The 70,797-nt window shown below is 44.5% G+C and overlaps 3 protein-coding genes across 14 annotated transcripts in view; 2 read left to right on the plus strand and 1 right to left on the minus strand.

The window, feature by feature from the left end:
- LOC120800118 (transcriptional regulator Myc-B-like) overlaps positions 1–1,080 on the plus strand; it is an 18,400-nt gene extending 17,320 nt beyond the window's left edge. For all 6 annotated transcript variants that reach the window (XM_040145965.1, XM_040145963.1, XM_040145966.1 and 3 more), the window contains one exon: positions 1–1,080. This exon is cut by the window's left edge and continues 135 nt beyond it. In XM_040145965.1, the coding sequence (XP_040001899.1) occupies positions 1–398 (398 nt within the window). In that variant the 3' untranslated portion in view covers positions 399–1,080.
- Positions 1,081–22,308: 21,228 nt separating this feature from the next.
- On the minus strand, positions 22,309–38,619 carry LOC120800269 (CYFIP-related Rac1 interactor B-like). 4 transcript variants are annotated; one of them, XM_040146246.1, is made up of 11 exons: positions 38,376–38,618; positions 32,602–32,675; positions 31,862–31,983; positions 29,746–29,851; positions 28,785–28,921; positions 28,601–28,678; positions 27,295–27,411; positions 25,905–25,984; positions 25,670–25,796; positions 25,150–25,220; positions 22,309–24,890 (listed from the first exon to the last, which is right to left on the minus strand). In XM_040146246.1, the coding sequence occupies exons 2-11, from the start codon at positions 32,672–32,674 to the stop codon at positions 24,821–24,823; spliced, it is 981 nt and encodes a 326-aa protein (XP_040002180.1). In that variant the 5' UTR covers position 32,675; positions 38,376–38,618; the 3' UTR covers positions 22,309–24,820. The 4 variants fall into 4 exon arrangements, with proteins under 4 accessions (XP_040002180.1, XP_040002176.1, XP_040002177.1 ...); XM_040146242.1 differs by lacking the exon at positions 22,309–24,890 and having other exon boundaries at positions 24,898–25,220; positions 38,376–38,619; XM_040146243.1 differs by lacking the exons at positions 22,309–24,890; positions 38,376–38,618 and adding an exon at positions 38,071–38,298 and having other exon boundaries at positions 24,898–25,220.
- A 2,518-nt stretch (positions 38,620–41,137) lies between these two features.
- On the plus strand, positions 41,138–58,216 carry LOC120800270 (prohibitin-2-like). Of its 4 annotated transcripts, none has more exons than XM_040146247.1 (10): positions 41,138–41,269; positions 42,268–42,397; positions 43,769–43,853; positions 44,592–44,671; positions 46,111–46,295; positions 47,356–47,485; positions 48,414–48,517; positions 51,250–51,327; positions 55,687–55,763; positions 56,380–58,216. In XM_040146247.1, exons 1-10 carry the CDS (start codon positions 41,249–41,251, stop codon positions 56,396–56,398), a joined length of 909 nt encoding a protein of 302 aa, XP_040002181.1. In that variant the 5' UTR covers positions 41,138–41,248; the 3' UTR covers positions 56,399–58,216. The 4 variants fall into 4 exon arrangements, with proteins under 4 accessions (XP_040002181.1, XP_040002183.1, XP_040002182.1 ...); XM_040146249.1 differs by having other exon boundaries at positions 41,263–41,337; XM_040146248.1 differs by lacking the exon at positions 41,138–41,269 and adding an exon at positions 41,303–41,415.
- The last annotated feature ends 12,581 nt before the right edge of the window (positions 58,217–70,797 follow it).

Genomic DNA, 70,797 nt, shown 5'->3' on the forward strand with positions numbered 1-70,797 from the left:
ACTACGCCGCCCCGCAGCCCGCGGCGCCCTGCAAACAGCCGGCCGTGAAACGGGCGAAGTCGGAGATCGCCTGCTTGGCGCTGAGGCAGAGCGGCGGCCGCAGGTGCTGGAGTCCACGGTCGGACGGAGAGGACACCGACGACAAACGCAGGACTCACAACGTGCTGGAGAGGCAGCGACGGAACGAGCTGAAGATGAGCTTCTTGGCTCTGAGGGACGAGATCCCGGCGGTGGCCAACAATGACAAAGCGGCCAAGGTGGTGATCCTGAAGAAGGCCACAGAGTTCATCGTGGAGATCCGAGAGGACGAGAGGAGGCTGCTGACGATGAAGGACGAGCTGAGGAAGAGGAGCAGAGAGCTGAAACACAGACTGGAGCAGCTCAGGACTTTACATTAACTGTCAATTGGTTTTCGTGTTAGTTTCTTTTTATTTTATTCATATTTGTTAGTCACATTTACACGTCTGAGACTGAACTCAGAATATTGGGGCTGCAGCTAACGTCTTTTCGGAATGATTGTTAATTAGTGGTTTATTAAGTATCAAAAAAGGAAGAAAAAAAAAGACTAAAGTAACCTGAACGCAGCAGTCAGCGGTGTGCTTGGCTGAGGCACTACATGGACCATAATCCACTGACTGGTGCACTGGCAGCTGGTCTGTAATCAGTCAAACTGTGTCTGTTTGTTTGTATTTTATTTTTATAGACAACTTCTGCACATTTTAATTTATGATAGTTGTGTTTTTTAAGTTTTGTATAAAAAATTCCAATATCTGATCAGGAAGAACACATTTAAATGCAGCATCTGACTCAAAGTGCCATAACTTTAACTACCAGCTGATGATGATCAATGATTGAATATATTTTCAGTTTATTTAATCAATAGTTGCTTCCTAAAGAGTGGAAATTTTTTATTGTATTTTTGAATTGATTTCCTTCATTTTTCAAATAGTTTATATTTTTATATTTTTCTTCTTCAGTTGATTCTTTAGAAAATCAGCTGCACAAAAGGAAGCACATCAGAAGCACTGCAGACTCTTCAAAATAAAAGCCCTTCATACATTGGAGGTCCTGTCGAAGTTACGAGGTGTAAGATTTGTTTTTCCTCACACGAAACTTGCATGTTTCTCTTTAAGAGTAACCACATTAATGGAGGCTGGTTTTTATTTTCTTAATTCCTGTCAGAATGTGAAAAATACCTTCAAACAACCTTCCAAATCCCCAGAAGTCTTCCCTAACGTCGGTGATGTTACACCATACAGCTTCATTGCTAAACTAGTGTCTATGTTAGAAGCCAGAGGACAAAGGTCAGAGAGATTTATAGTTTCAGTTCGATTTAGCAGCTTCTTATTCCAGGGAGGAGTCGAGTTGCAGCCCCTGGAGTTTATTGTGAAATCTGAGGGCGACAGACGTGACCGAGGCTCCTTGGAGATGAATTTTGGCCTCATCTAGAGAAGAGCAGCCGGCTGCATTCAGTGGAAGTGGCTGGAAAAAAGAACAAACTAGTCTAGTGGGACAGTTTCAACTTCCCAGAATGAGACTGGACGTCAGCCAAATATTTTGGAAGTTAAAGAGCCGGTTCTCACTCAGATTTGGAGAAACAAAACATGGAGTTTTCTCCCTGTTTGGTCTTCGGCTTCTCTCTAACCTGGTGCTGGACTCGCAGATTAGTCAACACTGTGGTTTTGTCGTTCAAGAATGTGCAACCTGGCCAACGAACCCAGAGCAGCAGACTGAGGCTCTCCTCATGCTGTGTTTGTCAAACTCAGCTCAGAGAAACCAGAGATACCAGTGGTTCCAGATCTTGAGGTCAGGAGAGATGAGTACCACGCTAGGAAATAGGAAAATCTGAGATCAACTACATAAAATTCCGTTTTTAAGTTGTAGTTTGACTTCTTCAGGCCTGTTCTTCAGACAGCTTTGTCTTTGACAACTCAGACGTACACCATTTCACCGGGGGGCACAAAAAGGATAAAGGAGAAAAAAGAGTTCCTTAACGCGCCCTTTATTAATGCTTAATTTAGTCCTACAGAGACCTTAATCTAAATCGAGCTGTTTGTTCTGAGATCCGTTCATTTGTAAATGACTTTAAAAAGACTAAACGCATTAAAACCCCTTAATTTTAAGAGCCCTTAATTAAGTAGACTACAAGGCAACTTTCCCTTTTATTTACACATTACATGCACTAATTTGTTAGGCAATTAAAAGCAAACATTCAGAAGTTCTTCCCAAATTGTTAATTTTTGTTGATGGATAAATCAATCGATTATAATTAAGTCGTCTTGTTATTTGACAGTTTTTTTTTACCAAGAAGTCCTTAAACTTTGCAGATAATACATAAAAAATCCCTTATTTGGTACAATCCATTACTCTGTCCATCCAAAATATGTGACCTTGTGATCTTTCCTCTGTGTGTGGAGCATCCAGGCTGGACTGTATCGTCTTCTTCTCTCTTGCCATTAAAATAAATAGAGTCATACCAATGGTCCAGACTGCTGAGTCATGCAGATCGTGCAGGACAGTCAGCGATGAGTGGGGGGGGGGGTTTCCTGTTTCAGCTGCGACCACGTTTTTTGCCGGACCAACATTCCCAAAATTACATGTGAATGTTAGAAGCTATTTCATTTTCCACTTAGCCACAAAATCCGAAGGTCTCTCTAAACAAGGGAAAATCTGTGTCCTGCGGCTGCTGAGCAGTTTGATTCCGGTTCACAGACTGTTAGTGTCCAGGTGTCCAGTAGACTCCCGAGTTTCCCCGTAGACACAAAAATGAACCCTCAGATGTCCACGCAAGGACAATAATAGAGTCCCAGGTGGTCACAAAGAGGTGATAATGTCCCTAAGGTGTGTAGTGGACGTCCAGGTGTCCCTCCTAGAGACAATAATGCACTCCCAGGTGTCCACCCAGAGGTGTGATAATAAACTCTTAGGTGTCCAGTGGACCCCCAGGTCCCCACATAGAGTCCTCATGAACTCCCAGGTGTGCGCTTAAAGACAAAAAGTGGATTCCAAGAGAAGGGACAGTAACGGACACTGGAGGGAATACTTCTTCATATTTAACTCCTTCATTATGTTCTTATATCAGAAGACTTGGACGTGTATTATTGCTGTCCAGTTGACTCAAGCAGTCCCACAATGCAAGATAGGAAGCGGTGAAGGAGAACAGCACTTTCCTCCCGCGGAGGACGGTGACCGAACGCCGTAAAACCTCCACACGGGAGTCAAACACATTCCTGTGACCGATGAGGTGACGCCCACCTGCCGCTCACAAATCAGGAGGCCGACCGCCGCGCTTTCACCGTGAGCTTTCTCTGAAAGGCTGACTGACGTATTCAGCATGCGCTCCGTCATTAAACGCTGACGGCGGCGTTGGAATATTCCCACCGAGCGACTTCATCCAGACTGTTTTGACACCAAATAAGATGTAAGTTATTGCTGAGTGTCTCAGCGGGGACACGGCTGGAGGCCGTGAATGCGGTCTGACGGACAGAAAGCTCAAATGACAGGGAGAGTAAACCTGTCAGCTCAGTGTTTGTTCATGCTCTCTGGCAGGAAACGAGCAGTTTGAGGTGACCTGACCCCTCAGGCTCAAAAATAATTCACAAACCATCGGGGCTGATACATCAGTCACATCAGCCATATGTTCAGTAGAGAGATTCAACGTACTGCGAGGTTTAGGGGGGAGGTTATGGAAAGTTCATTCGTGTAATTGAGTTGACGTACTAAAAGTATATTTACGATCTATACAGAATTATCTGAAGCCTGAAAGTAATGGACTCAAAATAAAAAGGTTCCAGTTCATTGACAGTCACAACCCTGGTTTCAAGCAATCACTGAACCACCGGACACAAAACTACCCAGTGTTTGGACCTGGAATTTTGAGGTGAAAATGTTGCGGGGCTTTCAGCACCTGGACACGCCTCTTTCCTCACAAACGACAAAAGGGGCGAGCGGCGACTTTTCGGCCGCGTGTCCTAACCTGCTACGAAATGAACGACAGCTGTTGCACGAGGATCCTAAAATGCTTCGCACACATAAAACCTGGAGACTCGGAGCTTTCGAACACCGTAGGTCCAGGTTGTTTGAAGACTGAGTCCGGTACAGACCAAAACACATGTAAAGCAGCGCTACCAAGGACAAAGCGTCCCACAGGTGGGACGGTGAATTTTACAAAGGTAAATTTATCACCTAAGTAAAACTGTCCCAATAATCTGCTCAGTGCACGTTTGTCTTTTTGCTCAGATTGAGCTCAGTACCGTCTCCTCGCTTCTGACTGTTCGGTTCAGCGGCATGTCAGATAGAAACCAGGAAGTGTTGCGAAGTTAACGGATGCTGCTTAAGAAACATCTGTGTTCAGGACACAGGCAGCACACAATGCAAATAGGGCAAGAGGTGGGGGTTGCCAATAGGAGCCCAAAGGCAGAGTTTTGTCCCTGGGCCCCCGTCATGCTCTCTATTTATACAGCACTGAGTGGGGGCTTTCCTGCCGAGTCAGAGCCTGTGCAGCGTATGTGTTTGTGGAGGTGATGCAAAAAGGTTCAGCAGCTGGTCTGACTCAACAGGTGGCATCGCGCAGGGGGGTGCGGGGTCTCCAAAAAGACGCCCACCTCCCCGAGGAGGTTCGCGGGAAATAGTTGACGAGCTTTTGAAATGACCTTTAGGAGGAGCCAGGGGTCAAAGTGGAGGTTGCAAGTGGGTGTCTTAACTGTGGGCGACTGGGCAGTTGTTGAGGGTTTATAATGTCCCTTAATCTCAGGCCTTCGCACGACTTATTGTCCAATTTTCCATCGGCCTAAACACTTAGACGGAGATGTAATACTGCTTCGATGAGGGGTTTTTATCAGCACAAAGAGGAGACGTTCATCAAAGTATCTGGCAAGATGCTAAATATTGAAACTGAACGTTTCAGTAAAATGTTCACTGACAACGTATTTCATTTGTATTCCTGCAATATCAGCCTTTAGCCACTAAAACATCATTTAAACTTTTTAATGGTTCTGTTTAGCCACTCACGGCGCTTGGGCTAAAACTAGGGAAGCACGGTGGTTTTAGTGTGATCCAGACAGAGTCCACGTAATCCAGGCAGCAATTATGTTTCCGATCACAACATAAACGGAAGAACAGGTTAGTATTTTAGATTTCGACGGGGGTCGGCCGCAGCCTGCGGTTAAACTGTTAAACCACTGTGGTGCAGGAAATACAATCACATGAGGTCAGTGAACATTCCTGCATAAACGCAGGCTGAATAATTATCAGTACTGTTCCTCAGTTGTTTCATCACATAGTTCGAGTTATTCAAATAAGGGCAAGGAGCCACCGATTTCCTGGGACAGTTAGCTGGAGGTCAGGGAACATCCAGGGTGAGATTTGCATGGTGACTCCACAGAGTTAAGGGGAATTCCCAGGGGTAGTAACTGATTTAAGACTCATGATTTGCATAACTGTGATTTGATCAGGATATTCAGGGAACAGAGTGCAGAGTGTCTGGAGAGCTCCGCTGGAAAAGACTAAAATTAGACAGATTATTATTTCCATGGGTTCTCACGTGTCCCTGTGTGTTACAAAGTACAGAGAAAATATGGAAATTGTCCAAAAACAAGTTCATGTTTTCATTAAAACACTTGTAGGGTATCGTGGAAAGTCAGCGCTGGAACCTTTCTGTCCAGAATTTTAAACAAAAGATCCAAAATGTGTGACCGTCCCGCACAAGCTTTCCTCTTTTTGACTATTCACGGTCTTGAAGTGTGGAGTATGTAAACAGGTGTTTGTTAATGACAATAAACGTTGAGGATCATAAAAGAAAATACTCTTTAGCTGTGATTAAACCGAGAGTCACAATATGGTTCAGCTGGGTCATTTCCGCAGCTGACGAGCGCCACCTGAAACCGGTTGATCAAGCGGACCTGCAGTGGACTGAGGACACAAAGACTCGCTGGCTGTGACAGAAGGAGGTCACATTTCTTGACTGCGTTTGGAGAGGAAGGAAGTGGCGGGACGCATACAGCTGAAGAGCACGTGGAGTTCATGAGGTGAGTTTCGCCTCTTCACATGTCATCGAATGTCATTTCTGTGGAACGTATCGGCTCTGGCGCTACGCTCGTCACGTTTAAAGGGTAAAATCAAACTCGGGACGGATGGGATCAGTGATGAAAGCACCACTGGCAGCACCTTTGCTACAAGCCCAGCTCCGTTAAAAGTGGAAACTGCTTCACGTGTTTTACCTCGTTTGTTGTTCAGGTGTAGAGAAATGTGAAAGGACACACTGTGGTTTTAGCAGCCATCAGCTATGCTATAGCCTTGAACCGAGTACTGTGTGGATATCTTTGTGCTAAGCTAGGCTAAACACAACCCCGGACCTGTCTCTGTACTTGACAGCAAACTGATCCGTCCTCTCATCTGACCCCGGGGTCAACCCTGTCTCCTAGAAATAACCTTTGCATACACACAAACTGCAGCAGCACACACGTTTTGTGGGAAACGTAATTATGACCAGATCACGTTTTCCATGAAAACATGAGGATGTTTTCAATTTCAGAGTTGACAGGTCAGATATGTTGATACTGAACGTATCAGTAAAATGTTCATGTTTTCCACCAAAACATCTGATCCTGCAGCACAACATCCACCTGTAGCGACTCCAGCATCATTAAACTGGTTTATGGTCATGTTCAGAGTCTCACAGCACCTGGTTCAGGTTAGGGAAAGATCCTGGTCTGGTTCACAGTGACTTCAGACACTACCTGTTTATTTACACTGAACCAGAACCACAGACGGGATTCTGGATGTGAACCTGGTCTCCGGTGTGAAAGACGTGAGCTTTGTACGTCCTCCCTCCACCAAAACCACGTCCTGGTGAATTTTGCCGCTGTTTATGCAAAAGACATGTTGTCTCTTAACATCATCCACCCAGAGATTATGGTTCCTACAAAACAGACTTGCTGTTGCAGTTTAGTTGTGTAGAAATGACTGGGTTGCTGGGACAGACGGCGAAACATGGTCTTTGTGAATGTCCCCGACTCTTGCTTCATTAAAGGGTCTTCAGCGTAGAGTCTAGTATGAAGTGTGTGGGAGGCTCTGCTGAGGGTTTTTTCCTCAGAATTTATATCGAACCGCCCCGAAGCTGTTTAACTGTTCAAAACATTAGCATGCACATCGGTCTGGATGTAATTTTCACAGAACACGTGCAGGTCAGAGACGGTTTCGCAGCCTGCAGGCCAGAATCAAGCAGCGGCTCTGTCTTAACATCTCTGCATGGGAACGTTTACGCAGAGACCGAAGGAAACAATGAGGAACCCTCTGCTGCTGCGTTTAAACCTTTTTTTAGAGGCCGGATTTGATGGAATATGAAGCCGTGTGACCTCAAGCTGAGGGATATTAGATTTGTGTATGGAGATTATACAGATTTCTATTCACATGCGTTCATCTGGCAGTGCCAGCGGCACGGCTCTGCAGGGGGCAATGGTCCACCACTTCGGTCCGGACCGAAATGTCTCAACAACTAGCAGATGGATTGGCACCACATCTCCAGAGGATGAATCCCACTCACGTTGGTGATCCTCTTACTTTTCCTCTACTGCCACCACTTAAAATTCTGAATTTTGATACACTCACTCATGTCCACCTCAGGACAAACTGTAGCAACTCTGGCCGTCGGCTGACTTTTCCTCTAGCGCCACCATCAGGTCAACATTTCAATTTGTCCGATACTTTGGATTTCGAGAGATTCTGCAGACTGAACTGAGTTAGATCCTTCGCTCCACCATTTCGTTTGTTCTGTCAAATATGGTGACGAATACTGACCAAATCACAATGAACATTAGGCGTCCAGCTAACAACTGTCTTCACTGTTTGCAGATTAGTTCCTTGATTATTCGATTACTATGTCTAGCAACCCTTAGAAAATGGTGGGAAATGCTCATTATAATTCACCAGAGCCTGAGGTGGCATCTTCTAATTCCTTTTTTTTTTTTTTTTTTTTTAAAACCAACAATCAGTGCAAAACCCACATATATACAATCTAGTATCATTTCTGGCAAAGGCAAGCAGAAGAACACCAGATATTTGAGGAGCTAGAACCAGTGAACAGTTTTTTATATTTAAACATTTAATAGAATAATCAGGATTAGTAGCTCCTCCATCGGGCTAAAACTTTCTCTTGTACAAGGGAAATATTTAAGTCTGCTAACGTTGGAAGTACAACATGCTCATGGTCCCTCACCCCCATGATCCAGCCCCACTGGTGTTGCCACTTATTTTGCCTGGTCAGACCTCTTTTTCAGGACCCCCTCGTCTTTCCAGTCAGTTTTCTTACACCTGCAGAGACGAGACAAGTTACAGCTGTACGATTTGATTTGTATATTGACTTTGCTGACCTCATATCTTCCCCAAACTTCAGATCGAGTGGACCTTCTCAGCCCTGTCTCGAGCCGGTGGTTGAGGAACAATTCAAACTCACCTGCTAAACAGAAAAATGGTATTTCTCAGCTTTTTTGGCAGCGTCTTTGTCTATGATAATAACACAAAACTTTCTCAGTGAGTTTACAGCTCAGTGTACTCCCCCCACCCATCCTGCTGAACTCCCATTGGGGATATGGTGGTATCCCCCCAAACACCACCCAGCCTCCACCCTGCCCCCCATGCAGCAGGGTTTTCCCAAGCGTCAAGTTCCTACCCACACTGAGCGGAAAGTTTTTCTGTCTTTAGACCACTGACAGAAAAACCTGCCGACCACAGCGCAGCACAGTGTTGACTTTCCACAGACGCAACAGCTGTTTAGTGACAGAAGAGCTTCTCTGTTGTCGGGGTTGAGGGTGGCGAGCTGAGAGAGCGTCAGGCTACAGTGCGCGCTGAGTCAAAAGAGGACCTTGATTCATTGATGATTTATGGAGAAAGTACAAGTCTTGAGACCGCGTTTAAAAGTATCAAGTAATTACGCTGATGTTGACAGGGACCAAAGGACAAAAGCATGTTAGAAGAAATAAGAAATGAGACTACGAGAAAAGGCGCTCATGAACCTTTCAAATTAGCTCCTAAATTCTCAAATAAAAGCCTGTTTGAACAAATAAAACCGGGAGGAAGAGGGACAGATTAGCAGTATCAGCACTAGAGCGTCTGTCATGCTAAACTCAGCTAATGGTGAAAGTACATCAATCTGGTGAAATGTCATCAAATCTCATGTGCAGTCTCAAACCAACACTGAATGTCTGTCAATATTAGATGCGGAGAGAAAAAAAATCAATCGAAAATAATAAAATGCAAAACCAGACAAAAAGACCAAAGGCAAAGTGGATCCAAAACAAGAGACCAGTCGTTACAGGAAGCGTCGCAGCTGGAGGGCTTCTGACAGCAGGAGAAGTTGTGAGGGGGAATTTCCCCGCGAGGCAACAATCAGAGAGGAAAAGAAATCTTCGGCCAAGGCAAGAAACACGCTGTTAAATTTGGAAAATATAAATGTGTTAGAACATGCAAAAATCAGCATGTGTGAGTAAAACTGAGTCACTGGTGTCTCCCCTGCACTTCCCTCTGCTCTCCACACTTCATCACACCGTTCAGCTTGTGAGAGCTTCGAGAAAACAGCTCATGCAAAACCACAGCTCAAGTAAATCAGTACTTTGATACTTATTTGCTGCTCATTTGGTATGGATTTCTGATAAAAATCCAGCGCCTTGCATACAGAGCATTTTCCGTCAGCAGGGAAACAAACTGCTTTGGAAGATCTCTTCTTCTTCTTCTTCTTCTTCTACTTCCCAATCTCAGAATGAAGTTTGCCTAGCTGGGGCAGCGTGATAGAAATTAAGAAGCTGTGGGTGGGTTTCCGTCCACCTGTTTTTCTGCACATTTTCACACCAAAATTAAAATAAAAAATAAAAAAATCTTCAAATATGGCATTCGAACACCTGTCTGAGGTGGGAAAGTGGGTGTAAGAGCCAAAGTGAGAGACCTTCATGAAGCACGAAGACAGAAAGGTCAGATTTCCATCATCACGGTTTCCTATCATCTGAGCTTTGACTGCAGCTCTTTTAACGACCTCACAGCTGTGTCCTCTGCTGTGCTTCTTGTCTTGACAAACTCTTGATATTTGCATGGCAGCAGTGGATGGAAACGCTCATTAATTCACATTTTCTTTTGCCCACTTCTCTTGATATTCGGTTCAAATTTGCACCAACCTTAAATGGAAACTATTGTTCTCGATCATTGAAGTTGTTTTTTCCGCTCATGACGGCAGAGAGGTGAAGAGAAAAAAAAATGAGAGCCAGATGTAAAACTTTGTCAAAGAGCATCAAACAGCAGCTCACGAAGACTCATCAGGAAGACGGTGACCTAAAAATACTGCAGCGTTTCCTGAGCTTCAAACGCATCACCTTGTGTTTTTCTGAGACGCTTCATCTGCTGTGGTTTCTGACATGGACTCGCAGCTCAGGTGAGACGACTGAGAGGATCTGCTTCTGCAACCGCCGGTCTCAAAGTGACAGATGATTCTTTGTACCGAGGCCATCATACGTGCGTCCTACGCCACCGCTGCGTGGCGAGGATAACGAATTTATATGTTGTTCTACCTTGGACAGTCACAGTTACACTCCAGTGGTTATTAAAACGACTGGAGTGTGTGAAGTGACTGTTAATGTCTTGACAGACATTCAAATGATTACAAAGAGACACAAAACAAGTAAGAAATGGACACAAAAACCGGTTGCTGTGATTACTCTGTTCATCACGTTGCTGTGGTCATTAAGTTACGTTTGCAGGCTTGAATTTGAAAACTCTTGACGGAAATTTGATTTCTTTGTTTTCTACTCTCTTATTTCTCGTGACTTGTTTAGGAGTGCGTTTTGTCTTTGTCTGTTTATTCTGCTTTTGTGGAAACATTAACGACTGATACGGCAGAAACAAGGTCATGCATCAAAATACAGACATAATAAATCTTGTATCTTCTTATAAAAAACTCTTTTAATAAAATTGAAATGGGCTCTACCTCAAGCAAATATAACAGCAAATTTATAGACATTAATGCAACAATATTAATCATACTATAATATATATATATATATATTATATACACACACACACAACAGTACATCACTCACAGTGGTGTCTGCACATTTTTATGCAGACAAATACTTTAAGTACAATCACCTGTCAATACTTTTCTACTTTTACTTTAGTAGAATGTTGAATGCAGGACTTGTACTTGTAATGGAGTATTTTTCCACTTTTGTATCGGTACTTTTACTTGAGTAAAGGACCTGAGTACCAGTTCCACCGCCGGTCTCTGACAGAAACGAGGCCGCGGAGCTGCGGGAGGTTGAGATGAAGACAGTCGTGTCAGTTCTTGTAGTTTTAATCTCATCGGACAGCTGCTGTCTGGTTAACCGACCACGACTAAAAGTAAAACTCCACACCTGACAGCTCGACGCGTTGAGCTGATTAAGCTTCACACGTGACCCATGTTTACCCACGATACCAAGCGGCGTTATCAGTCAAACAGAGGAGCGGTTTCCTGCTTCAGTCTGGTATTGAGCCCCGGGAGGAAGGAAACTCTTTATATGGGCAGCAGGTGTGTGTGTGTGACAGTGTGTGTGTGGGTGAGTGTAAGTCAACAGTACCTGAGGAGCAAAATAAATGTAAATGTGTTAATTGTAGAGCTCGAATTTGAGTGTCATCAAAGGCACAAGGGTCACACAAATTCAGTGTGAGGCCAAAAGTATGTGGACACCCAGCTCCCCGAAACAATGGTTTTACCCGGTTTGGTGTGGAAGAACGTGCCTGGTCTGCACAGAGTCCTGACATCGTTGGGATGGGCCGGAACTGCAACCACCCACCACCAGTGCTGGACCTCGCTGATGCGCTGGCGTCCGAATGGGATCAAATCCCTGCAGCGGGCTCAACATTTGGTAGAAAGACTGGAGGATGTCAGAGCAGCAGAATGTAGAACATGGAGTCCCAGTCACATGTTACACCGCCATCATTAGCTCAACGTTCTACTTTGACCGGCCGTCCACATACTTTTGGCCACGTGGTCTGCCTTGTTCTAAGGCAGGAGAACAGGTTTTCAGAAACATCCAGAACTGTGAAAAAATCTTCGTGAGACACTTAATACGCCGAGCGACCTCCACTGGCTGAGGAAGACAATGAGATGTGATTGAAAGTTTCAGAAAATGCAAGTGGACCTTGAGTTAAGAGAGGGAAAAAAAAAAAGGTCACAAATGAGCACATTTGGAGGAGGATAGCACCAACTCCCCGACCTCCAAGAGAAGGACGCTCACGCACCTCCGCGGTCGTCTCTTCGTGCTTGTCATACACGTGTATACGTGTGCTTCAATATTCACTGTATATTTGCCTTTAAAGGAAAGAAGGAAGAAAAAAATGGAAATATCGTAAACAAAAGGGTTTAACAATAGAGCCTGAGGAGAGAGTAGCGAACAAAGTCAACCGATGTGACTGGACGCGGTCTGGCGTTGACACGCGACGGCGCGTTTGGTCGGAACCGCTGCGTGACGTGAGCGCGTCCTGCATTCGTCCCTACGTCCCCACGCGTTTCCACCCACACGTGAGCCTGAAAAATAATCGATCAGTTCATCAGAAGGTTTGATCTGCCGCCCCGCGGGCGAGGCTCAATCGGCTGAGGTGTTTCTACGGAGCATTTTTCTCCTGTTTGGGCTCTGAGACCGACCGGAACCGGAATATTAGGACCTGCGGAGATACAGAGAATCAGGTTACGCACGGTGAACTGAATGTGTCGACACCGACAGCTGTGGGCTGCGTAGTCAAGAGAACAAAAGCTGCAGCAGATGACGGGAACTGGGGGGAGGGAGTCAGATCGGCAGCGACAGCAGATCCACCTGTGTGAGTCTTTTATTATCTGTGTGTGTGTGTGTGAAGATAAAGAAGAAGAAAAAAAACCTCAAAGGTTTATTTTTAACTTCCACAGGTGAAGGAAATCATGTCTGACGGGATAATAATATCTGACCTGATTGGAGTCAGTAAAGTGAAATACCTGCAGCTTTGACTTTATCTCAACGGTCGTGGAAAGCGGCTCTGATGGCACATCACCGACTGTGTGTGTGTCCCTGCAGGCCACCGTACGCCGCTCACAGAAACGACGGCTCCTCTGTTGTAACGTTGGATTCTGTTACAGGTCCTGATGGGACATGATCAGTTAGGACACATAGTGGTTCTGTTGTGGGTGTCGCAGGCGGACGCTTCACAGGGGACGCAGACTTTTTAGGTCTCGGCGATTTCACCAGTACCGTGCATGTGTCCTGTGTAATTGAATGGTTGTGGCGGCGTCATTTCCATCATCTAACACACACCACGTAAGTTCAGTGTTTTCTCAAGTAACGCTGACGTAAAAACTGCTAGAAATTACAATGTGCTTCTTTCACATTCGACATCAAACGTGAATTTGTCATCAGTGAAGATCATTTCACATTCATTCTATTGGCACATGAGGTTTTCAGATATTTACAGAAAGGCCTCTTCTTTAACATACGTTTTCATTCATGTTTTTTTTTCTTACTACAGATACGCATGCCACAGATCTTTAATACCACCTTCATCCTGCCACGTTGGTTGTAAAACTTAACTAAATAAAGAAACATGCTGATGTAAAGCAGGTACGATGTTTCTAATATTCACCCTCTCAGACTAGGGTGTAATGCTACCATTTGCTAATTAAACAGGCTCCTCATTATTTAAAGTCAATTCTGTGTTTACTTTTAATTTTTCCTGTAATCTAGTTACTTTAGCATTTTTGCTGTCATTGGTTTTACTGTTGATCACTGTCTTACTCAATAATAATAATAATTATTATTATTATTATTGTTATAAACAAAGTCCAGCTGAGGCTGATGGGAACGTCGTTAGTTCTGCAGGTTTCTGCTCATAAACCAAAGACTTGGACATATTCAAATGTCGACCCGATGGTGGCGCTAGATGAAAAGTCAGAGGACCAAAGTTACCGCAGTTCATCCTGAGGGGAACGCGAACGCCTGAGCCAGACTTCGTCACCGTCCATCTGATGGTTGTTGAGACGTTTCAGTCTGGGCCCGAGTGGTGGAGCGACGACAGGAAAACTATTCCCAGAACTTTTGCTGTTTCCTGTTTAAGTCAAACGCTTTGTCACATTTGGGTGATTTTTGGTGAAAAAGAGAAGTCCTGCCCCCAGCTTCCTCTTTCTCTGATCTCAGGTGAGACACACCTGACACACAGAATAAAGGCTTCTTTAAATTCCAGGAGCCTCATTCCTGGAATCCAGGAGGAACACACACACACCTCCCACGCAGTTTACGGCAGCTTGGACATCTAATCTTCACACACTTATTGTAAAGATAAGATTGTATTCAAGCCTTTCGGTCACGATAAGATAAACACATTTACCTTCTCTTCCTCTCCAGATAGGATTGTGTGAAGGATAAACCGACGAGCTGAGGATTTAGCTGGATAAAGATACCGTTTGCAAACTGAAAGCTGCTGCAACAAAGTCCTGCCCTATTGTTTTCTTGACACCTCATTATTAGATCAAACATTTGGTCCTACTTCCTGCTCTGAGACGATCTCAGCACTCATGGGAGGATCTCAGTCGTACGAATCCCCGACGATTTACACTCTAGCCGTGGGGAAAGTAGTGCGATGTTGTGGATGGGGGCTGCTGCTTCTAGTTCCGTTTTGCAATAGCTGAAGTAATTCTGATGATGAGAGCAGGCATTAATGGTGTCAGGTGATCCTCACATTAATTCAACTTCTGTACACACAAACATGGGGAGGAAAACCTTGGACGATTGGTTTCATCGTTTTACATTTTAGCCCAACGCAAAGAATAGAAATGAACAGATTGTGTGTGTTTTTCTTTTCTTTTTTTCTTTTTTAATGATTCGTTGATCGACAAACACGCTGTGTCAGGTGGAATGTGGTTCATCGAACTGGGGCCGCTTTTTGTCGCCGGTCCGCCCCTGAGTGAGCGAGTCCCTGCACGTGCGCTCGCAGCGGACTGCGGACGGGGCGTTTCAGGAGGCGGTTCAGTTCAGCTGGATCACCCCAAAGATTCGTTCTCTCGGACGAACGACGCTTTAGAATCCTTCTCTGGCTGATTCTGGGAGATTTTGCGATTTCTACCGGACCCAGCGTGACCATATAACAGCCTCACTTCCTGCTGGGGCTCGGTTCACCCTCTGGGGAGCAGGAAGTATTGGAAATAACAGTCGGGTGGATTTACCGAATGTCGGACTGATGCTTTTAGCATTCATAAGAAGTATTTAAGCCTTTAATAATGTAACAGACTAAAATGTAGCTGTACACTGAGACACATGAGGAGTAACAAATACGTGAATAAACACTTGTCCATGCATAAAACTAAATTATAGTGTTTCTAATCTACTAAAGTGTCCATCACATTTTTTAAATATAATTGTTGTTTTTCCAGTAACATGAGTCAAGTGATGTTTTCAACGCATCGAGTGGTCATGCACCATCGAGCGCTGCGTGACTACGCGCGACAGTTACATGATACATACTGCCAGAGAGGGGAAACCGGAAATGGCCCCGATGAAAGGATGGAAAAGTGAAGCGTGAAGCCACGTCACGAAATCATTCTCCTCGCTCCGAGTTAGGGTGGGGTTTTCCTGTTTGAGCTCCTGGTCGGCCGTCAGCAGCGCTAACTCTTGGCTCTTTCACGGATGATTCGGCCGGTGAAGACGCCGTCGCAGCGGCCCACTAGCCCAGCAACATTAGGGCCACAGACAATAAAGCGACACTCTCTGTGGAAGACGTTTTTCCTTTAAAACAACATCTGATGCTGTGGATGATATGAAAATCTCCTCAAATCTAAGACTACCCCTGGTTTTCAAACATAATCCCAAAACAACAAAAAAAGCAGCTATCGTTGCACGTGCAACACAATACGTATTTTCAGAGCGGCGTCTCGGCTTGTGCAGCACCATGTCTTTTCCACGTATGCATCTTCACAATCATCACACGCTGGAGGAAAACGAGATCAAAAGACCGATCGATGTGCCCGTTGCTGTGTTACAGCTTCAAATGACTATGACAGCGGTAATTTTATGGTTGGTGAAAGCAAATGAACACACCGCTGCCAGCTGCACATTACAAAAGTAATGTACCGGGAACGCGCACACGCATTGATCTGATGGTCGAGACTGAAACCTTGAATGCGCTTCAGCCGGAGGACGGCGGCCAGGGACATTCACTGTGAGCATTTTGCAGATTGAGTTAACTGACCCTCTCATATCACACGACTCCCAAAACGTCGGAGTGTTTTCCACAAGTCTCACTTTGGTCCTAAACCTGCGGTCGTCGGTTCAAATCCGCGCAGCAGCAGCAGGTCAGGACGGACAAACAAATTAAGGTCACAGGCAGAAAACGAGAATCAGCAGGTCCCGCCCACTCCCACCCGGACCTGTCAATCAACTGTCAGGAACTGCCACAGGCGCATCAAGTGTGTGTGTGTGTGTTGAGTGATGAAGACAGGTGATGAGTTCACTGCAACCTGATCTGAACACAGAGTAAAAACGTGGAGAGAAAATTTCAAACGCAGGTGATGCTCACTGGATGTTTGCATGTGTGTTTGTTTTGAAGCTTTCGTTCCATGGAGGTTTTCACATGACAAAAATTAAAGCGTGAAAAGAAGGAAAATCTTTCTGGTTTGTTTCTTTTTCAACAAGGTCAGAAAGAAAAAAACATATTCCTGTTTCACGAGTCAGACTTTCCTTGCTTTTGCAGTTTTTCTGTAAATTATTTTGCTTATTTTTCCTTATTTAGGAGACGTGAACTAAAACAAAAAACTTCCTTCAACAAGTCCCAGATATTTTTCAGTGACATAGTTGGCGAGAGTGTGTACTTTTCTCACAGTGAAAAATTCTCATGTTTAGACCCAAAACCAACAATTCTGTTTCTCAACACTTCCTGACGTCCCTCTTCCGTCTGTGGCTCTCAGCTCCGAGCCCATTGGCTCCCGCTGAAGACGTAAATGTTTGAAAACACTTCACAAATATAGAGTTTTGTTTTTTTAAAGAATCATTTCCTGAAACGGCTGCTCACCGTAGTTTTTATGAAACAAACGGGAGGAAACGGAGCCTTTGCTGGGGACTATTTTCAGCGGTGGATTGATCCTCATTTGGTTCTGTAGTGAGTATTTCAGGCAGCAGGACGTTGTGTGTCTGTGACTAAGTCAGAATAAACTACAGTGTGTGTGTGTGTGTGTTCATGGTGATGAAGGAACATGTCACCCAGTGCAACAGTGTGAATCACTGATGGGTTTTAACAGATTGGAAACAGTGGAGCTCTGCGGCTCAGAGGAATCAGATACACCAGGTACTGACACACACACATTCAGCGCTGGCTTGGCTCCGAACAGGGGATTTACTGCTGAGAGGAAAGAAAAACAAACATCGTCAGACTTATATTTTAAGGGATCACAAGCCAGAAGTGGTTAGAATCACTGCTCCACAGTATGTATCACTGCTGATGAGCTGTTTGCTGACTGTGTTCGGCAGGAAGACATTTCTGTGATCTGAGTCACCTGAAAGAGGAAAACAAGAACAGAGTGAAGCTCAGATTCTTCACTTTGACCAGGAAAGCTGGGCACAGACTGCACGGCTCCATACTGGATCCGCCCGAATCGCGTGGAAGTTCCGTCTGGTGGGATGTTGGCTGGCGTTCGGTTCGAGGTCAAGATGCCCGATCGACCACCTGACGACCGGGTGGAGTTTGAGCAGTTCCACGGTCTGATTTCCCCGTCTAGACGTCTGTTGTGAGCTGTAGTCCGCCTGTCTTAATACGACTGCAGCGGCATTTGACACGTTGTGGGTAAAACCGTCAGCCGGGACATGAGACTGACCTGTGGCTGCAGATGTCTGACTCGACCTCCCGGACGTCTGCAGCTCCATGTTTCTCTTTTTTCCTCTCATTTCTGTTCGACTCCACAAAGTAACGCCGCCTGTCTCCCTTTTTGTCAACACGGCGGAGGACGTGGCGGTCTCGCTTGAGTAAACAAAACCCGCCGGGGCTCCCGGGTTTACGTTCAGCGTGAGTTCCACATTGTGACTGGTCGGTTGATCCGTGCAGTGTGAGCATCCTAGGTGTGTGAATACCGGCTCTGTCTTTCAGTCCCTTCTACTGAAGCCGAAACAACGGACCAATTCGAGCGTGCGTTTCCTGGGTTGCACGGGTCGGAGTTGGTCCTTGTTCAACGCTGCGTCCTCTTTCGGGGATGAGTGCTTGGAAGTTTCTTTGCATGGAAAGGTAAAGTGACCCTACCTGTACCTGTAGATTTGCAGGTTCTGTTTGTGCAGATTAAATAGTGTGGTGTGAGTTAACGCAGTGTAGAGGATGAATAAATCATTTGTGCCATGAAAACACACATTTCCACACAGAGAAATAAAAAGTGGTCAGCAATGAAACCCTGTCTCCTGATTCGACGAGAGCGGACGTGAGTCGTGTTTCCCTCCTTTTCCATCAACCGTCTCTACCTCCATGAGACAGGACTCGGTGGGTCTGGCCAATCCTGTCTCCTGCAGCGTACGTTCACATACCACCAAACTCAACTGACCCCGATGACGTTCGCAGTGACAAACGTCACCGTGACCTGTTTCCGTATTAAACCAGACCAGGATCTTCCCCCGAACCCGAACCGGGCGCTGAGAGAGTCCGAACGGAAGCGCAAACCAGTTTAATGAGACTGGAGTCGCTACCAGTGGATGTTGTGCTGCAGGATCAGATGTTTTGTGAATTACCGACATTTCCACATGATGCTAATAGAAAAACACGATCTGATCACAGTTAGGTTTCCTTCAGATTCGCTGCCGCGGTGCAGTTGTACAGAAACGTCATCTGTAGCAGACTGGGCTGGTCTGCCATGCTGCCGTCCTGCTCTGCTCCGTGACAGTGATGCAGCTAAAAAAGACAAAATCTCGACCGATGATCCGAACCGCCAACGTTTAGGGGACAGCCCACAGTTAGAAGTGGAAATCCATAGTCCCAAAGAATAGTAACCTACAGCAGTTTGTGGTGCTGTGTGTGTGGGCGCATGAAACGCTGAAACCACAGCTGAGCCGGGTCCTCGGATCCTCGGATCCTCAGATCCTCTGGTGTTGTGGTTTTGTTGGTCTCTGTTGTGAATCTGTGGTTCCTGCTGTCGTCATGGCCCAGGATCTCAGCATTGAAACCGAAAAGGAAAAATGTTATCACAACTGATGTGAACCCGGAATGGAACACACAACCACACACACACACACACATGGAATGTGCTGCTTCCCGTTAGCTGTTTTTCCTGAGAATTACTGGTTTACAAAAAATGTAAAGACTGTGTGTGTGTGTGTGTGTGTGTGTGTGTGTGTGTGTGTGTGTGTGTGTGTGTGTGAGTGAGTGCTTTTCTTTGTGAGGATCCACTAGAGTTTGAGAGTGAGGACGTTTTGAGGACTCTGATCTACTACTCTGTTGTGACCTCTCAGATGATCTGGGACAGGTCTGGTTATGTTCAGGTCTGGTTTCTGTCCCCAGAGTCGAAACCAACCCTGGAGAAGCAGCGTTCAGTTTTGTTCTGTTTTTGTTCTTTTTTTTCTTCCCACATTTCTGAACATGCTCCCAGAAAACTGCAGGTCTGCTCCAAGTCCCAGTTCTCAGCTGTTTTAAATCAAGACTTTTCTGTTTACCTCACACTGCGCTGTAATCCCTGCTCTCCTGTTGTGTCGGTTTTATTTTACTTAAGCTTGTTTCATAGGCTCTGTACTAATAAACTGGCCTTGTTTTTTAGGCCTGAGCTTGGAGTTAGGTTTAGGTGAAGGCCAGGGTTTGGGGGTGAGGGCAGAGGAGTGCTGACCAGTTCCAGGCATCGGTACATTTGATACAGGGCCTTGAAGCAATCAGATGATTTGAAAAAAAAAAAAAAAACCTATAAAGAAAGATGAATTACACTTGTATAACTTAATGGTATATTATAGGCTGTTTTTGCTGTAATTACCTTGAAATTGGTGCAGTCTGTGATGAATCCTGCCTCATGAGGGTTTGCTGTTGAATTGTGTTGATTTACGCAGACAGGTGTTTCTATTATTTTGTCCATTACTATATATCAATGAGGGGAGGCCAAATAAGAGACACATCTCTCCGTGCGACGCAGCACAGCTCAACAGCGAGATCTATAGCAGGACTGCTGCGTTAGCCAATAAACTGCCGACTGAGTGTAGGTCATCGGCGCTGGAGCTAACCAGTCCATTATCAGCGCCTTTCTGCAGTCCGAGGACGCTGACTGTGTCCGAGTAGTGTTTAGTTTATAGTGACCACAACGAAAGTGTTCGCATTCTTTTGTGTGCTCTCTCTTTTCTCTGTCTTAAGGTACATAGAGAGAAATCCCGCCTGTATAATAAAATAGTGCTCCACTGACTTAGCATTGCGCTCCTGATAACACTGTCAGACTCGCGCCAAACACTTTTTAAAAAGGTTCAGGGTCGATGCGGCAGAACCAGAGATATCATTCATCTTGCTTGTCGAAACCCGGCGCCTACATTACCCACAATGCACCTGCAGTGAATGTGCATGTGAACCAGCAAAAAGACCAATTAAAAGGGTCTGTATTAAAACAATCTTAAAACAGTCCCTGGTGCAAAAAACTTTGGGTCCTCGCAGGTATAGAAGTGCAAACGTGTGTGTGTGTGTGTGTGTGTGTTGGGTGGAGTGTATTTGAATACTTTCAGCTCACTGTAACCTCACTGATAAGAGCAAGAGCGACCCATAAGAAGTGCTGTCTGGGGGAAAAAAGATTCAGATGATTAAAAATGAAAGCAAATAAATTCACCACAAAAAAAAAAAACAACTGCCAAAATCAGCAGAAACACGACAGACAGAATAAAAACAATCTTGTTGTCAAAGAACATGTGTGCAGACTGATAAAAGAGGAAGTAAAACCATGAGTCTTAAGGAGGATTTAAAAATACCAGGAGGAGGGGAAGACCAGACGGTGACATCAACCGTTCCACAATCAGAAACAGAAAATGCTCCATTTTTAATAGGGAGGTCAGAGTAGAGAGGGCTGATTAATCCGGAGGACGAGACCAGAATCCAAGTATACATTCAAGTGCCTGAGACAGGCCTTAGAAAGACCACTGACGGAGTCTTTGGGGACAAAAAAAATGAGAATCGGGGTTTAGCCTTCTCAGGACATTTAAGAAATAACACCCATCACCCCGTTTCAAGGGTTTTGTTCCAGCTGCCTTAGGTGGTCCACTGTCGGTCCAGCCGGTGTGACTGACGCGTGAACCGAGCCTCTCTCTTTTGGCTCCTTTATCTGCTCTGTGATTTAAAATGTATATTTAACTATGCATTTCATTGTTACTGACTTTGCCCTCACGTACAAACACAAAAACATCTCCTATGAAGTCGGTTTATCTTCTGTTATAATATTCACTATCCAGATACAAGCTAAAAAAAAAACATTTAAAAATCAGACATTTGAAGTGCAACCAAGATGCAGGTTTTGCAGCATCCACAAGACAACGCAGCCGATCGGATCGACATCTGGAATAACAGTTTTAGGGAAGGGTTCTAAAAACAGAGACCATATTTTTGTTTTTTATAGAGATAGATATATATATATATATATATATAGATATATATATATATATATATATATATATAGATATAGATATATATATACATATATATATATATATATAGTAGAATATAATCGGGCCTAAAATGGATCCCTGTGGTACTCCACAGGAGACTGGTGCACAGGAGGAAGTTTGTGGGTAAGAATCAAACTGCTGCAAGGCCAGAAGACGCTCGATGACTCAGAATTACTGACTGTGTAAAAAGCAGCTCAGAGGTCAAGCAGAACTATAATACGGTTATCCGTTTGAAGACACCAATCAACCGTCCTCAGGTGCTGCCCCCAGACTCATGTCCTGCTGCCGCAGCACAATAGTGGTTAAGACTCATGGAATATGTTTTTTGTTTGCTGACAGAAAAACTCAGGATTATTTTTTAGTTTTTGAGATGAGGAAACCTGATTTAAAATTTAAGGTTCTCATAGAATTAAAGCTGCAGCACCATTAATTCTGTGTCGTGTGGCAGCAAGTCAGGACAGATTTTCTTCTTTTCTTTGGCTCTAGTTAGGATTTTTATTGACTTCTCAGCCGCATGTAACCTGGTGTGATGAGCGCAGCATTTTTTGTCAGTCAACTGATTAGATGGTGTCTCAGACCCATTGCGTTACTCCAACCCAGAACTTCTATTAGCAAACAAAGTCAAGAGAGACAGACGCTGATTCTTCTTAAAAATGTAAAAAAAAATTTATTTGGCCAACACATTTATCAATTAAGAACAATTAATGCCATGCAATCCCTGGCACTGCAGCGTTAACATACAAGGCAAAATAAAAAGTTTGTAAAAGTTTCCAGTCAACAGTCCCACTGATCACATCAGTCCAGACATCAAGTCCACATCAGTCTGAGGTTTCCCTCGTTTCAGTACCGCATCTTCCTCGTCGCAGTGGTTCTCCTTCTATTAGCTAATTCCCCACGGTTCTCATCAGCCATTTTATTACAGTGCTATCACTGTTTTTAGATATTTACCTTTCCCGCTGGCCATGTTTCAGATCATACCACCAGTTTTTTGCCGGATATCCGACCTTCAGTAAACTTTTCGGCTGTGGAAACTCAAGTGCTTTCAAAAAAAAAAAATCATGAAATGAAGATGCAATCTGAAATGTCCTTGTTTGAATTTACGGTCAAGGCAAAGTTTTACCGGATGTTAGTGACAACTACGGCTAATCTTCTGAACGAGCTGTTTTTAATTTAAACAAACTGTCTACTGAGCACTTTGACCCTTTTCCACCAAAGAATCCAGAAACCGAAGAAACTACAATCAAACACCCAGGAACCGCTTTAGGCTGCGAGTGATTTTTGAGAAGTGAGCACTGTATGAACTGCAGGTCACATGATGCTCTAAGATCCAGGAAGACATACAGCCAAAGCATGAAATTAAAAAAGAAATAAAATTAAAAAAAATGTCACACATTCAAAAAGTCTCTAATTTCTCTCAGTTGAACCACCGGCTCATCTATAAAGGCTAAAACAATGTTTCCGCAGGCTGCAGGGCTGGAGGCACACCTTTGTAGAACATTTACATTTTTTGAAAGTTTGATCGCTCAGCTTGTTTGATGTGCGCTCGCCGCGCCTACGTCCGGTTACCCCGACTACTTTTGTCATCCACTGGTCTTTACAGAAGCAAAACTCCAGCTTATTACGTGGACGGCTGCAGAGTTCAGGATTTACAACATTTGACAACTGCAAAAGGTCTGAGTACATTTGCTTTCCTACTGCTGTTCTGCAGGCCAAATTACAAAGTGACATTTAGGATTCGGAAAAACTATTGTGTATTAGAGCTTGGGTTTTTGTTGTATTTTTATTTTTTTATTTTTTTGTAATTCCGGCACGAGCCATCAGACAGTTTGGAAACAAACCTCCATTGCCCTGTTGGATCTATTCTTAATGATGGGTCCGCATTTCATGACCTCAGCAGTTCCTTTGGTGGGTAAAATGGTCCGTCACCGACAGAAATCGATGACTAGAGGAGGAAAAATAAAACCCAAGTCGTAATAAACTGCTGTTTTCCTTTAAGAATCCTGCTGAGCTTGTGTTTGATCAAAGAGTGATGTTCAGGCCTGTAAAACGCTGCTCCATCAGTTCACAGTCAACTGAAAAGTACCTCGGCCACAGAGACTTTTTCTGAGGTAGGAACTGCAGCCAAGGAATTAAATCAGAACAAGTTTCCTGGAAAAGTTCTTGGGTTCTTGAAAAAGGTTCTTGTGGTGGAAAAGGGGCTGGAGTGATGATCTGTCAGGCCGTCAAGCAAACAACACACTCCACCAAACGGCATCTAACAGGTCTGTGCTGCTTGAACACTACTAAAGCTGCATTCACGTCACGTCAGAGGTACAGAGGAGCTGACAAAAGAACCGCTCCTCTTAAGAGGTTCTTTCAAATCAAGCAGACCCAGCTGCAGTTGTCCGCGATGCTCAGTTTGACGCAGTAGCAGCAGAAGCCGAGGATGGCGATGCTGCCCTCCTGTTCCCTTGGCCCCGCATGTTTGTCCAGGGATACCCTACCGCCAGTGCGTCTGTCTACGCCGCTTCTGTCCCTGCTCTTATTTTTCATGGACGTAGCTATTTTTCTTGCTCTGGCACGTGACGTCCTCCTTCCGAAATCCACCTACGAGGCTTTGATCGGTTGACCGACTGTTTCTCCAAGTGCCGGGAACAGCCGTCGGGGATCCCGACCACGAAACCCTACATGAATCACTGAAAAAACGGCAGCTACGGGCCGAGGTTCAGCGGTCCGGAACCACACTGGGCTTGGGGGCTTGATGAACGGCTAAAGCTGAACCACCGATTGGAGTCAATTCACCGTGCTGTTTTCTGTATGTGACACATTCTGGAAATTTGTAACGGCGAGCAAAAGAAACCGGGGACAACAAAGCAAAAGTCAGCTCTATTACTGGTGGTGATGGACATTGTTTCCCATGGAACAGATGGTAGTAGTTGTACGTCTGATGTGATGTGATGCAGCTCGAGGACAGCAGCTGATTGTTGCACCATCTATTCTTGGATCAACCAGCTAAAGAATTCTCTCTTTTTCCCTTTTTTTTTCTCCTTTTTTTTCTTTTTTACAACAATAAAAACAGGGTTTTTGTTTTTTTCACATGAGAGTTAAAAAAAAAAACAGCCACTGAAGGTAAACAAAAGAAATATTAGCTAAAGGTTTGTTCAGTAGTTCTTTTGAAATTTGGACCACAACACTACAAAACCAGCGTCGAGTTAGTTTGGCTGCAACATGTTTTTGATTTGCTTGGAGGTAGTCTCATCGTTCAGATGTTTGGTCGTATACCTGCAGGAGGGGGAGGCGGCGGTTTAATGATAATTATAATATCAGGTCAGAAAAGAATGAGGTTAGCGATGGAGTCTCGTCAAAAGAAGGAGCGCGCCAAAAGCAACCCTTATTTAGCCACTCTCCCCTCAGACTCTGTGTGTCTGGTCTCAATCAATGAACCACAGAAATAAATAGTTGTTATTCCGCTGGCAGATTTATTCGCATCTCTTCATTAGCGTCTGTGACGTGTTTGTGGAGTGAGAGGAGGTTCACAGACCTGAGAGCGTTGAGTAATCCCTCCACGCTGCTGGGCGGCTGCTCCTTCAGCACTCTGATGCAGCCCTTCATCTGAAAAGGACCAAAAAACACGACAGAGCAGTCCCATTACCTCTGTGGGACCAACAGCCAGAATCTGGGCTTTGGGGTTCCCTACGTTTAAGATACGACGTAACTAGAACTGAGGCAGAAATAGTTCAGCCGTGCCCAAGCTTCTCCTACGAAGATGATGATAATTATATAGAAGTAACTTGTGACAGTTTCCCTCTGCGAGCCGCTTTAAAACCTAGAGCCCTGTGTCGTATGACATTCAGTGTTCAAGGCCAAATGAGCAGCGGTCGAAGCTGAAGTGTGGGGAAAGATTACAGATTGCAGACTTTCGTCGTGTGAAATGACCGAAACTGTTCTAGCTAAGGCGGAAAACTGTGCGTTCGCAGAGGAAGCAGCCGGTCAGAGTAGAGCGTGCGGTGCGTGTCGGGTGTGTGTGTGTGTGTGTGTGTGAATGTGTCTCGTCAACACACGTCTATATTGGAGGTCTTAACGAAGGCTCCGGCCGGGTGAACGTGGTCGTACAGGATGATGACGCCCACCATCACGCGGAGGCAGAACAACACCGTCTCGTCACTGGTGAAGCGACTGCGATACTCCCTGCACACACACACACACACGCACACACAGTCAGGGTGTGGGCTGATGCTGGACCCAGACTGGCTGTGATGGGGATGGAGATGCGTTCAAGAACGCGTCAGGACTCACGGTGTTTCCAGCATCACTTTACACACGCTGGCCATCGTACTCAGGCAGTCTGTCGTGTTTTCGATCGGGACGTCCTGATTCTGCACAAACAACAGCGGGACAATAAAGTTTCAATCGAACACCCCATCGAGGAAACACTTGGCACAGCACAGGTCACGTGATGTACAATTTTCTGTCTGGTAAAAATACTAAAGTCCTGGATTCAAAGTAAAAAAAGTACCAGAGTATTTTCAGCTAAATGTATCAGCTAAAAGTATCCAAAGTGAAAGTACTCACTACGCAAAAAGATATTCATGTAACTCACAACATATTTCATTACTGAGTCAGAGACTTTTAACGAGTGTCAGGAGGTAACGTTGGTTTATCATATATCTTATTATTTCATTATTATTAATGTCTGAGTCGCATGTGAATGCTGCTGGAGGAGAAGCTGATTCTATCTACTCTATATAACACCGGGCAGTTTAATCTGCGACGCAGCATCGTGGGGTTCTTTCTTCTCATATACTGATCAACGAAACCGGCCACTAAGGCCGTCAGATAAAGTGGCAGTGGAGATAAACCCCAATCCTTCCTTCGAAGATGTGGTCGAGCAGAAGTATCAAGTGGCATAACATGCAAACTTTTTACTTTATACGGTAAAGAAATGCATATAAGAAAATAAAAATGGGAGAATTTGAATAGGAAAAAAATGCAAATATAACTCGACTATAGCGACAGAGATATAAAGAGAAATGTCCTAATGAAAGAGAAAATAATAATAATAAAGAATATAAAACTGAATCCCATTAATGGCAGTTCTGACTATATACTTCCAATACTTCCCGTGTCAACTTTGCTGGTTCTTTCTAGTCTCAGGGATTTGGTTTGTGAATCATCTAGAGGATACTTGAGTCTCCTGACTCTAGTTTCACGTCAGTAACATTTAGGCGAAACGTATCGATGTGTTGTCACAAAAGTGGCGGCTGCAGAGCTGCGGCGAGGAAAAGATGCCGCTGGGACCGTGAGGCTCCGTTGCGACCTCTGCCGCTGGTTTATGGAAAAACACTAAACCAGTCTGAACAGTCCAGGGTCCTGCTAGTGACTCCTACAGGCCGAAATGTTCCTTGCACCTACAATATGAATATTCTTCTTTTTCTTCCCCCTAAATGAATATCAACTATGAACCAACTGATCCCGAACAGTTCACAATTTGTGTTTTTCCGTTTTGTGTCTCCTCTTCTTTGTTTCTTGCAGTTTTTTTCAGCAACCAACAAACCAAAAGCTTTTCGGTAAATTCAAAGTTCAATCGCAGCATTATTTACAAAATAAAAGGAGGAATGAAGGACTGAGTCAGCTGTTCAATTAATCAATCAAGAAGATGAATCTATGAATCTATGGACCGACTCACATCTGAGACGAACTTCGACGTGGCGTCACTTAACGTCTTCAGCATCGGCGTGGCGCTGGCGTAGAACAGAGACATCCGATTGGCCAGCTCGTTGTTGACCTCATTCCCTGCGTCGGCCTGAAATAGTAACAAGTTTCCATGGAAACCCAATCGGGAGTTAAGGATTTAAATACTGAACATGTGACAAAAATAAACGTGGCTATTTTTCATCCTCTCTTTCAGGATAGGACTCAACGTTCACTCAACTTTGACTGGATTTAACCTTTGACCCCGCGGGACTCTCTGGCGGTTCCACCTTTAGAAACTCATAGTGTTTGTCCAGGTTTTGTTCAAATGCACAGAAGTTCATTTTAATAAAGTTAATATAAAGTTGTATTTTAATAAAGTTGAAATAAAGTTGCATTTTAATAAAGTTAAAATAAAGTTGCATTTTAATAAAGTTAAAATAAAGTTTTACTTTATTAAAGTTAAAATAAAGTTTATTTTAATAAAGTTAAAATAAAGTTTTAACTAAAATAAAGTTTTATTTTATTAAAGTTAAAATAAAGTTTTATTTTATTAAAGTTAAAATAAAGTTTTATTTTATTAAAGTTAAAATAAAGTTTTATTTTATTAAAGTTAAAATAAAGTTTTATTTTAATAAAGTTAAAATAAAGTTTTATTTTATTAAAGTTAAAATAAAGTTTTATTTTATTAAAGTTAAAATAAAGTTTTACTTTATTAAAGTTAAAATAAAGTTTTATTTTATTAAAGTTAAAATAAAGTTTTATTTTATTAAAGTTAAAATAAAGTTTTATTTTATTAAAGTTAAAATAAAGTTTTATTTTAATAAAGTTAAAATAAAGTTTTATTTTATTAAAGTTAAAATAAAGTTTTATTTTATCAAAGTTAAAATAAAGCTGTATTTCAATAACGTTGGGGACATGGGAATGACTGCAGCCGTAAAAGAAAACTCCCAAACGTCTTTTCTCAGGCTGTGAGGCTCCTCGGCTCCACCTCCTCCACCTCACACCGCCACACATACCTGCCTCAGCTCTACCCGCTACTCGGGTTCTAGACGCTGCGCTACATCTGCGAAGTTCGCACGCTGCCTGTTGACCACTCCATTGGCACGACCGTCGGCCTCTCTCTTCTTCTTCTATTTGAGTTTTTATCCTTACTTATTATTTTTGACCTGTCTCTACATTTTCTGCATGTGGTACATGGGGAGCGGTACAAATGCACCTGATCTCCGGCCCCGTATCGTATGATGACAATGAACCTTGAACCTTGAGATTTTATTTGCTGTTCTCTGTGTGCGTCTTACAGACAGGTTGTTGATTCGCATGCGGCTGATTGTTCGGCGGTAGTAGCTGAAGTCGTTCTGGATGGCGGGGTTGGTCATCTGGAACGGAGACAACAGGACAGAGGGACAACATGAGGAGGAGGAGGTTCAGAAGGGGGCGAGTGGAGGAGGAGGAGGAGCAGGAGGAGGAGGTACGGGCGCCGACCTTGAGCTCGTCGAAACGCAGCGTGAAGTGCAGGATGTGGGCGAACTGACGAGCCAGAGCCTGTTTCTGCTCCAGATGCTGAGTGGGAGTCGAACCAGAGCTGGTGAGGACGTCCAGGAGACACTGCAGACTGGACTCTGACGGGGGGACAAGAGAGGCAGGTACTGTAGGGTTTTTCTCAACGAATAATCCAACGTCTACTCGCAGCTTTTTTTGTCCCCAGTTTCTTTGATTTGGCTGCATAGAGGAAAAACTTTAACGAATCCACTGCTTCATCAGGTCTGTAATAAAAACCTGCTAGTGTCCCCGTGTCAAGGACCTACCTATTCTTAAACTCTTACCTGTAGCGGAGCTAGAATATAAGAATTGTCCTGAGGGTGGCGCTAGAGCAGAGCTTTTCAGATACAGCGTGAGGTGCATGCAGGAAGTTAGCTACTGTAGTTCGACTGCTGATCTGGCCGTGACTCACACACACACCATACATTAACGTTTAGATTCAGACTGACGTACACCCCCAGAGGGGGTCATCAGCCCTGATGTCCACTGGGGATAAATGTCCCGAAATCCCCGCAGACATCAGAGGAAAAAGAGGCACCTGCCTGGGAAACTTCAGGTTTCTAAGTTTCCTTCGCTGTCTGTACGTCCACGGCTACGCTGAGAACAGGGGCTGATCACAGCCGGTTCAGCAGCTCTTAACGGGACAGTTGGACTGAATGGAAACAGATAGAGGCTAAAAAGGCAGGAGGAGACCGGGACGTCGTTTCTTTTGAGTACTAGTGGGAAATTTGTCCCGGTGGTAGCACTAGAGCAAAATAATTTAAATGTACTATCTGGGGACCATGTATATCCAGTAGCTGTTGGGATATCTCGCTTTGGACCAGAACATTAAACTAGTCCACCGTCAGGCCGGGGAGACTAATATCAGCAGCGACACTCCGACACGTCGTGTTCAGGTTCCTACCGAGCTTCTGGGAGAACTCGTAGAAGGTTTTGAGTTTAGCCACCAGGGGAACCACAGCTGACCAGGCCTTCTCCTGAACGCCCTCCACGCCGGGACTCTGGATGGCCTGGACACACACACGTAAAACAGGGCAGAGAGGTGTTAGCTGTTCTGCCGTCACCTTCTCAAAGAAGAAACGCTGTGGCTCATCATTTGATCAGAAAATACGCAAAGTCCAGACTCCGGTCTTTTCACAAATAAAAGCCGGAATAGAATCCAGCTGAAATAACTTCAAACTAAATGGTAGGAGAATATCATTCTGAATAATTGATATTATCAAAAGCTCTTCTTATTAAAATCACATCAAAAAAAGACAAAGATGATTGGTTTAAACCTTTATACGGCTAAAAACATGCCTTTTCTTTTCTTTTCAACAAGATAAGATGGGGAGAGGATGGAGGGGGAAACCCTCCAGGTCATTTTTTCCAACAAATTCGCAGATTCGTTCCCACTCAACCGGACGACTTCCTCTTCATCCTCCCAGACATGTCACCGGCGGAGGTCCGCTTTCAGTGAGATCCGGCGCTCCTAACCTTTGGAGGTCTTAGTTAAATTTACGTCTTCCTCAGAGTCCTGACACTTTAATGTTCCACCTCCAACCTAAACTCTTTTTTTCCAACGAATGACCTTTAGATATCAGTTTCCTTATGAATACCCTTTGGGCCCTTTTGGGGGCACATCACTTCTTATTTTTATCCGCTCTGTTTGACACTGGTTTGTGCACACACATAAAACTCAGATGCTGTTACCGTGACAACCACAAGCGGCCTGGCTGTGGTCGCCCTCTTGTGGACAGTTTCGGTGCTCCTCCCCGACAGCCCTGGCGCCACAGCTGCATTACCTTCACACCGGAAGTCTGGTTCTCCTCTTTCCTTGTAGCTCATTCTCCGATGCTGGAATTACAATATTGACTGGATACCAGTGGAGCTGAACTGGACCGGCTGCCGTCGTCGTCAGGCTGGGAACCGTGACGGCCTCCAGAACATCTGAATCTTTCTTTCTTTCAGATAAATCATTCTCTCAAAATGACTGCATAAATTTAATTTATTCATTTTTCGCCCTCGAGTAAATGAGAATTAGCTCATTCGTTCCCTGAAATTTCTACGGCTTTAATGTGTCTCTAGGGCTGAATATTGAGCCTCAGTAAAGTTTTGGTTCCGACCAAAACTGTCCAGTACTCAAAAATGACCTAGGCTGCGACTTTATCATTATTTTCACTTCCGATTACTCTGCCAGTTATCTTTCTCGATCGATCGATTAGTTGATCAGAAAAGAGTGAAAGAGGAACATTTTAATTACCCAGAACGCAAAGCGACGTCTTCACACTCCTTTGTTTGTATGACCGATGGTCAGATGGCAGCGGTGGAAGAAGTACTCCGATATTTTACTGTAATAAATACCAGTGAAATGCCCCAGAGTAGAAACACTCTGTTACAGTAAAAGTCCTGCCTTCAACATTTCACTTCAATGAAAGTACAAAAGTATCAGGGTCAAAATACAGTTAAAGCATCAAAAGTAAAAGTGCTCATAATGCAAAATGGCCCATCAGGATAATCTATAGTATAATATTGGATTATGATTATTGATGCTTTAATGTGCGAGCATCCCTAATGTTGGAGCTCCACCTTTCAACTTCTGCAGGAGCTGCGCTGTAGCTTACCTCATAATAAAAAGTACAATATTTGTCTCTGGAATGTAGAGAGGTAGAAGTCTAGAGGAGCGAAAAATTCAAACGCTTAAGTAAAGTAAAAGTACTTCAAAGTTGTACTTAAGTGCAGTAAAAGTACTCTGTTTACTGTGATGTGGGAGAAGCTGCAGATGGTTACGTTAGAGACGCTTGATCCATCAAAACTTGGGCGTTTTTGCTTGAGAAATGATTTCAACTGTTCATCAAAGTGCTTGCAGGTTAACTCTCTGTTCTTTCCCGTTGAATCGATACAAATGTTCTATTATTCTTTGATCAGGCAGGATTATGATTTCAAATTGTGTTTTCAACAGCTTTGTAGAGAAACACATTGAGGTACCTCAAAAACGTGTCAGTGCAGAATACGGCGGCGGTCGGTCCGCTCTGCGTTACCTGTCGTATCTCCTCTCCTGCTCCCCTGTACGCCTGCAGGTCGTCCAGGATGACCCGGGCCTCCGTCAGCACCTGGTTCACCCTCTCCCACACCGCCGTCTCCGACTGTGAGGGCTGGGCGTCTGAGGGGAGACACACGGGGACAGAGGTCAAACGCAGCGGCCTTCTCTTGACTCCAGCTCTGTTAAACACTGCCCCAGATCCCGGTGGCCGGATGCTGGAGGGTGATTGAGCTCGAGCTCTGTCTCGTCACTTCCAGAACCATATTTTGCCATATTCTGGTTGCGCAGGGAGAAATGCGGCCACGCTGCCTGTCGATGGTGGTTTTAAAATCCCCGAATGTGCAAGAAGAAAAGGAACTCTCACTTCCTTTTAGATGGACGCTAAATATGTTTGATTTGACTCATCAGTCGGGTAAACAAGTACATTCCATCTCTTTGGCAGCACATGCTGATTATTCTGGGACTCTACGGGAACTCAACAGTGAATAGCCAAGACGTCTATCAGTATCTACGGCTGCTCATTGAGGACAGTGGCGTCCCACAACTTACCTGTTTATTTACCTATACTTAGCATGTGACATGTCCTCTACCGCTGCGGGTGTGAATTTATGGAGAGACACTGCGAAGCAAAGGACTATTGAGAGAAAGGAGTGATTTGACAAAGATTCACATCAGTCTTAAATTAACATCTTGCAGATTGTGTCGGTGTGTGTGTCTGTGTGTGTGTGTGTGTCTTACTCTCAAAGTCCAGGAAGAAGTTTCCACCATTGTTGTCGATGTCTCTGGTTAACACTTTGATCAGGTTCCCCATGCTGTCAACACACAGTTTGAACAGTTTTAGTTTCAGACAGCGGAATCGAGGACCTTTTAGAAAAACGAGCTTTTTCAACAACCGCGATTATTGACCTGATTAAAAGCCACACGGGAACAATGAACCCATGCGTATTCATGCTGTAGACTGACGTCTGAAGCTGAGGTCAGAAACCTCACAAGGCTGTCCACCACTGAAGGATGCAGGGTAACTATGGTTTAGTGACTGTTTCTGCAGAAAAATCTAGGAGATAAAAGGTTCCGGTGCCGACGGGACAGGAGACCAGCAGTACGATGCATGAAATCGTGCAGATACAGGTCTCAGGGATTCAGGGATTCAGGGATCTCAGTGACTTTGACCGTGGCGGGACTATAAGTGCCAGACGGGCCGGTTTGAGTATCTGTGAACCTGCTGATCTCCTGGGATTTTCACACACACAGCAGTCTCTAGAGTTTTTAATCAGGATGGCGCCAGAAACAACAAACACCCAGTGAGCAGCGGGAAAACACAGAAGGCAGACGGAAACACCTTGTGGATGGGAGAGGTCAGAGGAGACTGGCCAGACTGGTTGGAGATGACAGAAGCTACGGTAACAACCTGGAGGCGGATGGGCTACAACAGCAGAAGACCACGTCAGGTTCCAGTCCTGTCAGCCAAGAACAGAAACCTGAGCCTGCAGTGGACACAGTCTCACCAAAACTGGACAGTTGTAGACTGGAAATACGTGGCCTGGTCTGATGAATCTGGATTCCTGCTGAGGCAGCAGATGGTGGGGTCAGAACCTGCCTCGAGTAAACAGTCCAGGCTGATGGTGGTGGTGTAATGTTGTGGGGAATGTTTTCTTGACTCACTTTGGCTCCTTAACGCCAACCAATCATGGTCTGAATACCTCAGCCCGTCTGAGGAACGTTGCTGACCGTGTGATTCCCTCTATGGCCACAGTTCACCATCTTCTAACGGCTACTTCCAGCAGGATAATGCTCCAGGTCACAAAGCCAAAGTCGTCTCAAACTGGTTCCATTAACATGACAGTGATCTCAGTGGACTTAGGTGGCCCCCCAGTCACCAGACCTGGATCCAGTAGAGCACCTCTGGGATGTGGTACAACAGGAGACCGGCAGCTTGAATGTGCAGCTGACAAATCAGCAGAAATGATGTGATGCAACCATGTCAACATGGACCTGAATCTCAGATGGAAGGTGCAAACATCTGGTGGACTCCAGGCCACAAAGACCTGAGGCTGTTTCGAGACCAAAGGGAGGGACTGCCCATCATGAGTACAGTGTTCCTACTAAAGTGCTCAGTGTGTCTATGTAATTGACAAAATCGTTTTTTTGTTTTTAAAATGAAAGCTTTGAATGAGGAGAGTTGAATTTTGTGATTAACATCACGATATTCCGTTTTAATGTCTGTGTTTTAATATGGACGCCTCCAGATGTGCAGGCGTGGCTCACACTTTTCACTTTTAACCCGACGGTTAAAGGTGTGACGCTCGAGGTTCACTCTGATAGATGCGTTCCAGATATATTGAAACACCATTTGTCTCACTGACGATCAGTGCGGAAGGTAGGAGGCTGTGTTTCGGTGCGGCTACTGGCGTCACCGGTGCTGCCGGTGTGTTTCATAGTGCACCCCGCCGTGTTCCCGCTGTTGCCACACGTCCATTGTCGTACAATTGGTTTTAGACTGCGAGTGACGTCGTGTGCACAATTAAGCAGATTTGATACCACGAATTACTCATTAGCAAACGTGTACACTAATCAGTGGGAATTACATTTTGTAGCTTTCTGAGTTAGTTTATTGCTTCAGTCCATTTATAGGAAGGTCCGTGCCTGTGGTGCCACATTTCATACATTTCATAAAACACAGTTAAATGCAGTGTTTTCTGGCTCCATCTGTCTTTCAGTAGTCCAAAGGTCTTAAAGTCTTTATGCACGACTCATTACTTTGAAAATGGAATTGTGACATCAACACATCGTATTGCTTCTCAAAAACTTTCATGTTCTTATCCAAATTCTGTATTTATAGTGAGATTTTTCATGACATTGGAGTCATTTCCAGTTGAAGTTCGTAGACGTGGGTTCACCCTTAACAACGGTGCAGTTAACCGCGAAGAAGCCGCGCTTTCGCAGGTTGGAGTTTAAGGACTCGTGGCTTTAACAGTTTTAATCCTGCCTCATGTCAAATGGAGATAATTCAGGTCCGAAAAGCAGCGGCTCTCACCTCCAATGTGCCGATGTTATTACCTAATACACTTTAACCACCAACAGCAGCGTGAGCTCTGGCTAAAAATGCAACTGCACAACTTTCAAGGCAGCGTGCGTCAACATGAAACTGACACCTTCTGTTGATGATGAAACTTGAGATTTTTTGCAGTTTGACAAAAACTGTCAAGAAGAGAGTTGCAAATGGATGCGAGGTTAGGATAAGAGAAGAAAAACAACAATGGAGAGACAAGCACTTCAGAGGACTGACTGAAGTGGAGCTCCCAAAAAAAACAAAACTATTTCAGAAATTCACATTTTCAGGCTCCTGTGCTTTCGTACACACCCAGCACTCATCGTACTGAAGTTACACTCGGGGAGATTCACCTCTGCCTGCAATTGAAATGAAATAACACACGGATGAAAGTGTGTCGCTCTACAGACTGGCACAGCTCTGTTGAGTTTGTGAGCTGCAAACTGAACCGGCAGCAGCGTCTTCTTGTTAAGCGCAGTGAAAAGAGGAAGTGATGAAGTCTCTGAAAGTTCGGGCTAAATTTAAAACAGAGGAAGTAAAGCAAACAGAGCTGAAGTCAGGTACGGCCCTCGCACTCCGAGAATAACAACGCGACGCCCAACAGAAAGGTGTCTGTCTCCTCGTTGACACAGACTCGTGAAAAAAAAACCCCTCTGACAAGAGAACACGACTCGACAGCCCGAGTTCCATCCAAGAGCTACAGAAAAGCATTTCCACTCAGTGTTTCAGTGTCGGAAGGAGGAAACGCTCAGACTCAAGTAAAACACCACAATCCAACAACACGGCAAAACGCTGTTAACCAGGACGCATGATTTCATCCCCTGAACGTCTTTCGTTTCTCAGCGACGACCGCCGCGGGACAATGCACAGCCTCGAGCAGTCTGCTCAGTGTTGATGTGGTCTGTGTGCAGGTCTACAGGTTGAGTCCAGGTCCATTCAGGTTCACATTTCCTGGTGATCTATCCATTCATCGAACCGACGGGCCCGAGAGGGTTTCGCCGTCGACTAAAGACGCTCCGTTACTTTCTTGAAAACAAATCTGGGACTGAGAAAAAGTCTCACTCGGGTTTTCCTTCATTCATGAGAGCAGGTCAAAAGTTTCAAAGACTCTTTAAGAAAGTCTAAAAACACGTGTCCTCCTCCTCCATTAATAGCTGGCTCACTTTAAAGGGCCGGGGTGCTGTTTTCAGGAACACCTGGTTTGGAAAGCGAAGCTCCGAGACGGCGTCTCTATGGCGAACCGCTCCATTCAGACAGCTCAAAGTAAAGCTGCAACCAGGGATATTTTCATTGCTGATTAAAATCTGCAGATTATTTCATTCAGCCTGTGAAATGTCGGAGAGCAGTGAAATTGTGAGTGGCTTGTTTTGTTTTCTGCGCGTCGGCTCAAAACTCAGAAACACTGGATTTGCTCTCATATGTGACAAACGTTGGAGAAGTTTGGCATTTGTTTGCTACAAACCACGACCGAAACAATGAGTCGCTTGTCAAAATCATGGCGGATTCATTTTCTTCCGACCAATTAATCGACTGATTGTCGGAGCTCTAGTTTTGGTTTCGTAGCTACATTTCCTGTCACTATTGTGGGGGTTGTCCATAAGGATGCAGGAGCCTCAGCCGGGAAAAGTCGACCCAGTGGCATGACACCAATAAGCAACTGGGTCGTTTTGATTATCGAACAACCAGCCAGTGACGTCTTTACTGAGCAACGGCAACAACTCGCGACGGTGAAATTATCGTTTTACTAACATGTTTAATCGACTAGTCATCGCAGCTCTTTACCCACATGGACGAGAAGAGCTCATTTTAAGGGACTTGTGATGAAGCACACGCAAAAGGCAGAAATACAAAACCTCATGACGTATTTTGTTACTTTAGGGACAGTTTGGAGCTTCAGATACTTGACTTGAGACATTTTCCGCCATGTTGCTCAGATGGCGACACCTGGACCGGGTCTGTGGACTTACGGAGACCGTGAGATACGGCCGAGGGCTCCAGGAAAGACAACCGGTGGGCCTCGAGCTGAGATTATTCTGTCACAGGACGACATCGCGCTATATATATATGTATGTATGTATGTATCTTCTTCATTCCAGCATCCGGTCAGTTATCCGCCCGTCAGCTGGAAACACGCTGTACACGTCTTCGGGCTTTGCAGGGTCCAGTGGTGGAGGCCTTAGCGAGCACAGACTGGAGGTACTGGTTCACTGGTTCAGTATTTCCAGTCTCCTCTGCTCCGCCACATGTCGGAGGCAGATGTTGGGAGGTTGCTACTAGTTTCTTTGCACATTTAGACTTTACAGACTGAATGTGAGCAGTTACTAAGACGTGGTGTGTTGTTACCAACCAAACTGCCTGACAGTTTATGAAACAGTTCAGACAGGAGCGGAGCTAAAACACTAAAAGGCAGCTCACCTGTTAACGTGTCAGTGACAACTGGCTCCAGGTGTAAGACTTGAAGCCCTAAGGTCGAGTCACTTTAGCAGGACGAGTTCTTTTGCTTTAGTGAAGCGACAGACATGTACTTTGACTTGAGTAAGGTTTGCCAAGCAGAGAATTTCGAGCCTGGGACCGGGAGCAGTGTTTAGCGTTGGAGCTGCGGTGGAAGCGGTTGCTCCGGCGCAGTGCGGGGCCTCCCCGGGCACTTTTCTGGGGGACTACCGGACGTTTTCTGGCCGCTCGCCCTCGCAGATTCCTTCGGGTCTCGCGGTGAAACGGGACGTGAAGCCCTGAGAGCGACCGAAGCGTCCGGCCGGACCGTGCAGGAGCCAAGCTGAGCTGCTACGTCAAGGCCACACGTCCCACGTACCTCGCTGCTCTGAAGCTACCGGTTCTTTCACTTGTCCCACTTCATCTTAGGTCCGTGCTTCTCGCCTCTGCTTTCGTTGTAATGAGGTGGTTTCGGTATCGTCCCGTGGTTCTGATACTCTACTAAACAGTGTGCGGGCTCCATGCGCTTCCTCCGCTAGGTCTCATACCTGACGAGCTTCTCGCGTCGCCGCTGAAAACTCTCCACTGCAGCTTTTGCAGAGTTTTAGTACAGAGGTTCTGGGAAAAGGGGGACAGCTGAAGCGCCAGTGCCCCGGAGCCGGACCCCGACTCCCTACGTGCGGCACAAACGCATTCGGTGCCGTTGTATCGTCGGCGTCGCCACATACCTTCAGTAAACGTCCGCGGCGTTGCTGCTGTTTCAGTGGTCCGGATCTGAGACCAGAACTTAAAAAACCGTCGCCCCCCGAGCGGACTTCAGTCTGATCCCGGAGTGAAACGTACAGTTGAACCTCGGACCCTGGAGTCAGATTGCAGTTTTTTTCCTGGTGAGTGTGCAGGAGCAACCGTCTGCAGGACCTGACATGTCTGATCTAAGACCAGGACCCACCCAGGGAGCCGATCCCCCCCCCCTCCAGACACACACTGATCCACCGACCCCAGCCTTGCCTCCCGCCCCTCCCGCGCTCCTCACCTTCGCTGGTAGCTGATCGATATCTGCGGATCAATACCGTGTGTCGGGGCTCCGGTGCGTCCTCGGTGGTCCAGGTGTCTCCCGGCGGTCCGCCTCCTCTACATGCTGAGTGAGTTTGAACCCGGAAAACAGCCGCTCGGCGCTCCGTTAACTATAAAAGGAGTGATTTCCTCAGGAGGAACTGAAGACTGAGCCAATCAATGAGCCGTGAAGGCAGCGGCCGCGACTGCAGCCTCGCGGTCGGCCGACGGAGGCGACCTGCGGGACGGGAGCCGGGCCGGGCCGGGCCGGGGGGGGCCGTCGCTGCCGGGAGCAGAAGTCAAAGCTGGAACTTCGCAGAAGAAGAAAATGTTGGCGTAGCGGGTCGGAATCGGGACCTAAACCGCCCTCTGTCAGGACGATAATCCTAAACCGTGTCTCTGACCTCGACCTGCCGCCTCATGGGTGCGAGTCTCTGGAAATATGATGCAGGAGATAATATGTGATAAAACTCGGGGTTTCGTGGTCCTGACTTTAACATTCAGACGACGTCAGGTTCAAAGCCATCCTTTGAATTTAGGTTCCCCTGAGCCAACAAGTCAAAGATATGATTCAGTCCGGTGTAATCCGGATTAAAAAGATCACAAATGTGCCTCAGTGTTTAATAACCTTCAAAAGTATAAAGGAGTTCACAAGTCTCCACTTTCAGTCAGTAATCATCCTCATAATCCTGACTTTAAAACGGTACGTTGCCCCCCTTACACAGGACCCAGACCCCCAGACTGAAAGCAGCCATGTTGTTTGTAGTCTTGTGTCTCTGTGGGCGTTTGCTGTCTCTTTGCAGTTTTGTTTTTTTGTGTCTCTTTGAGGTTTTGCATCCTTTCGTAGTTTATAGCATCTCTGTGTAGTTGGTCCGTGTGTTTTTGTAGTTGTTTTTTGTCTCTTTGTGGTTGGTTGACTGACCTTTCTACAACAAATGTTGACAGTCAACACTTCAAACAGGGGCTCTGGCCCAGGGGCCCCCCTGACCCCTTTGGCCCCAACCTGTGCCCCGTAGGCCCTTTCATTAATCCATGAGCGTCTCGTAATTTGGAATTAAAAGTCACAATTTGGAATGAATAAATAATTCATATTTCTGACGTACTATGTTCCAGGTTTGAGTTAGTCGGCCTTGAAAGAGTCTAAATATTGTCTAAATATCTCATAATCATGATTTTTCCATTCCAGACTTGAAGAGACACCAATTTGACTTTTCTATTTTCTCCTTATCTTGGTTTTAAAGGTCACATATTTGACTTAATATCTTATACTCTAATACTCTAAGTCATACTTTATATTTATTCGGGGGGTTTTGGGGGTTTTTGTTTTTTTTTCATTTACTATCTCATAATCCTGATTTAAAAAGTCATCATTTTGTCTTAGCATGTCATAATCTCGCCTTAAAGGTTTGCTATTAAAAGGAAGCACTAAAACAGATGCAGAGTGTAGATAAGAGAAGGAAAAAGCCATAGTTCCATTCACATTGTGAGCATCTCTAGCATCATGACATGAAGCTACAGATACTTTAAACACGATACGTGAGCACTAACTATGAACGTGAACACAGAAATATAATCACAAATACACTGACGAGGTATTAAATTGTAGTAAATAAGTGTAAATTGCAGTTGAGAGATTGTGTTGTGGCTAAGATGTATTGCTCAATGTGATAGTGATTTTATGATATTAAACACATTCTTATGTAATGATTGAACAATCTTTATTTTTAGATGGATTTTATTCATACATTTCCATTTTTATTTACTCTCGTGTCGATTTACATTACGGGGAAAGAGACAATGAAAAATACTTTGCTAGTATGTTGTTGTTCTTTTGTTTTTTTGTTTTTATCACTCTATCACACTGAACACGGAGAGAAGAGAGTAAAGCTGGAGACTGTCAGAGGGAAAATCCTTCTTTAATGACAGTGGTTGTTTTTACCGACGTGTTAACTGACACACCCGTGAAAAGAGTCCACGGCAGAAAGTTGGTCTCCAACACCCTTAGGGTTGACCTCTCCTGGTCCGAGCCTGCCGTTGGAAAAAGAGAAGCAAGCTGCAGGTCCGCTGTTCCTGCGGTAACATCACGAGCAGCGTCGCCGAAAGCCGCTGCACCAAACTCCACTGACAAAACAGCTGTTTTTTCTAATACGGCAGGTGCTGATGTGGTTAAAGGAGCCAAACCGGGTCCAAAGCTGTGCTGCCCCCTGCTGCACAGGACGGGCATCACTGCATCCCTGTAAGGGAGGGAAAAAAAGGAGGCGAGTGGAGGGAAAGGAAGAATTAGAGGAGGAAATTAGGAGGTGAGTAGGAGAAAAAGGGAGAGGGAAAGGAGGGTGTGAGTAAAAGCAAGAGACGAGGTAGGGAAGGAAAAGAGATGGCAAGGAAGGACTATGGAGGTAAGGGAAGGAAAAGGGGAGGAAACAAGGGGGGGAGGAGAGGAAATTGGGAAAAGGGAAGGAAATGAGGCTGTGAGGAAAAAACAGCGAGGAGGTAGGTAGAATAGGTGGAGGAGGTAGGGAAGGAGAGAACTGGGTAGGAGAGAGGAAAGAAGGACAGAAGGAAGGAATTAGGAGAAAGGGTCCATGTGGGGAAAAAGCATCAGGAAAGTTTATCCCACTTTGCATTTAAAAGTTTTCACCTCTTTTTTAAATTGAAGAAAAAACTACCGATGCATTTTCTTTTTTAAATACAAACAGAAAACAATGAACCCGAGCCACTTCCCACGTCAAAACAACGCGACGTCGGTGAATCCTACGTTTCCCACGTTACCCTGCGCGCACACGGAAGTGCGTCATCACCCGTGACCTTGGCCCTCCTCTTCACTGGGTTTTCTAACAGGCGGAGCGGACGAACATGGCGAATAAAGACCCGGGTGTAAGTGCTTTTTAAGTCCTTAAAGTCCGTTTTAAACTAACGGAGTCGCGTCTCTGCCTTCGGCGCAGGTGAATCGTTCTCTTGTTTCCCGCTCTTTGAACCCCGGCTCGTGACATCGAGCATTTTTGAAACAGCAACCGATCCACGTGAGTCGGGCTGAATCTGATGTAAGCTAGCGAGCATCGGACTCGGTAACGTCAGTTGACTTAGAGTCAGTGAAGCCTGATGCTAAAGGTGGAGGGTTCGTTGAAGATAATTAATGCTGCCTAGTTAACGTTTCACTAACCGTCTCGCAGGAAGGTTTAGGTGAGTCCAAGTTTTCGTTCAGCCTGGTAAGCAGAGATGCCAGGTGTCGTACAAACATCTTACAACTTAATATTTGCTAACATGGCGGCACACGTACAGGCCTTAAAAAATAATGCTCTAAAACCTCTTAGACGTGTCGAGACCTTCAACTCCAGGCCCTTCAGTTCGGCCCACAGCTCTGTTCTGTACCAAAACAACAGCGCGAACCCCTGCGCCTGCATCTCCCAAAGTTACTCATGCAATCTACATGTGTTTGTTCTGGTAGAGCAAACACATAGAAAATTATGAAATTCTGTTTTCGTAAACCGAATTTAAGACTAAAGCCCATACAATGAAATCAGTTACGTCCAACTAGGCGATTAATTTGCTGTTGTGCCAGCAAACTTTAAAACTATACATTTTGCAATGGGGTTTGGCTGGTCCTGTACACATCAGAAAGGTTTTTGTGGCTAGTTACAGTCCTTGTAAAGTTGTTGGGAGGTGTCAACCCGCAGCATGGTTACCCATCTAGTATGAAGGTCAGTCAGTGTCACGTCCGTTTAATACATTTGAACCACTAAGGCTCAGCTTTAAACAGAATCACGCCGACTTACACCCCCGAATCAGCACCGCGTGTGTTGGGTCACAGTGTGGTACTGGAGTTCGTGAGCAGGTTCGCTCATCTCATAACTTAATCTGTCTTTGTGTTTCAGGGCTTTTTGCAGCAGCTGCGGCAGATAGCGGGCAGGATGTCATCAGGACCTCGGGGTGCCGGACTCGGTGTCAAGCTGCTGATCGGTGCCGGAGCTCTGGCTTACGGGATTAAGGAAGCCACGTACACAGGTGCTGTAGCCTGCCGTGCTTCTCTTCCATGCCTACATAGACAATGTATGCCTCTGTCACTCTGATCCCGGAAACTCGACTGACTCGTCTGACATCGCTTTCTATAACAACCACGAAACTGGCGGGAATGACAGCAAACGCGGTCTTATCTTATATTGTACAGATATCCTACGGTGTGCAGGGCACTTTTTGGATCTCATAAGAAAAAATTGATTTGAAGCAGGATATTGTCCCTTAACTTGCAAGTCAAGTCACTTGGATTGTGTTGCAGGTGTATACAGTTTTCTCCAGTTTAAATAGAGAAGTTGATTCTCATAATGTTGTTTTTTTTGTTTGTTTGTTTGTTTTTTAAATCACTGTGTAACACAGTAAACACAAAGTGAAGAGAGACAAGCTGAAGACTTAACTGAACATTTACTAGTAAATACTTAATACATATAATGAAAACGCATAATCCACAGATATGTAAAAAAAGTGTAAATAATAAAAATCAATGTAGAGCAGTTCATTAAAAAAAAGGTACTTGTTTTGGAGAGACCACTTTAGATGTTCGGCTGACAAACATATCCATCTTTATTCGTCTTGTATTTTACTAGTCAAGGACGTATCACTAGCCCCACTATCCACAAATAAACACCTCACCCAGAGGTGGTTTTAACCATCAAAAAACTAGCTAATGTAAAAGGGATTGTAGTCTTGAATCAGGCCATTTCAGGAAGAAAATAATGCTCAGGAAAATATTCAAGGAATAAAGACGATGGTGACCGAGACTCACACAGCAGAAGTAAACCCACGGCAGCAAGAAAAGCCTGAGAGTGAATGTCAAACTGCCCTTCCTGAAGCAAAGATGAACCGAGTAGCAGTAGCTGTGCTTCGGCCACACCGCCTGCCTCACCCGTGCGTGACGGGTACCTCGCTGAACTGCTGTGGTTCGCACGAATGTGTGTGTGTGTGTGTGTACGCGCGTCATCAGCAAACGTCAGCGTCGCTGATTAAAATCATCCGGTCCGTTTGTTTTGAGATGACGAGACGTCTGCAATGATGAACACTGAAGGAATCCTGACCGGGAGAAGCTGAATGCAGTGGTGGTGGAGACAGCAACTCCCATGATCCCACACCACTTCACGACATCACCAAACTCTCTTTTGTTATTGTTCTGATTGAGAGACCTCTAGTGGCAGAAAATTACATATTGTGCGTTTAACTACATGACGCTGATGATACCTGTGTACTTTAACTTTGTTTGAATGCATGAGTTTTACTTGTAATGTAGTACTTGTACTGCACAGTTTGGCATTAGTACTTTGACTGAAGTAAAGGATCGTGTGTGTGTGTGTGTGTGTGGTGTGTGTGTGTACTCTCTGTGTACAGTTGAAGGAGGACAGAGGGCGATCATCTTCAACAGGATTGGAGGGATGCAGATGGACACGGTACTCACTGAGGGACTCCACTTCAGGTAGGAGCCCCCGGCACGCCACCATCCAGGCACCGTTGCCACGACAACACCACGTTTCATCAGTACTACTTTGTAGTAATTTGTTATAAAGAATAACGTGCAGTTAATTTAGCACTGGATCACTGTGACGTGTTTAAAGGAACACTGACAGGAACAAGTGATAGTTAACCCAACATAAGAGCTAGGGGAGCGTGATACCACACAGTCTGGTTCGGACCAGGATGACTGGTTTTTATTGTTAAAGCAGCTTGTGTACTATCATACAAGGGAGAGAGAAATGTCACAAACAGGAATTCAGCTGTGTCTTTTCTGGTTGTCCTGTTTTCTTACCTTTTGTTTGAGAATAGGCAGTAGAAATAGATGGGGGACATGGGTTCCGATGAAAAGCTCAGTTAGTAGGTAAAATACTCTGGTTTGCAAAGCAACTTGTTTTTTAACTGCTACAAGCAGTTTGCAAAAATGATTGTACAAGTGCAGCTGCAGGAATGAGCTGAAACAAAACATAAAAAGGAAAAAAAAATTAACATTCAATTTTGTGGGTGTGATTTTTTTTGTTTTGTTTTTGTTTTGTTTCAGTCTGTAGGTAATTTATTTTCTTTTCCCCCATTTTTATCCACTTCCTTTAATCTGCTTGTCCGTTCCCGTGTGGAAGGTGCTTCCTCGCTGACTGCGTGAACCGTTTGAATGCGAGAAAGCAGTTGCTGCTTCCACACTGTAACTCTGTGTTGTTGTCTTCAGGATACCATGGTTCCAGTATCCCATCATCTACGACATCCGAGCCAGACCCAGAAAGATCTCCTCTCTCACCGGGAGCAAAGGTGAGACACAGACACAGGAATCTGACTCTAAAACAGAAACTTTCACTCTTCAAAAACAAATCAACTGAATGAAAACAATCTACTAGACACATGTTGTGCAGGGTTTAAAGCTTGGGTACACAGCGTGCGGTTTTTTTAATAATCTTGTGTATTGTTTTAACAATGACTGGGTATCAGCACTGATCTCCTGATTCAGTTATGAAAGCCCAGAATTGATTCCTTTCATTTCGATTCAGTTACATCAGATAAATAAGGAACTTCACATAATTTATCCTGGGAACTTGAATTTCTTCTTCGTTCAACAAGTGAGCAAAACTGTTGTGTCCTTGAATATTAAACTGTGTAAAGTCACATTATCGGCTAAACACATTTCCTGCCTATAAAACTGGACCGGAGATTTATTTTTCTTGGCAAATGCAAGCCGAATAAAACATGACCCATCTATAGTGGTGTTTTTTCTTTTTTTTCTTTTTTGGGTTGAGTAAGAAATTGAAAAAACCTGCGCCACTTATTATATAACCCATCCCCACAATGAACAGGCTCTCTCCCACTGGGGCGGGGGACTGTTCGGGTTGGGTGGTGGTGTGTGACCTCCAACAGTCTGCTTCCTCCCAAGGGCCCGGGAGCGGCCGACGCAGGGAAACGCCCGCCTCACTCAGATTAAGTGCAACTGGTAGTAAAGACTGGGAAAGATACATAAAGTAAATAACATAAAGTGGCTGATGGGGGCTGCAGCGGGAATATCACTGGCCGCCTCTCCCAGGAAAACTCAAATCCCCCAAAGTTTTTGTTTGTTTTTGTTTGTTTTTTGTTTGTTTTTTTCCAAATGTTCTAAACATTTTTTTTTTTTTTCCTTAATAAATTCAACTTTTTTCATCATTTTTTTCCCCCCTAGTTTTAGTTTCTGCTGTTGAATGTACTGTCTGTCGCGTCAACCTTTTCAAGTCACCTGTATGGCTTGTTTCACTGGGGGGGTGACTATAGCTTCAGCAATTAGTCGATTAATCGCTTGTCGATCAACTGACAATTAATCCTCATAAATTTTGATAATTGATTCATCAATTTGAGTCACTTCTTAAGAAAAAAAATGCCAAACTTCTCTGGTTCTGGACGTCGCTTTGGTTTTGATGTTTTTTTTTTTTTTAAAACCAAATTATTGAGAAACTACTCAACTCATTAAGTTAATTTTACACTGTGACAATTTCCCAAACACTTCATACCTTGATCACAGTTCTTTTAAAAACAAAGTAGTGGTTAAATAACTAATCTTAGCTGAAATATTGCTCTCAGATTTTTAAACAAAACAAATTTCCAGCATTTTTTGGGCTGTAATTTTGTTGCAAATTGAATATTCAGGTATTTCCAGAATAAGTAAACCAGGCAGCCCCATCTGATTTTCTGGTTCTGACAGTTGCTGTTTTCTCCCTCGTTGCTCCCAGACCTTCAGATGGTGAGCGTCACACTGCGAGTCCTGTCCCGGCCGCTGGCGTCCAACCTGCCCTTCCTCTACCAGCACCTGGGACAAGACTACGACGAGCGCGTCCTGCCCTCCATCGTCAACGAGGTGCTGAAGAGCGTGGTGGCGAAATTCAACGCCTCGCAGCTCATCACACAGCGAGCGCAGGTACAAACACACGGCGTCAGTGTAGACACAGACAGACCACTGTGGCTAAGGTGTAGATCTGGTTTCAGAAGTGGCTCCTTCAACCGTTTCAACCACACTGACCGAGGAAATGACATAAAGTATTATATTGAAGTACATTATTGTTTCCCATTTTAATGAAAGTCTAGCAGAAACTTAAAAATGCAGGTTGATTTTTAATTAATTCTTTCTATTAATGCTTTCACACTTCAAATTTTGTTTAACTGATACAAGTATAATATTGTGTTTTGCATCTTTACTAAAAAGAAAATGCGCTTCACCTCTGCATCCCTGATTGATGTTAGATGCTGGTAGAGCTGAGACCATTTGTCATTAGTTTGATGGGCACATAACTAATCGGCAACTGTTCTGATAATTAATAACTTACGTAATTTTTTAAGCAAAAGTACCAAAAATCGACTGGGTCTTGCTTCGCTAATGTGAATATCTGCAGATAGTAAATTAAACTTCCTTCGGGTTTGGACTGTCGAACAAAGCAAGTTGTTTGTACACGTCACCTTCGACTCTGGGAAATGATCGAGACATGTTTCACTATTTTCTGAGATTTTACAGACCAAACAGTTACTTTTTTGAGAAAACAGTCGTCATGTTGGTCAGTAATGAGAGAATCGTTACTTGCAACTCCAGATTCTGTTGTCTTTCTAGGAGAATATCATAATGACACATGTCGCCTGTAAATCAAAGTGTTGTCAAAAAAATCAAAGTATAGAATAAAAATGCTTGAAATAACATGCGCAGGAGGTAAAAGTACTTTCTTCGGCCCTGAGCAGTGTCTGCAGGTCTTCAACCACTGAGCAGGGCCTCCCCCAGGAAACTGGTTTGCAGAGGTGTGGGGCGATGTGTCTGCGTACTGTTCTGATTAATTACTGAAGCCCATCAATCATTAATCAACCACCTGCTGAGCTAAATCTAAGAAATCCAGACTGATTTCCTGAAGCTTAATGGTACCTTCTTATAAATTTTGCAGATGTGCTGTTTATTCGTCTCACACCTGCTCTGTTTTGTTACACCCCCCCCCCAGGTTTCCCTGCTGATCCGCAGGGAGCTGTTTGAGCGGGCGAAAGACTTCAACATCATCCTGGACGACGTGGCCATCACCGAGCTCAGCTTCAGTCGAGAGTACACCGCCGCTGTGGAGGCCAAGCAAGTCGGTACGTAGACACAAAGACCGTTTGTCCTGCCGTCACGTCAGGTTTATCGTCAGACCTCGGGGCCTTCGGTTTCTGCGTCGTTCTGGTGGATACTGCTCATCGTTTCCAGCGGTTTTTAGATTTGAGCATGTAGGTTGGTTCTCGAACTTGAGAGCAAGTAGCCTTCTTCTAGAGGTGTTATCACATGACTAGAGCTGCAAAGATTAGAATCGACAGAAAAATAATCCATAATTATTTTTATGATTGATGAATCATGTGGGTCATTTTTAAAGTAAACTGCTTACAGCATTTCAAATGTGAAAACGTTTTTCTGTGTGGTTTATCTTTGGAAACAGAATAATTGTGGGTTTTTCACTTGTGGTTGAACTAAAGAAATCTGAAGATGTCACCTTGGGCTCTTTTTTTTTTCACAACTTTTTGACTAGACGATAATTTAAATTAATCCAAAAAGTAAGATTAGATTCATCTTAATCGATAATTTAAAAAAAATAGCAGTCGGTTGCAGCTCAACAAATGACAGAGGTACAGGACTTTAGAACCTCTCTCTGTTCAGAGATGGCCTCTGGGTTCAGGAGAACTTTTAACACAGTTTTTAGATTTTTCTTTTTGATTGGTTTCATTTCACTGGTATGAAAATCAGCCTGCAGAGATGTGAAACTTACTGCAGAAAGATAATCCCTCGTATGTCACAGGTGCAGCTGAGACATACGAGTCTACAATGTTGAGACACCTTTGTTTTTGCCAAAGGTGTCTTATTGTCTTGTGGTAGATCAGTCGTGTTTTGAAAACTGCCTGTTATTCGGACGTAGAATAAAGGATTCATGTGGATCTATTTGAGGGCAAAGAGTTGCCACCATCGTTTTAGACTGTTAGACTTGTTTCTAAATAAATAATAATGTGACCGCTGTGTGTGTTTGTTCCTCTCCAGCCCAGCAGGAGGCGCAGCGCGCTCAGTTTTATGTGGAGAAGGCCAAACAGGACCAGAGACAGAAGATCATCCAGGCTGAAGGAGAAGCCGAGGCTGCCAAGATGGTGAGCTGATCTCATCCGCTGTACTGCGAGTGCTGATGGAGGGAGTGTTTAACCACAGTGTATTCAGGACAGTACTGAGTGAAGGGCTTTTGTGTTGGAAGCTTGACATGTGTCATGCAGCAGAGGATGACGGACTCCGTGTAAAGGCCAAAAATCGGTCCAAAATTCAGCCCGGGCACTTCAAGTTTTACTGAGGTGTATGAGCTGGTTTCTGTTACTGAAGAAACAACCTGAAAAACTGTTACCAACAGCCGCAGATACTTATGGCTGATAGTTGCTACGTTACAAACAGAAAAAAGTACACCAAGCCAGCAGCAAATCAGATTCTGACTTTTCACCTGATATGACACAATATACTCTATTATATAGCCAAAAGTATGCGGACTGTGAGCCGGACCTTATCTCCCAGCATCAGTGTGGCAGAAAAGTGATATTTTCAGCCGCTCGGCCCACCGCCACCAGTATGTGTTAACCATAGCGAGCTCGTTGGGCCAATAGCAACTTGTTTTGGACAAGCTGAAACTAAAGCTGGCTGTTTGTAGCCGAATTCATCGCGTATTTTAAACTTTGCCTCTCACAAACCAAACCGGGCCCTCGTCCCTTCTACCAGCCTTAACTGCCCAGCGATGAATCCACTTTAGCAGTAAGAGAGAGACTGTGAGAGAGAACAGGACTGATGAGTGACAGGACCTGTTTTCTATGTTTTACTTTATTTTTTTAAAACTTCACTCAGTGTTTTAACGAATACGATTGATTTTATTTAGGATTGAAACTTTCCTTTTGTTTCCAGGGAGATATTTTTGACTTTTGACTTAGCTTTTCTAAACAACACAAAACAATATTTTGCTATGTGAAATATATGAATACATTCAAATCCTGTTGTGAACTTATGAAGTTATTAAAAAAGAAGTGATGAAGCGTATAGGTGAGAGTTGCGGTATTGATCAAATCCTAACCCAGCGCTGGACCTCACCGATGCTCTGGTGTCTGAACGGGAGCGAATCCCTGCAGCAGGTTCAACATCTGGGGGAGAGACTGAAACCGGAGGAGCCGTTAGAGCAGCAGGTTAACAAAGATGGCTCAGGTGTCCCCATACTTCTGGCCTGTGTGTGTGTGTGTGTGTGTGTGTGTGTGTGTGTGTGTGTGTGTGTGTGTGTGTGTGTTGCGTGTTAAGTGGAGTTCAGCGTCGGGCGAGGTGACAGTGTATACTGAGACATGGTTTTGTTTGTTTTATGCTGAGGTATGTCTCCCTTTAATATCCGCCAGTGGTGTAGATCAGTGAGCTGTAATGATAGATTGGTAATATTGGATTTTCACAGTGTTTGCAACAATTTGACAAAGTACTTTGATTGTTTAAAAACAGAAGTTCCATCTTTTCCTTTTATTCGCGAACAGCTTCTCGTTAAATTTATCACTAAATGTACTTTATCGCGAGATGCATTAACATCTACCGTGATGGAAATTTTTATCCATATCACCCAGCCGTTAATCAATTAGCCGACTGACAAAAAAAATTGATTGACAGCTAGTTTGATAATCAGTGAATCGTTTGAGTCACTTTTTCAAGCAAAATGCGAAGCGTTCGCTGATTATAACAGGATTTGCTATGTTTCTTTGTTGTTGGTAAAGTGAATATTTCTGCATTTGGACCTGCTCTTAGGACAGAACAGGTAGTTTTAATTTGCCAACTCTGTGACGTTTATTTGTGACAATTTTACAGACAAAATGCTCAAATAGAGAAAATAACTGGCAGATGAATTGATAATGAAAACTGATCCCGTACACCCATCCCTAATCCTCATCTCTCATGAGAACAAATGTAGATGAACCCGTTTTAGACACATTAACCCGAGAAAATGTCAAACGTGGAACAGGTGGGGATCAAATGAGGATCCAGACTTGAAGCAGGAGAAAACAAAGCCGTGTATCAGAGACTAAGAAAGTTTTTTGGCTGATATACAGACAGCAAAGACTCAGACGACCTGGGGAACAGTATCATCAGGTTAGTGTGAGGTCGGTGGTGAGAGCAGCTGTGTTTCCAGAAGGTGGCGGCCTGCGTGTTATTGCTATTATTGTCTAAAGCCAGTTGTTGTGACCTCGGGCTGTTTTTGCTTGAACAGACGGTTTACATGTCTACGATCATCCAGCCTGCTCTGATTTTTGTCAACAGACTGTGAAACCTGGAAACTAGATCTTCACATTTAAGATATTGTGCAAAAGAGTTAGATTTGTGAGAGAGGATTGTTTAGATCAGATTTAACAGTGGCTGTATGTTGTATCTGCAGATACAGCAAGGTGATTAAATAAATTCCTAGTTGTGTTTTCTTGATAGCTGTTACTGTATTTTAACTGATTTACAACCATCGAATCGTCACTAGTAGACACTCCAGATCTTCCCCTCAGATGAATTCCTGCTCTGTCGTGAACTCGCTTCACAACCGCGGAGAGAAACGGAAACACGTCATCCAAACATGCAGTGATTACTCTGCCTGCCTGTCATCATGCGTGAGAAATATTAAAGTGGGGCAGCGACACGCCCGCAGCTTTGATCCTTGTGATGATCGTTGTTGTTTCAGCTCAGCTCGTCAAACAACGACGATCATCATTTTCAGACCGGCTCGGCCTGCTGCTCATCAGCTTCAGGCTGACAGCTCACTCTCTCCGTTGTAAGTGTGTAACAGCATCCTGCTGTGAATACACTAACAATTGAAATGTCTGTCTGTGTGTTGCAGCTGGGCGAGGCTGTGACAAAGAACCCAGGCTACCTGAAACTCAGGAAGATCCGGGCGGCGCAGACCATCGCCAAGACGGTAAGAGACATTATCCCGAAGCTTATCTTTTCATTTATTTATTCGTTTATTCGATTTATTTATCAAGGACCAGATACAAAGTACTATCTCAAGGAAAAAGAAGAGATGTTTTGAACCAAATTTAGCCAATACTAATCTTTCCAACTGCGGTTGAACACCAACAAAATACAACGAACAATAACAGACATGTACAGTATATTCAATGTTCCAATCAAATTATCCCCCTCCACGTACTCGCCCTTTAAAGTGTACAAGGAAGCACACGTACACACTCACACACACGGTACCTGTCACCTACCTGACGCACACAGTCATAGTTGTAGAACAAACCATTGATGTCCAGGTATCGGCACAGAAAAAGGGGCAGGAGTTTGCACATTTTCAAATTGTTCGAAATGATCAAGCAGCTGCATTTTCCAGCCGAAACCTGTACGAAGGAGCTGAGATTTTGATCCTCCATACTGGCCTGAGCAAGCCTTATTCAGACATCCCTGCGTCTGTCTCATGGTCTGTTCCTCTGTGATCAGTTCAGATGTGTAAATTAAATAAATTCAGGCATTTATCTGGCGCCAAATAATCAGATGACTTCATGGCATTAGTGCCACCCTCAGGATAAACCTGGATGAAAGCTGACAGACGTGAGAGAGAGTTTTGGTCGTCAGTCCGAAGCAGCAGCTCTAGATGTCACAGTGGGACAAGTTTTAATGTGGGTCGCTTAGCGCTTTGAAAATTCAACAAAAAAAAAAACAACTTCACATCAAATCTTCACCATGTGACTGCTGCTGCTACAACCCGTGTTTACAAACCAACCAGATCATCACCAGCCACCAAAATATGGCATGAAATGATGCAGAACACACTGACGCACGCAACGCTGTAGGTGCCCGTAGGTACCACTGTATGTACGTAAACATCTGGGCAAATTCTGTTGTTGACTTTTTTGAAGAAGAAGAAACAAGAAGTGAATCCAACCCCTGCAGCAAACGGACATTAAAAATGTTAATGTTCTGTTACCTTTTATTTCATAAACCTAAAAAACAATAGAGAAAAATTATATATATGATATAACACTATTAATATTATAAAAAATTATATCTATCTATATATAGATATCTATAGATATATAGATACATCTATGTATCTATCTATATAGAGAGATATAATATTGTATTTGTTTAAAGCAAGTCCTTAATACCTAAGTTACTATACAGACTTTTTTCCAACACCTCACTGCCTCGCTGAGAGATATAAACATGTTTCTTTACAAAATGTCTTTTTTCCACTGAACAAAAAAAAGCCAAAATTGTCAAATGTTAACGGCTGCAACAGACGATTATTTAGAATAGTGCTTTCGCATTCCACTTTCCCATTCAGAACGTGGTCTCAACATTAGTGTGTAAATAATTCTCCCCAAAAATCAGAAATTAGGCTTTGAATTTAAGGCCTTAAATCACCTTGAGTGCAGCTAAATTTAATCGAATGTAACTAAACTTTAATTATTTATTTATTTATTTATTTATTTTTAATAGCTCTAACACAAAGTTCAGCCTAAAGATTCCTGTCATCTCTTGCTGCGGTACTCCACTAATTACACTCATTCACACAGTCTTCCAACAGGTCAGCAAGTTTTCATTTTCTGCTTTTTCCTCGCTGGTAGTAGAAGTTGTTGAAAAGTCTCAAGTGTAGGGTCGATCGAACTGTCGGGCGTCGTGGACGTCGGTCTCCCTCGGAGAGCGGCTGGGTCCACTAGGTGGTGCCAAATGAACATGGATTTGACAGAAAAGGCAGAGGAGACGTCACACGATGGAACCAATCCAGGAAGATTCATTCTCTGGTGCTTGTCTCATTCTCTCCTCTGACCTTTGACGCCCTCCTCTTTGTGCCCAGTGATGTTGGTTTTCTGGGCTTAAAGTCATATCCACTAAAATTAAGAAGAATTTCAAGCCTTAAGTTTAAGGTTTAAAACATGATATTGTAAAAATTAAAACTTCGTTTTGCCGGAATTAAAGCTACTAAGTCATGTGCCAACACCAGATTACATTTTATCAGATGCTTTGAAAAGTGAAGTGTTCATCAGGTTCAATGTGATGGCGCCAAGTCTTGCTGGCAGCGTCCGTTCAGTGGTAGAGCTGATAAACCTGTCGTCTCGTTTGTCATGTGACTCTTTGTGCTCAGACACACAATCGCCAGCTTTTTGAATGTCTTGTTATATGAAGAGCAGCTTTGTTTCATTATTGGTCGCTGATATTTCTCATATTTTTTTATTAATTTGTCTCTGTTTTTTGCTTTACTGAACATTTTCAATAGATTCATTTTTTTTCAATGTCAGTGTTCAATGTTTGCGAACCCCTGCATGGTCGGTACTTAGTAACAGCCCCTTTGGCAAGAATCGCAGCTTTAAACGCTTTGTGTACCAGCTAAGAGTCTTTCAAGTCTTGTTTGGGGGATTTTCTCCTGCATAAGGCTTCTAGTTCTGTGAGATTCTGGGGTCACCTTGCATGCCCTGCTCTCTCGAGGTCTATCCACAGATTTTGTTGGGGCCAGGGGACTGTGAGGGCCATGGCAAAACCTTCAGCTTGTGCCTCTTCAGGTAGTTCATAGTGGAATTTGAGGTGTGTGTAGGATCATCGTTCTAAACATACAGGCAAGGTTTTCTTCTGATGACTCTTCCTTTAAGCTCATATTTGTGCGGGTGTGGCTCCACAGTAGAAGAGTGCAACACCGCTCCAGAGTCTGCTCGTCTTCCTGAGGGTCTTTTGCAGTCGAACGGGGCTTTTGAGTTGTCTCGCTAACAATCCTACGAGGGGTTCTCTCTGAAAGTTGTCATGGTCTTCCAGACCTCAACTTGACCTCCAGAGTTCCTGTCAACTGCCATTTCATAATAACATGACGAACTGAGGAAACGGCTAACTGACAACGCTTTGCTATCTTCTTCTAGCCTTCTCCTGCTTTGTGGGAATCAGTTATTCTAATTGTCAGAGTGCTGGGCAGCTGCTTAGAGGAGCCCACGGCTGCTGATTGTTGGGACCAGGTTTGAGGAGCCAGAGTCTTTATAAGGCTTTGAAAAGTTGCGTCACCTGGCCTTTCCTGATGACCTTCTCATTCAGGCCTGAGACCTCGGTAAAAGTTCTCTGACAGCTCAAATCTCTTGGGGGCCCAAACTTTTGCATGGTGCTACTTTCCTTTTTTCACTCTAAACTTGTGTAAAACATAATCAGTACTCAAATGTTGCTTAAAATGCTGAAAAGAATGTTTCATCTCCTAACTTTATGCCTGTTCGGAGATCGGTTCATCTTCTACTCACTTAACTATTCACAGTAACAGACATTTTGCCACTGTAAATGAAATAAGAAAATAAAAATATATCAAAAAAGAGATGCTAAATTATGTCACTATAAATGAATCAAGAAATAAATGCATAGAAGTAATAAGTAAATTTTATGACAGATGTTTCAGGGACGGACCAAACAGCTTGTCATAATACATCAGTTTACGTACACTGTTTTTAAAAAGAAAAATCCATGGGCAGATTAAATTCTATCAAGAAAATATTTAAGTTTGGGAAAGATTTGGAATTTTTCATTATGGATATGAAATTTACCAATTACAATCAAAAGAATTAGCAATGAATCATAAAGACCTAATATTACATTCATATTTGTTTCTAATAGCTTCGGGTGTAAACAGAGTGTCTACTTCTGTTGAAAACCGAGTCCTTTATTTCAGTCCAAACCCAAATTAAATGCACGTTGTTACAGGGGCAAATGTTGTGTAGACCACTATGCTTCCCCCACTGCCTAACCTGATTAACTGACCTACTTACTGACCCGTGAAAAGAAATCCAAATTAATTATCAGTGATTATAGTAATAATCCTCGTTCATACCCGGGCCCTGTACAGCAAACAGTAATGCTCAGATTTATTACACCAGCTAATCACTCACCTCGCTGTCCTAAAGGAAACTAGCGTCATTTTTTGGGAGCTGAAGCTGCTGGGAAAAGTGTGTTAACAATTTTGTCTAGAAACCCGTCTGAATTTCCTTATTTGCTGATTATATCGGAGTATGACTGTATTTGTCTTCAGGTATCAGTGCTTACACTCTCCCGGCTGAGTGTAAAGCTCTCTGTCCGTAGAGTTCAGTCACGTCGTGTGGACCAGGCGCTACGGTGGTGCGGCGTGTGTTTCCTGTACGGACGGCTCTCACTGTGCTGTGAATCAGCTCAGTGTTGAAGCTCTGACAATGTTGCCATTGTACTCGGCGGTGGCGGCAGCAGCAGCGGCTCAGTCAGGCCTGCACGCTGAGAAACTTTCCACCTGTGTTCTCTCTCCGCTCACCCTCTTTACATGTCTGACCTGCAGGTGGCGCAGTCCCAAAACAAAGTCTACCTGAATGCTGACAGCCTGGTGCTCAACCTGCAGGACAGCGAGAAGTTCGAGTGAGTCCTCACAGAGTCTCTCTATGAAGTGTTTGACTTTACAGAAGTATTTTAAACCTGAACTCATGACTGCGTACTTGGCGCTAAAGACACACTCTGGTCTGTACCGAGAAAGACCTGAAGTGCAATTTCCAGTCCTACTCAGAAGTATCAAGGATTTGGACTGAACGTTTGGTCAGATATGTAGTCGTGCTTGCTTTTCCTGTGTCTAAATAAAATACAGTATATAGTCTCTGAGTTCTCATACCGCTGTTTGTGTTCAGTTCAAAACAAAGGGACGAATGACCAGGTGCCAGTTTTTACTGGTGCTGGATGGGATTAAAGGAGCATTCTGATATTTCTGGAAATCCTCTTGTTCTTGGTCGTGTCCAGAGTCGCAGGAGAAGGTGGATATCAGTTGCCGTTTCTGTTCAGTAAAGATTTCGCTGTACTGGAAACACGGAGATCAAAGTGACAGTCATCTGAAACATCTGACTCTGGCGAAGACGGAGAACAAGTGGATTTACGGAAATGCAGATACCTTTTAATTCCAGGCTCTAGTGTTGTTCCACCGATGCCGATTGCTGACGCGTCGGACTTACAGTGTTTTGATTTTGCATTTCTCTGTTTCTTTCAGCTTGTCGCTGATGAAGTAAGAGGACATCTCGTCGTCGGTTTGTCATCATTCCTTCAGTTCTGCTCTGACAGAAAGAGCATCCCTCCGGTCTTCTCCTAGCACTCTGCATCTCTCACTTCTGGGCCGTTGTTGACTCTACATCAGGTCTTCACTCTGATCCAGGTTTATCTGTGAATCAGTCCCTTTACAGGCCAGAAAAGCCGACTGTAATCTGTGGATTATGCCAGCAGCTGGATGGTTTTATTTCGGAAGGTTCCTCCGTTGGTGGTAAAAGGCTGATTCTCCAGTTTGGTTCTGTTCCTCTTTTATCATCAGCTGTGGACGTTTACGGCCTTTTTGTTTTTGCTTTTTCAGAATCAGAAAAACCTTTTTAATAGCGACTAAGTAGCTCCACACTAAGAAAATCTGCCGCTCCCTGGTTTCTCCCTCTCCAGACGTCCACCAGACAAGCTGAGCTGTTTACACTGAGAAGTCAAGCAAGGTCACGTTAAACCACTCAACCTTGAAAGATTATTTACGTACGTAAAGATTTTTCAAATGGGTGCACCTAGCTTCATCAGTCCACCGTTCATCCCCTCAGGGATTTGGAAGTACTGGAGTTTAATTAATGAAATAAGATGCAGGACATTTACAGGATTTATTCAATGAAAGAAGAAAAGAAAGGACCAGTTGAGTAAATAAAATATGAAAAATCAGACTTTTACCAACACCAGAGGAACCTTCTTATAGGGTCCGTTCTCCAGAATCACAAAAAATAAACATTAACATTACTGGTATCTCACGTCTTCATTCTTGAAATGGTATGACCTTTTTTTCCCCCCACTAAATCTCAGATGTTTTTTTCCACACCAACACTGGCCTGGATACTAATAAGTGCATATTCTGTCCATGCAGATAGTTGTGGGTTTGTTTGCGGAGGTTTTGAGAAATCTGCTGCTGAGATTTCTGCTCCGACGGCGATACAATAGAAGAAAGTAGCAGGGCTGCAACTACGACAGTTTCCTAATTTAATCTAGTGATTATTTTGTGTGTGAATTTAATTGTTTCTTTATAAAATGTCCAAACACAGTGAAAAGTGTCTGTTAGAAGTTTGCAGGGACCAATCAGTTACGTGTCTACATGCTTCAGCTCTAGAAATATCTTTGTGAAACTTATCTTTCCAAAAACAAGACCTGACGTTGAAAACAAGTGCTTTCACCTCTGATTAAAATCAAAAGCCATCTGCATGGACAGACATCACTTGCAGCAGGCCAGAAAATGTTTTTGTGATTTGGGTGAACTGACAATTTATGCAGTGAACAAAGTGTGTAACTAAACGGGGCCTGGTTTCCTGAAGGGAAGATTTAACCTGGAAACCTGTCAATGTACATATTAGCAGTCCGGGGAGAAGCAGAGCAGCAGCCGGACTCGATCATGTCCGTGTGTTGACGCTTCTGACTGGTTGGACTTTTCAACTGTTTTATTATTCCTGCTGAGGACGCCTCTGTCAGCGCTCGGACTCTAATGGACTCACACACGCATCATTTCGGATTCGTCCCCCAGTCTCGTAGCCACGCCGCCGCCCCTTTAAACACCGACTTTGATGCGTTTGCCGTGGTGTCACTGAGCTTTTCAACCACGTGCCTTTGAGCCTTTTATCACGTCCTCTCCGGCTGTCGGTTTGTGACGGCGCACGCTGCTCGGTGTGATGTGACTCGTGACTAAACGGCGACAGAAGTTTAGAGAAGGGAAATTACCTTCTAACTCATCTCTTTTGTGCAGAGTTGAGGATGTAAGACCGGGGACACATTTGAAATTGTAACATTTAATTTTTGTCATTAAAGAAAAAAGAAAATTGCTTATTTCTCTTTGTTGCTGAGAGACAAATGAAAAGATTGATACCACACAGGTGTAATAAATCCTGTGATTCATTATGTGTTTATAGGTGTTACAGGAGGAGTTACGCTTGTTGACAAATTAATTTATAAACACTTGGATCTGCTTACAACCACATTATGTTTTATAAACCATTTACTACATCTTTATATACTGATTGCAAATGCTAACTAGGGGGTGTTAAAGTGAAGTTGTACCATATGAAGCCAGCCAGCAGCTGATTAGCGTAGCTTAGCATAAAGACTGGAAACGGGGAAACTGCTAGCCGTGCTCTGTCCAAAGGGAGCTAAATGCATTTACCAGCAACTCTAAAGATCAGTCCAGTGAAAAAGTCGGGAACATAACCTACTGAAAAACCCCAACATGTGGCTTATTTTGTCATCTGCTTTTCTTATCTATTGATTTTTTTTTTGTTTTTTGTTTTTTTTGTTTTGTTTTGATAAATACTCAACAATGACAAAATAGTAAATTTTATAGTTCAGAGACTGAGACGAGACTGTTTGTACAAGTTTACAGTTTCACCCTTTTTGTCCGAGGACTGACGTAAAAGGCACCAATTCGACTGACAGCATGAGTTTCCACCTGTAGCTTTGATATTTACTGTATAAAGAGAAGAGGAGAATGTCATGTAAATGTCATTCCGGGATCATGCTCACAGTTAAATCTCTACAATAGAAATAGTAGACCAGAAATAGTTTGGTTGCTCTTGGACTGCAGGGAAAAGTAAAACAGCAGTTGCTCTCAGCACAGGTGAGTATTGGGTCCTAGCAGCGGGTTTGGAAGTCGCAGCGTTGAGGGGCCAGTGTTGGTTCAGACGTCCTCAACAGGTAGAAGCTGCAGTGACTCAGTGCTCGCAGCAGCTTATGTGTTTTGTAACACTCCAGTAAGCGTCTCAATGGGTAAAGCCTCCTCTCAGCCTCAAACTAAATATGAAGGTTGTTGAGTCGTGATCGTTAATACCAGTGAGTATTTGTCAGTAGACCGCCTCGTGTGTACACACACACACACACACAGTTTTGCTGAGTGTACATGAAAAGCTTGTATGTTCTGTATGTTTATTTGAGTCAGTCAGTGTTCAGACATCCTGTCTGCTCCTGAAGGTTTGAGCACTAATTGAATTTATATTGAATAAATATCTGGAGTTTTTTGGAGATCATCGGCACACATGGATTTTTTTTAATGCACATTATATCTGATTTACTTGTTTATGTCTCGTTCAAAGACCCAGTCCTTAATTTCGACCAGATAAATTGAAGCTAAATTCACTTAAAAAACATAATTGTAGAGTTTGTCTTTCTCCCTACATGATGGTCCAAATGTTGTTGATCATCCTAAATTAAGCAGTCACATTTGAAGATTTTGTGTCCAAAGAAGGTCAGACGTGGTCTTTAAAAGCCCCACTGTGTGTAACTTGTCTGTAATTGTACGTAAACTCCTCCTCAGATCACTGAAACCCTCAGTTCCCAGGAGAAATACTCATGACCCGACCTGAATGTTCTTTGTGGCGGTTGCCGTACTGGATGTAAACAACACGATCCGGAAAGAGGAGTACCTGACGTAGTAACTGTCTGGCGTTGGTCCCGGAGAGTCACTTCAAGGTTTTTCACATCATTAGAGCTGAATGTCAAACCCTCAGCGCCTGAAATGTTTTTGTACTGCTAAGTATCAAATACTGTGTAAGCGTCAGAAGTCGACACAGTCTGGTTAGATTAACAATTTACTTTTCCTATTCTTTGACCAGACAGTTTAAATCATACTTTTGCAAATTCTAGACTAATCACCTCGTTAGTGTCAAAGTTGTTTTATCATTACAGAAACACAGGTATTGTATTGGCACTAATTCCAAACTTGGCTGCATTTTAAATGATTGATCATGTGGTCTATAATTAGTCTGAAAGATGTCAGAAAATAGTAAAATGCTGATTTGAAGTTTCAAAGTGCTTGAGATGCCGTCTTCAACTTGCCGAGCAGATATTTTTGGTAAACTGAAAACCTTGACCTCGTTGATGGTGCCAAAGGAAAAGCCAGAGGATCAAACAAAGTCAGAAGAATTCATCCTCCTCTCAACCATAAATATTGGTACAACATTTCAGGGCAGTCATCCAGTGGTAGTTGAGATATTTCAGTCTGACGGGGAACTGACCGATCTCTTGTAACAGCGGTGTGGCTCTAAACAGAAAAGCAGTGAATTCTCACATCTGAACATTTGGTATTTTCTCGTAACAAGCGACTTGATGAACAGTTGATCAGTAAACAAAATAAATAAATCGTTGACCTATTTATTATTATTTTTTTTGACAAGTTGACTTGGATCAATCAGCTAAATGTTTCAGCACTCATTTTAAGCGATACCAGCACCCAGTAACACACTTCTCCGGATCAAAACATGTGTCAGCTGTAAGATATTAATAAGCTAAACAAACTCCTCCTACCTCAAGGATTTTATCAAAATGATATCATGTTCAGATTTTCTGCCAACAAACAGCAGAGGAAATTAAAGCCGCTGATTTTGTGATCGCGTTAGCCCAGAACAGTTGAACTTGCAGCCCCAAAATATTCTGTCTAACGTTGATATTTCACCAACCTCAACCCAGTGTGGGTTTCAAGCAATTTCAACCTTAAGAATACAAAGTGGTAGGGTCTAACCAGAATATGTATAAAATGGAGTTCGTGGCAGCGGGGACACGCTACAGATGGATTGCATTATCTTTTTTCAAGGAATAAACGGAGGCTGCACAGTCCCCGTCGACCCGTCAGTCGTCTGCAGACTGAGATCTTCATCACTGGAGGCAGAACGAACTCTTCATAAACTAGTTACCACTGTGACTAATGAGTCCTCGCCCTCCTTAGGCTGAGAAGCTTCTTCTTTTTTTCTAATGTCTGTGCCGGAATGTCGGTTTTTCTGCAAAACCCTGTTCTGCAGCAGAAACAGAGAGACCCAAACCTGGTGCCTACATTACCCACAATGCAGCTCAACCGGCTACAGTTCAGCAGGAGAGTGGGGGGAGTTATGCTAGCAGCAGTTAACGTGACCTGGAACCTGTAGCCCGCAGCAGAGGGGGCTCCAGGGGTCTGGTCAGCTCACTTCTCTCTGACTCCACACCCTCAGACTGGTGGTGTCCGCTGGACGCGGCTCCACCGGGTCCTGGTTCATACGTCCACTGGGATCATTTCAGAAGTGGAGAGGACACAGTAGTAATGTAGATGGGAGTTTCTGTTTTTGTTGTGCACATTTTCTCTTGTTTTCCAAGAACATTGAATTCAGGTCTGCAGCTCTTCAGCCCACTGAGGGTGGGGGGCTGCCGCCATGTGACCAACAAAATCACTTATTTCCTGTTTAAGAAGACCGTCTTTTGTCAACTCGAGTCTTGGATGACGTGATGTGTTGATTATGTGCAGTGCAGCTCTGTAGGAAAGTAGGTATATGAGCCGCGTTCAAATCAGTGTTTCAAACTCAATTTGTCGTCTGATCACAAAAAAGGAAAAAGTGTGTGTGTGTGTGAGTGAAAACAGGTATGGAGCTGAACTGAGACTGAACCAGCAGAGGAGGAACCAGACTGTCGGTGAGGGCCTGAAACATGTGAGCCGAGTCTGCTTCAGCACCGCCACACCTTCGATATCCATTTTGTGCTGTAAACCTAACCATGATATTACGCTAACCAGCACCTGAACACGCGTTTTCATTGGCAGAGAAATTCACACCCCCCTCCACGCCCGTTCAACCATCAGTATTCTCAGCCATCTCCGCTCTCTAATGCTGAGGATTTGAGGCCTTTGGCTAATTTCAGCATGTGACTCTCATCATATTTGTCCCTGGTGTTCCTCCTCCTCTTTCTCCTCCTCCTTCTCTTCCTCTTCTCAACAGGGTTAGAACAAAAAAAAAAAAAAAAAAACAGAAAAGAAAAGAAAAGATAAGATGGCCGCCGAGTTATTTATAGCCCGAGCTGTGAGCAGAGAGGCTGCAGTTCAGACCGAGCTACTGCACTGCAGCCTCGAATCTGCAAGGAAGGAGGGGCCGGGGCCGGTGGGGGGGTTTATTGGAGTCCATTGTGTGAGCGACACAAAGCGAGCTGCCGTCCCTCCATGTTACGAGAGGCTGCTGTTCTTCTACATAAGAAAGAGGAAGGAGGAGGCGGGGGGGAGATTTAAATCTCAGAGGGGATTTTTTTTTCTCTCTCTCTTTTAGGCAGGATGGGAGGGGGGGTATGGTATAGGCGGGTGAATATTCATGCAGAGTTTAAAAAAAGAAAGAAGAGGGGGCTGGGAGACGGAGGGAGCAAGGGATTGGCTGCTGCTGCCCGCCCCCTCACACCTCACACCGAGCCCATCAGAAAGCCAATCAGGAGCCTCTGCACCATTTGAAAGACGCCACAGAGGAGGAGGGGGAGGAGGACAGGGGGTGGGGGGTGTTAGAGAAGAGGGAGGAAGGGAGGGAGGGAAAAAGAGGAGTCAGATGATAAATGTGCAGCGGCTGCAGAAACACGTTTTCTAAACTGGCTCCTTTTCGCACAGAGAACCTGCGACGGCGGTTGGGTTGTTGGGGCCGTGGGGGTTTCGGCACCGGTGTTCTCCGTCAGGTCGCCGTCACTGCTCCGGGCTGATGGGGGCTTTTTCTACTCGCCACGGTGGAGGAACTGTTGGAGCGAGCTGCGAAATGGCACCGAAGCACGAAAAAAACACAGGATCTCTCACTTCTGTGTTTCTCCTTAAAACTTCTGTTCGCAGTCTAATGCTCCTCTGGGGTTTAGACTCTGACAGCAGGTAGTGCTGCAAGGAGTGCCCCCCCCCCAAAAAAGACCTAATCTCATCAATCACGTCATCAATTAAAGGGGCTATCAGTAAAATATGACCCTTCATGAACATCTAGTGGCAGATGCAAGGAACTGCAACTTCATCTGTCTCTTCGCCCTCTAAACCCACAAGCTCTCCCCTGCTTCCTCTGCTGCTGCTTCTTCTCGTAACAAATCAAATGCTCAGCCCTCAGTTCATGAAGGTAGAGCCCGGACCCCTCAGCGTGTCAAGGGAAGAAGTTCAGTACTAAATGCATCAAATAAAAGCAGAGCTGTAAAATAAAATGGTTGGGGGGGGGGGGCTGTGTCACCACGTTAGTGTGTCAAAACCACAGAGATACAGAGACCTGAGGCTGCACCTCACTATGTCTCACTGCCCTCTGTCCTTCCGTGTCCTTCCCGCCGCGTCCCGTGTTGCGTCCGTGCTGCGGCGCTCCCTCAGCCCCTGCAGCAGCAGCAGCAAAATGCCACCTGGTTGCGGTGACCTCGTTTTTCTTTGTTTGTTTTTGTTTGGTTTTTTTTTTTTTCTGCTCCACGTCATCAGCATCTTGTATTCTTCCGCCGGCTCCTGCTCGATCTGCAGTGCATGATTGCAAATTTGCCATTAGGAGCGAGGACAGGAAGGAGGGAGGAGGGAGGGGGGAGCAGGTGGGAGGGAGGGGGTGAGGCTGCAGCTTCAGTGTGTGAGATCACACACACATGCTAACACATGCTCTCGACTCCACCCCCACCCCGTCCTGTTTCCACAGTGCAAAAACAAGGACGGATTACCGCTCATCTGCTCCATCGCTATGGAAACACTGACCTCACACTGTGGTGACCGGCAATCTGGGCTGGTCGCCATGACGATCTGCTGCCGGTGCTGTGCCGTGTTTGCCGGGGTGGGGGGCCTGCAGCCCTCTGCAGTGTCGTCAGAAAACTGAACTGGCTCTGCTTTAATGGGACCAGCAGAGGGCGCTCGACATGAAATGAGACCAAACTGGGTCACAGCTGATGGTGGGAGAGTCAGAGTAACTGACTGCTTCTGACTAACACAAGTGATTGTGGCTGGTAAATTCCTCTGGACTGTTGAGCGTTTTCATTAATTATCACCTGCCGGTCACATGTCAGGGGCGTGGACAGAGCCTCGATGGTGTCGTACTGGCCGTGATTGACCTTTGCTAAGCCCGTCCCAACAGCTGACGGCTGCAGCCGCCAGTCATCCGGCTGCAGCCGCTTCTCACTCGTTACCGGAGATTCCACCCGTCACCGAAACGACAAAACGGAAAGACGCGGACGTTAATTACCTTTCTTCAAGTAACGTCATACGACCTAGAGAGCGAATTAATGGCTACTCTACAGCAGTGTCATTTGAACAAAGTGTAATAAAGTTGAATGACAGTACTGCAGAGTTGGACGTGTGAGGGTAAAAAAGTTTTTAGCGCGATATCCACTAAATTTCAGCCTTTAATTACCTATAACAACAGGCTTCGGCAGCGCTTGCACACTTTTTAGCGGCAAGCTGGAAATATCGGAGCTTTCGGAGAAGTCCGACTTCCGCAGGCATTATTACGACGTGGATGTTGACGGGGAGGTCTGACGAGCTGTTGGATTCGAATCTGGACTCTCTGGACAAAAACCTGGAAGGTCCCGTCTTTTTTCCCAAAACCTACAACGCAAGAGCAAGACGTTAGACACTGTTTGCCTGTTCTAATGCTATCTACAACTGCTAGCATGTCTGGCTAGCTGGTTCATCATGCCTACAGTAGTAACTGAGCGTCACTCCAGAGGCCAAGAAGCATTTTTTTAGCTAGCTGCCTTTTGTGGGGTTACAGGTTACGTTAATGAAAGCCCCATCAAGACTAGCACATCCACTCTGTTTGGCATTAGACTCCGAGTCCCAAGGTGTAGGTGGCAGTGTGTCAAGGTCTCCCCTTAACCTGAACCAGAACCTGAACCCAACCTTATCCCTAACCGGTTACCTCTGCCGGCTCCTGAGCCTTGGAGTCTAATATTTACCCATCCACAACAGAGAAGCCTGTCCTGGATGCTATCAGATTTTGGGCTAACGTTTCCGACTCCGTGCCGATCTTTATTGGATTTGAGGATTTGGAGTTTTCTTCGCCAACCCATCTGTTAGTCCTCATCCTAAATGCGTTTTTCTCCTGTAACGTTGCTGTTTGACATTGAACACTGTGTAAGCTAAGCAGCCGGTTGTGTTCAGAGGAAATAACAGTCCTATTTTACACTTGTCCCTATCACACCAGTACCGCTGCGGCTAACTAGCTCCACGCCGAGACTCAAGAACAGCGTTCTTCCTTTATCTCCACGTCTTCTGCACGGAAAATCCGCTGGGGAGGAGGATAACTTTTTAAACGCTAACTTTAACTTAAGTCTTTTAACACAATAAATTGTACGTACCCATCAAGTGCATATTTGAGGTCAGCTAGAGACGGTGTTTGCATCCAGGTGATACTTGTCGTCTCTGTAAAAATCGACAGTCATCGGCTACTGATTCAGAGATTGCTAAGGATTTTTATGGAACCTCTGCCGCCGCTCTCTTTGTAATCTGCATTTGTGCTGAGCGAGATCTGAAAGATTGAAGTGTGTAGTTTGCCAAGAGAAAAGAACAAGTGTCAACAAACCAGCGGCAAAATGAGGGCAGATTTGTAGAGTTAGTACTCGCTTCGCCTACAGCTGTCGTGACATTTGAACGTCTTTAAACGTCACTGATTTGTTCTATCATCTGAGCACATTTGAGAAGATTTTAAACATTGTGACGGTTAGTCAGTTACTGGACTTACTGGAGTTGCGTGAACTTTATTTACTTGGGAGCCTGAGCCGTGTTAACCAGCACTCGGCAAGGAGCCGTTGGTTAGATGTTCTGTCAGGAAGGATGTTTTTACCAAGCTCCTCCTTCCAAAACCATGAAAATATCAGTTCGAAAGTCTTCACAGCAAATGACCGTGTTAGCCGCGTAGCATCGTTTAACCGCAGTCCCTCTGGTTATCGATGCTGCTGCTACCGAGAGCTGACCAGCTAAAGTCCTGTTCTCAAGTTTTCAAGCGAGCTTTCACTTCAACACTATAGTCACGTGTTTATACTTTTTCTCTTTATTCGGCTTCTTTGGGCTTGTTTTTGCTGTGTGTCCATGTGTGTATCTTGTTATTGGTACAGTACAATGAGAGCCACTGGAAACCGGACTCAGATTCCTTGTTCATACGTACTCGGCCAGTACAAACGGATTCTATGTGTTTTCTGAAAGAAAAGTTTACAAAGAGGTTTTATGTCCATTCTCCAAGCTTGACGGATCTAAGATCAAGGTGTGTTAACGCCTTGTAATTTAGCCCGGATTAAACCAATGTTTTGTTAGCATTTAAAGGAAGAAAAGTACATACTCTCACATTAAAGCGTGGATAGAAATTCCCTGTGTCATTGCTTCCCAGAGGAAGCTAGGAAGGAAGTTTTGTCTGTAAAATCTAAATCAGCAGTGTCACCAGTAAGTCCAGTAACTGTCAGATAAATGCAGTGGAGTGAGACGAGGTGGAGTTTCTCTAAAGTCAAGGGCCAGTATTAAAGTAAAAATCCTCCACTTTTACTCCCTGACTTCAGAATAAAAACTGTTTATCAAATGTCTTTTAACTTCAAGTCTAAAGAGAGCTGCAGAGGTCTGTTAGTGGATCCTCCATGACGGCAGCACAGAAACAGCCGAGCAGGCCCGCGTTCATCATCATAGTACTACTCCAGCTGGAGCAGTATCATTATGAAATTAATAACAAAGTAATGGTAGTCAACCATTTGCAGTTGGACATTTGACAGGAAGTTTCACCGCTTTTTTGTCATTTATCAGCCGCGAACGAACCCGACTCGATCCGACGTCGACGGGACTCTCGGTCTCTGTCTGCTCTCGTCCGTCCGGAGCTAAATTCCCGTCGTTACCTGGTTCCTCCCACGAACCTCGTCCACCGGCAGCAGAACGTCCCGCGGCTGAGTTTAGTTTCTGTTTGAATCGACTTCCCGTCATTTCGTTCCTGTTTCTACATTTATACATTATAAATATAAATCAGACTGTTGCTCATTATTCCTGCAGATTTAAAGATTTCACACAAAATAAAAAAGAACTATGTCTCAATGTTCTTTCAGAATAAGATCCCAGTGAATAAGCTGTATTGGTACCGACTGTACTGGTAGAAGTAGGGTCGAGCCATATCTCTGATTGGCTATTCTGATCAATCGTGCGATCAATGGTGTGATGAGTTGAGGGTTGCTCTTCCACTCGGCTGCGAGAAGGAGGAAGTTGCTGATAAACGTGTCTCATTGCTCAGACTCAGACAACAGCTTGTTTACTCTGAAGCTCCAGGCCCAATAAAGTACAATAAGTAAATACTGAAGTAACGTAGTAGTAACATTTTTCTTTAAAAGTACTGCTTTACTTTCCACCTTCTGAAAATAGATGATGCTTCATTCTAAAGTCCAAGAGCTGCTGCTTTCAGACCGTTACTCCTGAAACACCACTTGTATCATATGTGATACATGAGTTTCCTGCGTCTCCATTTCTTCAACGAGATCAATAACATGGTCACTGCCCTGTCGGAGACTGAGAGATGTAATAGTACTAGTACAATATATAGTCACATACTGCAGTGAAATACACTATTAGCATAACATTACATTTATGAAAATACACAATAAACCAAATTTCTGTGATGATTCTATTGTTTCTTTTCTATTCTATTATTATTCTGTTTCTATGAGAATTAGAAGTATCCCCTGTGTCTGGCTTTACAGGATTTGGCAGATGACTCCCATCACAGCCGCTAATGAGAGCGCTCGGGGTCAAAGGTCACAGCACCCTGACAGCATCCTTAAAACCTGCACTCGGCCTCCTGCTGAGACCTCAGCTTCAACAGGATCGGGATCCGTCAGTCTCGGTGTAAATGTGTCGTCGCCCCGTTGAATCGGAGCTCGGATCTGACGGAGCTAATTAACCTGCTTCTCTTTTCTGCTCCCTGTCGCCGCGAAGGTCCGCGGGGACGACCGGGAGCCGGTGTCCCAGTTCAGACTCCAGCCCCCGTCACGCTTGTCTGCTCCCTTTTTGTTCGGCGGCTCCTGAGTTATGCGCGTTTGACACGTAAACGAGGCATGTGATTGCTGTTACTCACGCAGCATCTCCTGGTCACGGCCCCGAGTGTAACTCAGACGCTGCTTTCCTCCGTCAGACCAATGACTGCGGGCTGAAGACTCTAACTGCTGCTCTTACGGTTGGTCTTTGTGCTTCAGGTTGAGTCTGGACTTTGTATTTGAGTTGTTGGAAGTTCTTAGTCTGTGTTTAATACTCTAATAAGCATTGAATGGAAAGTAGCTCCTCCTGGTTACTCTCGATTGACGTCAGACTGATTGATAGCGTGTATTTACACCCAAAGGCACAGAAGAAACGAAAACATGAAGGAGGAGGTAAAGACAGACCTGATGGAAAAGACAGAATGGACTCCCAGGTGTCCACATTGAGACAATAATGGACTCTTTTATTCAAGCACCTCATCGTTAAGTATCGCATACAGCTCTGTTCAGTAGACTTGGCCACTAAAAGTAAAGTCAGGATGTTTTCAGACATAAAGCCGTGAATAGCTTCGGTTTCTCAGTGAACCTGATCCAAACTGAAGTTAAGAGAAAGAACCTAAATCAGATCAGCACTTGCCGTGACCCCCCTTTGCCTTTTACACCTGCACACAGTTTTCCAGGTTCTCGACAGGTAGGTTGTTCTAATGAACTTGGAGAACCTGCCGCGGTTCTTCTGTGGATTCAGTCTGTCTCTTCGTGTGGTCCCGGACTGACTCCACGATGCTGAGATCAGGGCTCCGGGGGGGTGTAGACCCTACTGCTGCGGGACTCCTTGTTCTTCTGGTCTCTGAAGACAGTTCTTCACGACTCTGGCTGTGCGTTTGGACTCGTTGTCCCGCTGCAGGAGGAATCTGGGACCGACCAGACGTCTCCTGATGGGACTGATGGTGGAGAAGCATCTGAACATTTAAAGTGCGTGAAACTTCAGCACAGTTCTGTATGTTATGAGTTGCTGCAGTGGTTTTCAAACCTTTTCATTCAAACGCTCGCTTTGAAAGTCCTAAAGGCCTGTTTAATTTAAATCAGCTATTAACTCTGTTGGGGAAACTAGTAACAAAAGCGCCTCTTTCCCTGCAGACTCCAGTCAGTCTTATTCTTTACTGGGTAGTTTTACTAGAATACATCGTTCTAACCGGGGGCCGTGTAGTTTTCAACATTAGATCGTTTCCTACTTTGTCCTCAAATTGACTTGTTTGACTAACCAAAACAAACATCGCGCCCGTGTGTGTCCATGCGAGGGCCCTGTAGGGCAGAGGACACGCAATTACCTACGCTTTGTGAGCAGCAGTCGTTTGTAAAACGTGACGGTCGGTGCTCGGAAAAAAGGCATCTGGACCCAGTTCATCCAGCGTGGTGTCGTAGCAATCGCCACAGAAATCACTAACAGCTAAGGTCAGCGCCTCGAGCTGCAGTTCCTCTACTGGCCACCAGGCGCAGTGGATGATGTCCTGCCGTCGATCCCCGCAGCGCAGGTTTGTTCAAGGTCACGTTTCTCCTTCACTTCTATTCCCCACCGTGACTGTGTTCAGGGCTGTAGGTGTGAGGGGGGTAGCAGAGGCTGGAGTTCAAGTTTGTTTTTACCCACAAATCTTAAAAAAGAAATGATGTTATTAGCATTACAGGCTTTTAATGTTGCTGAATAAGTAGCCTGGCAAACTGCGTTTTGTATCTGAAGCAATATTAGGGCCGCCCAGGGTCTCTGTAGGACAAAAATAGCTCCCCTCTAAACACGGGACTGGGCTAATGCCGAGGACTTAAGTTGAAGCCGTCGTGTCATTAAGACCAAGTTAAATCAGGCAGATAGAGAGGACAGACAAAAATACACTTCCTCTTCCCCGTGTAGGAGAAAGATGCAGTTTGTCTTATGCCCAGAAGTAACGTTCTGTAATCTTGTGAAAGCTTAACAAGAAAAAAAGAAGACTTTCTTAAATGTGTTCATGAACGGTTCACTTTATATAAACTGGTTGTAGTGGTGACGAATATGACCCACTAAAGAACAGTATCAGCCACATGTGGCTCTCAATTACCAATTATTCCCTCATTCGTTTCTAATGAATTCATCATTCAGGGTATGATATTTTTGAAGAAGGTTTTTAAAAAAATGCCCATCACGAGAGCTCTTCTTCCCGTGCCGACGCGTCCCCGAGCAAGACGCTGCGCCTCAGTTCGCTCGCCGTGACTGCGTGTGTTTCTCGATCGACGGCCACGCATTGGTTCTGAAACTCAGTCGTGTCAGACGGGTAACGAGGAAATCGGACCTCAGATCAGCAGAGAGTCTGCTCGCTCGCCGCCGCAGACTGAATTAGACGAACCGCACTTTGACCTTTCATTTCTGCTGTTCCGGCGGAGACGGCGGCCTGCAAGCTGAGGACTCTGAGGACTCAAGCCTTTGGTCCTGGTTTACCCAGACTAGAGCTAAATGACACTGTATGTACTTTTTAAATTGCCCAGGACATATTAAACAAAACCCTGTAGCAACAGGGTAACAGCCTATACGCCAAAAAAAAAACCAAACCAAAACAAGCAAAACTCGGTAGAGCAACTGAATGTACCATGTACCTACACTATAATTACAGTGAAAAGGGGCTGAGCAACAGCCCAGTATTTAATCATCATTTTTAAAACATAACCTATAAAATAAAAGTAGCTGTAA

The sequence above is a fragment of the Xiphias gladius genome, chromosome 15 (genome assembly GCF_016859285.1).
Source record: "Xiphias gladius isolate SHS-SW01 ecotype Sanya breed wild chromosome 15, ASM1685928v1, whole genome shotgun sequence".
NCBI lineage: Eukaryota > Metazoa > Chordata > Actinopteri > Istiophoriformes > Xiphiidae > Xiphias > Xiphias gladius.

What these genes read in the sequence shown, in the direction of transcription:
- LOC120800269 (XM_040146242.1), bottom strand. Translation starts at nt 32,674, where the DNA reads ATGGGGAACCTGATCAAAGTGTTAACCAGAGACATCGACAACAATGGT. An exon ending in CAGGAGAGGAGATACGACAG is followed by an intron (nt 29,852 to 31,861) that starts GTAACGCAGAGC and finishes GTGTGTGTCCAG; the next exon opens with GCCATCCAGAGTCCCGGCGT. An exon ending in TGCGAATCAACAACCTGTCT is followed by an intron (nt 27,412 to 28,600) that starts GTAAGACGCACA and finishes TTACTATTTCAG; the next exon opens with GCCGACGCAGGGAATGAGGT.
- LOC120800270 (XM_040146247.1), top strand. Translation starts at nt 41,249, where the DNA reads ATGGCGAATAAAGACCCGGGT. An exon ending in TCATCACACAGCGAGCGCAG is followed by an intron (nt 46,296 to 47,355) that starts GTACAAACACAC and finishes CCCCCCCCCCAG; the next exon opens with GTTTCCCTGCTGATCCGCAG. An exon ending in AAGCCGAGGCTGCCAAGATG is followed by an intron (nt 48,518 to 51,249) that starts GTGAGCTGATCT and finishes TGTGTGTTGCAG; the next exon opens with CTGGGCGAGGCTGTGACAAA.